The following is a 72089-nucleotide window of genomic DNA, read 5'->3' on the forward strand; positions in this document are numbered from 1 at the left end:
GGGCTTCATAGAGGTTAGTCCAAGCCATCTTTTTATTTTAAATTCTCTTCCTTGGTGACCTATTGATTTTCATAGCTGTAAATACAACCTAAATGTTAACAACTTCCAAACCAAAAGCTCTGGTTTCTTCTCTTTTGCTCAGATATATAAATTCAACTTCCTGATTTAGATGGCTTCTTGAATATACATCTAATGGGTATCTTACACTTGATCCCTCTTAAAGTGAATTTTTTATACTTTTCCTCACCAAATCTACATTTGTATACATCTGTCTCATCCTGCACATGGTTACCAGTTGCTCATGCCAAAAACCTAGTGATTATTCTTGACATTTATTTCCCTACTCATCTCCCTACTCTTTGTTATTGCTATTGTTCAGTCATTAAGTCATGTTTAACTCTTTGTGACCCCATGAACTGCAGCATGTCAGGCTTCCTTGTCCTTTATTATCTCCCTGAGTTTGCTCAAACTCATGTCCACTGAGTTAGCGATGCCATCAAACTATCTCATCCTCTGTCACCCCCTCCTCCTCCTGCCCTCAATCTTTTCCAGAATCGGGGTCTTTTCCAATGAGTCGGCTCTTCATATCATGGTGGCCAAAGTATTGGAGCTTCACCTTCAGAATCAGTCCTTCCAATGAATATTCAGGATTGATTTCCTTTAGGATTGACTGGTTTGCTCTCCCTGCCATCCAATGGACTCTCAAGAGTCTTCTCCAGTACCCATTACTCTTCACTAAGTCATGTCAGTTCTACCTTAATATAAAAATAGCATATTATACCATTCCTGAGTCTATTTTTATGCAGAGTCATTCTTTATCTTTTATCTTCTCTATTCTATAACAAAGGGGATTTATCCCTGAATATTATGTTTACAGGCCTCCATGGCAGATGGCTTCTGTCTTCCTTAAATGAAGGACACTGACAGGATCATGGAGAACAGGAGTAAAGGGGAGAAAAGAGTACTTCTTTCTCCACCCCATGATAGGTGGCATCTATGCAATGGCTTCAGCTTTCAAGCAGGTAACTCTAGCCCAGGAGCTCCAGTGGTGCCATTTTCTCTCCTAGTTCCTCCAGCTGAGAAGGATGAAAGTATCTGTTGTTTAAGTTCAAGGATGTTTCACTCTCCTCTATTGGTTTAGCTCTTCCATTGCCTGAAGAGCAACTCCAGAGATTATATTTCTTTTAGTTTTCCCTATTCTAAATAGAATGCTTTCTAGCTGCCTTTTCTAATTGGAGCCTCAGAAATACTCATATTCATCCACTTTTCTCCTCTTCAAGAACAACTATTTTCTAAGCTATCATTATCTCTTCCATAGACCACTGCCCTCTAACTGGTATTCTCCACCTCTAATCTTTTCTCCCTCTGATCCATTTACACAGTTGTCAGAATGATCTTTAAAAAACTTAGTATCTCCTTTAATGGTTTTCAATTCCATGGAGAATAATAGACTATCTCCTTAAGCTGCCTACAAGTCCATGCCTACTTTGGTTCTCACTATTTCTCCAACATCATCTCACTCGTTTCCATCACACACCCTTCTCCCTCCACCTCCTACAACCTTACCCTTTTTATGAAACTCCTACTCACATATCATGTAAAACCGGTCCTCTCCCTCTACCCTGTTATTTTCTCTTTTGGTTTTCTGGTCTTTGCCTTCCTCTGATATATCCTGATTTACACTTATGTATTTACTTACATATTTACTCTTTTCCCCTTTTCAATGAAAGTTTCAAGAAGTCACAAAACAGGATTGTAGTGTTCTTCATTATTTAACCAGTGCCAGGCACAGTGCTTGACCTGTAGAATGTGTTCTTAGAGTTTGAGTTTGTATATATGAATAGTAATTAACCACACTGGAGCTTCCCTGGTAGCTCAGTGGTAAAGAATCTGCCTTCCAGGGCCTGCCAGTGCAGGAGACTTGGGTTCTATCCCTGAGTCAGGAGGATCCCCTGGAGAAGGAAATGACAACCTACTCCAGTATTCTTGTCTGGAAAATCCCATGGGCAGAGGAGCCTGGCAGACTACATACAGTCCATTAGGTCTATAAGAGTTGGACACAACTTAGTGACTCAACACCATTACTACCGATTATTCACATTAGCATTGTCTTCACTCTTTGGTTATACTGGTCTTTCTCTGAAGCATAACTAATAACAAAATAAGCTGTGATTTATATTTAGAGTCAGTAACGGATCAAGTCCCACTCTACAAGGTATTTATTGGCTGTATGCTTGAAGGGAAACTAAAGAAACTGTGGTTTGGGGAACCAGAACTTAAACACTCACTAATCCTTTCTCTGCCTATCTTCTCCTACTCTCTTTTAAGTAAGCTTACCAGTTCATATTTCCAACTCTTCGAAATGTGCTGCAGTATGAAAGGAAAATCCAAGGTTCTCAGAATGACATATAAGGCTGCTATGAGCCTGCTTCCTTATTCTTGGATGACCACTTCCGGCTCCCACAGCCTGTTCTCAGGCAGTACCTCTGTCTCAGAAATACCACTGTTTCACACACCAGTGGGATCTTCCAGCCCTTCAATCCATGCCATTGCCTCATCACTCCCTTTGCTGAGAGTGTTCTCTTCTCCATGTCAGCGGAGACACCCCGTCAATTCAATTTCATGAGCCAGGACAAGGAGCTCGTCTACCGTTGAGCTTCCTTCACCTGCCGAGCCACTCCTCCCTCTGTGTTTCCTTAGCACTTGATGTTTCTCCGGAGGCACTTTATCGCATCATATTTCAATTCTCTTTTAAAGGTCTCACCTATGTAACAGACTTGGAGTAAGACCATGCCCAACACCCAGTGCAAGGTCAGAAAGGTGCTTCACAAGCTTTGAACGGATGATAGGGATGGTAGGGATGGCTTTTATACACTTTCATCATCTCAATTTTTTTTCCTTGCCAGTCTTCGGTTTGTTTCCTCTTTCATATCAGTCCCCAAGTTGGTCTTCTTAGTGGGTTGTTCCCCTTTCCTGAAACTCTTCCCTTTGTAGCTTTAGCTCAGTCACCACCTACCCATCAGTTCCCCACGCCACCTGGCCTATTGACTCTGCCTCCTGTTCTCGCTCTGCCTTCCTTCCTGCTTGGTGGAAAATCTGGTCCCAGTGCCTCTACTTTCCAAAGCAGGGGAAGGAAGAGGCTGTGTCAGGGCTGCGATCTTGCTTCTGAGGGTGGAAAGGCACAGAATGGCCCTGCCACCCACTGCCCTCCCCCCACCTCATCTTCCTCAGGGGTAGGAGCAGTCCCAGGGCTTGATGAGCTAATCCATTCTGCCTCAACCAGGAGGGTACAGTGGGAGGAGACATTCTGCAAATCAAAGAAATAATCAGAGGCTCATTTGCATGCACTATTGATTTTGGTTCCAGGACTTGTTAATAGCAGCAGAGAATGAGACCTCATACCTGTTTACGCTGTGAAGCAACCTTTCTACCTTTTCCATTCCTACAATACTAGGGAACAATTCTGGCATTTAACTAGTGAGAAGCTGCAAGGCCAAGTTCCTCTTTGTGGACTAATCATGATGAACTCTAACCTTTCTTAATGAAACAGCCTTTTCGCTTCTTCAAAATCATTTAAGAAGGCGGACAAAAAGCAGTGGTACTTCCGTATATGTATTGCTCTGTTTCTATGACTGGTACCAGAAATTGTTTGGTTTTCTTTCCCCAGTGTTCTTCCTCAGATGAAAGGACTAGGAGAAAGCCCTGCAACCCCACAAGTCCGCCCGTTTGTTGAAATCAGTTCAAGATCATCCAGGTCTGCAAAACTCGGCTGAAGCAGCTTGTTGCATAATTTACCAGAGAAAAGAGGGCCATCTGGAGAGCCAATCTGGAGAACTAAGCAAAGGCAGAGTCTTTTTTTTTTTTTCCCTCTTAAGTTCTCCTGATTGACTCCCTGCCTATATTAGGCCTCAGCAATCCTTGGCCTGTAGCCTGAAAGATGGTGGTCCAGGTCAAAAGTCTTGGCCTTCTGGCTTTGAACCCTAGCAATGAAAGATCTGGCCCACAACTACGAGTAGCCCCCACCCACCATCGCTGTTCAAGGTTCTCAGTCAACTCCCACCAGTCTTAGCCCATGACACTGTGGGGGCCTGTGTCATTATGGAGGACAGCTGGTTTATGCATATGCAGAGGAGGCAGCTACCCACGAGGGATGTGGGAAAGCTCTACCAAATTAAAAAAATAATAATAATAAAAGGAAAGAAAGAAAACTGCCTTAACCTCTAATCAAGGAGTAACTCATTTCTTCCACAGAGATTAAATTCTTTGTGTTAAAGCAATCTACTTCCTTTGAATCTAGAGCCTGATATGATTCTATAGAACAGTTAACATAATAAACTATTATCAGAGGATGATATCTTCTCAATAATTTAGGTGATCTTTCTAGGAGTGTACAGTGTTTGTATAGAACTGCCCCTTCATGGAGCCTGGGGACAAGGCTAGAGATCAGGGGCTCCATCAGCCAGCCCCTGACTATCTCCCTCAGCATTTCACCCTTCCCACTGCTCCTGGCAGCCCTGGTGGTAGGTGTTACTTATGTGCTAGCTCCAGTTGGTCTCTAGTGATTTCCTTGAATATTTCACCGGGCAGGTTTCTGGGTTGGAAAGGAAAAAAAAAAAAAAAACAGTCATTGATTCATGAGGTCTGCCTCAGGTGTGGGTTGAAAGGATGTGCCAGGAATTTTCCAGTGCTGTTTTCAACACTTTTCTCAGTCTGCACGTTCTAATATGGTCATACATAGTATAATTCAGCCAATAAACATAAAATATATTTGAATCTGACATGGACAAGTTGTATAATTAGGCCTAATTTCTCATCTATAGGATAGAAATAATATTTATTTATTAGAAATAAATAGAAATAATATTATTAGAGCTTTAAAGAATCTACTAAGGACTACTTCATAAATCCTGCCACATGTTCAATTAAACATGTTTGTTTTCCTTTCCTTCCTTATGTGGTTCAAAATGTATAGATTTAAACAAACCAATTTTGCAGGTCCAGCAGTGTAGAATTTCTTCCCTGTGTGCCTCAAGGGTCCTAAAGTTCAGACTTCAGGACTCGGTTTCTTGAATGGCAGTGCACCTTTGGCTTCCTTTCCTGCCAAAACGTTGAATTTGGCCGTGTTGGGTAGTGGAGGATTTGTGCAGTCTTGCATGAACCTCTACCGTGCCTCTGCTGAACAATGTTCTAATTATGGCCTTTCAGTTCCAATGCACCTGCCCATTTCGCTATCAGAAAGAAAAATCTCTCTTTTCTTCCTCGCTTCACTGTTATACTTTAGAACCATGATTGTTTGGCTGTAATAGATATTGACTGGAGAAGAACAAACCTCAAAGGGTTTGGATTAAGTTCTCTCTCTGATAAACATGATGGAGTTCAAATGCTCCAGGGAATCCTATTCAAACTATCTTGACTTTGGGAGCCCGTGAAAACTAGAATAAAAATGCCTTTTTTGTCACTTTCTTTGGTTTGCTACTATCAGAGGAGACCAAATTGCAAGACTGTGTTACTCCGAGTCTTTAGCTGCAATAGTCTTATAACGTGTTTTGAGATCCTAGGAAGACAATGTTTATGTACATGTAAAATACAAATAACAAACTGGTCTTTGGTGTATCAGGGATCCTTACCTTTTTTCCTGAAACTCCTCTGGACTATCTAAATGACAGTCTGGTGACATTTATAATCCCCTTTTCTAAGTAAATATATTTTAGCTGCATAGGTTAAAACACATAGGATTTAAAAGACACCAACAGTACTAAAATATAATTTTCTCTGTGAACAGATTAGCTTCTCTTGGGATGCAAAAAGGTCTTTAAAAATAACATTTGTTGAGTTTTTATTATTAAAAATATCCATGTTCAGTTTTTAGTAAAGACATAAAATTTGGAAATTCTAATTAAAGTATTAAAAATTAAAAATAAGCTACAACTTCAATTAAAAGAACTTTTTGAACATCGATTTATATCTGAGAGGTGGTTACATTACGAAAGATAATTGCTTGCTCGTTTTAAACACAAAACATAGTAAAAGTACAGATGAAAAGTGAGCATAATCTTTGAGAATCTTCCAATCAATACTTAATCCTGGAGTTTTCCAGTTAAATGGGATACAGAAGTTCATCTAATCCTGGAGTATGGAATCTGGCCTGAAGATCAGATTCACCTGGGAAAATTTTTTTTTTTTTTTAATTTAGATTCTCAGGCTCTATCCTAGGCCTCCCAGCAGAGAATCTCCAGAAACAGGGCCAAGGAAACTACTTTTAAATGCTGCTTAGGGACATCTGATTATCAGCCAGAATGGGAAGCACTGATAACACAACAATCTCCACCCCACCAATGCAGCCTGCTCTCTAATCAGATCTTTAAATGCTTCTTCTAAAGGATTTTTGGTTTGGAGATTCAGTTCTCATACCCCAGTACAGACTTAAACTGGTAGCATCATGGTCTGTGACAGTGACCAAAAAACAGGTTAACACTTCAGGTTCTAAAATCATGCTTTCTACTGAGTTATGTCCTCATGGACAGCTCCCTCCTACCCCCTGTGCTCAAGTGCACAGCACAGGGGTGGGCTGGCCCTGGCACAGCACTTGCTGGCCAGGGTGAGAGTGACATCTGAGGGGCGACCGGCGTGGGGGGCTGATACTTGGAGTGCCTCTCTGGATCTGGATTGTAGGCTTTTTCATCCTCTTGAAGTCTACATGCTGCGTTTTATTCATTAGCACCTACGAGGGATTAATTGCCATCAGGCATGTAGGTGGAATTCCTGGCAGGGAGCAAGAAATGGAATAGGTTTGATGACAACCAATGATCTGCCAAAGCCCTGTCAGAAGGAGAACAGAGTCTTGCTGTCACTCATCCACCCCTTTAAATTCAAATGAAGATGCTTCTGGGTGGGGAGGGGGAGGGGGTTGGCACCCGTCCAACTTTGCATTGAAGATACTGTACATTTTTACTGTATATGCGAACGTCCCTGCTCCTGGTGGTGCTGTTTCTAAAATGAGAGAGAGAAAGAAAGAAAAAGAAAATGTGAGGTCTTCAGTCTGGCCAGTTGCACTTGCTGCTTTCTGTAATGTCAGTGGCCTGAGGTGACTCAGACATTCACCAATGGACTGATAACCAGGGGTCTGCACACCTCCTGGAACTATCTGCCTAGTTTTCTGTGTACTATATACATACATAATAGTGTTCTTCATTTTCATGAGGAGGCTTTGCTCCAAAAAAAGACTGTGAAATCTTGCATTACAGTATTGAGGCTGTCGTGGGCCACTCGGAGGTCCTGGTCACAGAAATAGAACCAAGATCCCCTTGTAGGAAGAATTTCAAGCTCTCAGTAAAGCCCCACTGATCCAAACTGCAGTTTTTAGTAATTTCACAAAATCATAAACAACAGGCATGAGCTGCTGGGGTGTGGAACCACATCCCCCAATGACAGTGGGTTATAGTAACAGTGGGTGGCAGTGCTCATATATTTAAATCAGATCAAGTGATCCCTGATAAATGCCACGCATGTTCTTAACTTTCCCAAGTAACAAACTTCAGCAGCTCAAGTCAAACTCAGCCTTTTCCGCAGGTTTAGCCCCACCTCGCCTTCTCCTTCTTGCAGCTCATTCTCCTTCCTGCTATTTTGTGTGGCTGGGAGGGAGCAGACCGGTTCCAACCTCTGCAGTGCAGATCCACTGCTATTCACTCAAGTCAAGGAATGACTCAGCCACCTCACAATGTTTTACTGAAGGAAAACTGCAGAATCTCTGGTCTCAAATGTTTAGCAGAATGCTAGGAAACTATCTATCTTGGGTACGTCTATGGGTGAAGAGAGGGAGTTCAATTAGACGACCCCATAAAAGTGTTTTGGAAGCTAAGAAGTCAGTGATTGTTTAAAATTATGCCAGGTTATGACTAAATTCTATGTAACATTATGAGATTTTACAGCGAATGTGCCTGTAAGAATTTTATCATATTAAATTACTTTGTATTTAATTTTGCTTTTCCATGCTTGGAATGACTACATTTTCTTAAAGTGAAGTTTTAGTCACTTCAGTCATGTCCAACTCTATGACCCCACGGAATGTAGTCCACCAAGTTCCTCTGTCCATGGAATTCTACACGCAAGAATTCTGGAATGGGTAGCCATCCTCTTCTCCAAAGGATCTTCCTGACCCAGGGATTGCACCCAGGTCTCCTGCAGTGCAGGCAGATTCTTTACTCTCTGACTGCAAATGTTATGGCAGTGCCATTTGCAGGTGGAATTAAAACAGCATTAATTAGCTTCATTGAATTGTTCCCTGACTTTAGTCTGGGAGTCAGTAACAAAGGCTATGGTTTTTCCAGTGGTCATGAATGCATGTGAGAGTTGGACCATAAAGAAAGCTGAGTGCTGAAGAACTGATGCTTTCGAACTGTGGTGTTGGAGAAGACTCTTGAGAGTCCCTTGGACTGCAAGGAGATCCAACCTGTCATCCTAAAGGAGATCAGTCCTAGGTATTCATTGGAAGGACTGATGTTGAAGCTGAAGCTCCAATACTTTAGCCACCTGATGTGAAGAGCTGACTCATTTGAAAGACCCTGATGCTGGGAAAGATTGGGGGTGGGAGGAGAAGGTGACGACAGAGGATGAGATGGTTGGATGGCATCACCGACTCAATGGACATGGGTTTGGGTGAACTCCAGAAGTTGGTGAAGGATAGGGAGGCCTGGCGTGCTGTAGTTCATGGGGTCACAAAAAGTCAGACACGACTGAGAAACTGAACTGTACTGAACTGAACAAAGACACCGTATATTTCCCTTGGCTCTTCTGGATAACTGGTCCTTCATGGCTCAACATGATACCTTAAAGCATTCCTGCCTCAGACCAAAGGAACACACCAGTTACAGAGATGCCATGTGGGTACATGCTTCTAAGAGAATTGGTGGTTAACAAGCCAGTTTATCCTTATTCTGTTGAATAATAATATTATTTTTATTGAATATTGAATAATAATATTTTTACCACCAAAGTGGTATCCATGAGCTCTATGTTAATTATATTAATCAGTTGAAGTTTACATATTAGTATTTTCAAGAAATATCAGATACCAGTAAGCCTCCTGTTAAAGCCATAGGGTTACTATAAATGGCTAAAGGATAAAGAGGAACTCAGGGTGTGAAGCTAGGAGAGGGGAAAGTTTGAAAATAGAACTGTTTCTCTACATACCATCTTGTGCCCTGATATTTGGAAAACACAGCTTCACATTGCTGTGCTGTCCATGAGGCACTATTGTGAAGCAGGAGGGAGACTGGGGGAAAAGAGAATGCGAATGAAAGGGCAGAGAGGAGAAGTGCAGATATAGGTGTACACCATAGGCTCAGTGTGGGTTTATCTGCCAGACTAGAGAAAGGGCAACATCATGTAGGAATGATCCTTCAGAAACTCACTCTGTACTCTTTTAATCCATTTCCACTGAGTGGATGGACTAGTCTGCTTATTTTCAACCAGGTGAATGGTGTATGTGGTCCAAGCAGAGCCTCCCAGTCTCACACGGGCTGGCAGGAGTCAGAGGGCCTTGACGAAATGTGATTTCCCCAGTGCTTGTCTGTGGTTGCCCAATCCCATACTCCTCTCCTTTCAGCCCTCCAGGTACAAGCTGTATCCTAGGACTGAATAACATCCCATTAGAATTTGGACAATATCTCATTTTCTAACTGTTTCCCAACTTCCTTTTCTCTCAGAATTTACCTGTTCTCCTTCTCATTCCAACAAGGTCCCGCTTTCCGCTTGAGTCAGAGCAGGCATTGTCATGTCTTTAAATTGGGTACTACAATCTCTGATCAAATGCCAAATTGCTCTTAAGTCAGAATTTAATAATTCAGGTTAAGAATTGGCCATTTCCACAAATCACTCAAGGACTGGATGGATGGACAGAGAGGACTATGTATTTTTTGGTTAGTCTTTAAATATCTCAAGTGGAAATGGCAACCCACTCCAGTATTCTTTCCTGGGAAATCTCATGGACAGAGGAGTCTGGTGGGCTACAGTCAGTCCATTGGGTTGCAAAGAGTCAGACATGACTGAGCGACTTTCACTTTACTTAAATGTCTCAAAAGCTTTAATAGATCCTCTCCCTTCTTGTGGGGTCAGTAAAAGCTTTCTCCAAGCAAAGTTCACCCACTACTGCTATTGATGCTTCAAAGGACATCTACAGACCCGCTCTTTAAGCCAACCTTTTCTGTCTTGTGTAGGATCTGTAGCCAGGATGCTCACTCATTGAGCTTCAGCTTTAGATTTGTTCTTATGCTTTGCCTCCCAATGTAGACAAGATATTTCATTTACTTCATCTCTTTGTCCCAGTTGCCTAGTCTCGACTCTTCCTGACCATGATTTCTGAAATTCCAACTTATTGATAGTGGGTGATTATAGAGCTAGGAGTTTATTTATCACTCTGCATTACATCATGTAGACAGGGATTGATAGATCTGGAGGAGGAAACAATATTTAGCACCTACTAGGTGCTGTACATTTTGCATGAATCATTTCAGAATCTATACAACCATACCATCAGGGAGTTATTATTATCCCTATTTTGAACATGAATAAACATAGGTAATTCTCCAAACTTACACTAATAAGAACCAGCAGAGCTGGGATTCAAATCCAGATCTGATTTCAAAATATTTGCTATCTTTGAATACATTAACTTAAGACTTACAGACATCACCAGCCTACCTTCTTACCTAGAACCATGTATTAGAACCAATATATATTCTATTGTTATTAGATTAAGCAAGTTCATTACTATTTCAAGAAACACCTGATATAAGCTTTCCACAGATATTATACAAATTCTAAAGAATCAGAAAGATGTAGTCCTGTCTCTTAATATTCTCTCAGTCTGAGGAAAGTTAAATAATACATAACTATGATATAATATAATATAATCATATTTGTTCATTAAGAAAGTTAGGATGGGATTTGTTCAAGGAGTATTTAAAAAAAAGGCAGACCCAACGCTTTAGTAAGGATTCTCAAGCGAAATGAGATGGGGTAAGTGTTCCAAACAGAAAGAACTTCTGAGCAAATGTACAGAGGCAGGCAAGCAACTGGAATGTTCTGGAATCTGTGAGTAATCTGATGTACCTAATGAAATACTTCTCAGATATCTGCTTCTAAATACCCCTAAAGAATAGAGTGAAAGTTTTTAATGTGAGATTCGGGTCAGGATGGAAATAATCTTACCAAAGTAGAATTTATTTGACATTTTTTGCTTTATTTTTAAAATTAGCAAAAATTAGTATTTGGAATTCTAGTCCAAACTTTACCTGTGTTTGTTTATAAATAATGTTTTAAAATTGCTTGCCATGTGAATTAGCATTTTCATGGAGGGATATTTGAAGCTCTGGGAAGATGTGTCAAGCATATCCCGTGGGTTTTCTGTGTGTCCTGGTTACTTCATAAACTTTGTGTTGTCTTGGCTACCTCATAAACTACTACCTCAGAGTTTATGCCATTCTGTCTCATTTGAGAAGCATGGACTCAAATAAACATGTACAACTAAATTGTGTTCAGAGGTGAGGCTGAACATCGAAGCTAGGCTTAGTTTATGAAAAATTCAGATCAGTGAAGTAACAGGATCATATCCAGATTTTTATGTATTTATCAAAGTAATCTTTTCATGTAATATGTATTTTAAGTTACAGTCTAATTATGCAAAGCAGTTGGTTATATCAAGAAAAATAGATTATTTGATCAACATTTTCCTAAGGATGATGATGTCATTTTCTCCTTCAGCCATTATTTTTTTCCTCACTGATCTCTGTTGCACACACGTAGTCACACCTGTCTCAGGGATTTGTACAAACCCTCTCTGACCAGTGTTCTTAGTACAGATATAGCCCAATGATGGGCAGGTGCATAGGATGGTAAATCGCACCTTGAAAACATAGAAATGCTGGATGGTTTGCAAAATAATTTGCATGAATCAAATTAATATCTGAAGCAAGAAAAAAATCAGCATCTGACTTGGAACGTGCCGATTTCAGTACAGTAAATTTCATGAAAAAAAAAAATCCGTTCTACCAAACTCATTAGCATTTGATAAGGTTGGCTCAGATTTCTTTCTTTTTCATTTTTTTCCCCTTGGACTACCTGAGCTCCTGACATCAAGGCTGACCTTACCCCTAGGTCACTGGAGAAGGCCCTCTGCCCCCTCTTCCACCCTCAGTGATGCCTGAAATACTTTAAGTAGGAGACCAATCAATCAATTTTGCCTCCACAATATGAGTAACACCTAGACCTAAATTCATACAAAGAGATGAAAGCTGAAATCAGACGTTTCCTAAGGCAACAAGTATGGGTCGATAGAAGGAAGGACAGCACACAGGGGTGCTCAAGGCCAGAAGGAATACCAGCTGTACCAAGTTTCAGAGAAAGCAAAAAAAAAACCCAAAATAAAATAAATAAAGATGAGATTATGAATAACAAAGCCAAATGTCACCTATTCCAGTTTTACCCAAGGCTTGTACTAATGAAACTACAATCTACTCAGTGACCCCATGATGTAAAACATGCTTCTTATGCTGGCAGCTTGTGCTGTTAAAGGTGAAAGACATTAGGATTATAATAAAATATGAAATTTATTAAAATTCTAATGAGAAAGTATCATTTGGACTTCCTGCAATCAAATTTGAACCCTCTCCAACAAATCAGTTATAAATGCATAAAAAATTCTTAATTTTAATCCAAAACAATGAAAAGTCCCATAAGCAAGAAATATAACAGAGTAAGCAAAACACAAATCAAAATCATCTTTTAGAATGCAGGTGAATATGGTGAGACTATATGCCATAGGTTTCACAGTTCAAATCATTTTTTGTGTTTTCTCCAAATACATTCAAAATGGCAATAGGGAAAGGATGTATGATTATCATGTTTGAACAAGTGTCAAAAGGTTAGCTTGATGAGTGCTGTGAAGGAGCAAGTAATTTGATGTAGGAAAATATTAACAACCATAAATAAACTCAGTGATGAATTAAGTACTTTATTTTCCTATATTGAGATAAGAATAATTTAGAATTTTACAAAACAAATGAGTTTACTCTGTCTACTGAAGTTCATTTCTGCTCTTATGGCCATAACTGACTCTACGGAAGAAATACTACTTAGATGTAATAAGGATACTTGTGAGAAGTTAGAACAATGATAAGGTGGACAGGATACTTGAATCCATAATTAATTTGCATTGTTTTTCTCCTGAACTTTTTGTCATGAAATTTGCAAAATGAACACAGGTGGAGGACATATGTATTACTTGTACTAGTTTGTGATAGGTTGGCAACTGAATTTCCAGAGTTTTCCTCAGCCATACAAAAATTGAGCATCTCAGTACCTATCTCTATTATTGAGGCATATCTTTGAAATATGGTTTCAGTTGGTAAATGTCCCATGCTGTTATCATGTCATTCACATCCTTCTTTCTGGCACATCCTAAGAATTGGTTTCCTTTTTACCTCCCATGCCTCTAGAGTTCTCTGAACTTAAGGGGCACATTTTCAAGTTTTTTGTTCTATCAAGCAAAGGTAAACTTGAGGAAGAATGAAGTATACACAGAACCTCTCAACTGCAGGTAGCCCTCTGGATGTGCAGGTTCTATATCCTTGAATTCAACTGATCAAGGATAGAAAATTTTCAGAAAAAAAATTCCAGCAAGTTCCAAAAAGGAAAACTTGAATTTGCTGTGTACCAGCAACTATTTACATAACATTTATATTGTGTTTACAACTGTTTACATAGCATTTATATTAAGCATTATATGCAATCTAGAAATGATTTAAAGTCTATGGAAGGTATGCATAGGTTGGGCTTCCCAGGTGGCTCAAGTGGTAAAGTATCCACCTGTCAACACAAGAGACACCAGAGATGCGGGTTCAATCCCTGGGTCAGGGAGATGTCCTGGAGGAGGAAATGGCAACCCACTCCAGTATTCTTGCCTGAGAAAACTCATGAACACAGAAGCCTGGTGGGCTACAGTCCACGGGGTTGCAAAGAGTCGAACACGACTGAGTGATTGAGCATAAGCACATAAGCACATGTGTAGGTTATATGCAAATATTACACCATTTTTATATAAAGGATTGAGCATCCATAGATTTTGGTTTCTGCAGAGGTCCTGGAAACAATCACCCAAGATATTGAGTGATGTCTATATGTATTAGTTGCAAAATGAATAAGATGATAGAGGAGGAGAAAGATAGATCAACTTTTATCTTCTTATCTCTTTTGTGACACTGAAAACAGATAAAATTCTAGATAAACAAAGACTTTCTAAAATAACTGCATGAACTCTTAGACTAGAATTCAGCTTGTTCTATATGATATAGATCTTATTCCTAAATCTTCTGATTTAAAAATAAGGATAAAATATTAGGAAACATTGGATGATTATGTTTTATGGCGTTTCTTGGTTAGAACTACAGATACATGATGGCCACAGAGAATGAGCTGTTGAATGTGAGCAGATTTTTCAGTTATAGGAGTTTGCCAATTTAACCATTCCCTCCACCCCCCACATAATATTTTTAAATGAAAACTTCCTAAAATGTGTTAAAATAACCTATTTCTAGTAACTCAAAATATTTGTTCAGTATTCTGTAGCATATTCTTTAGTATTATTGAAGTATACATAGCTACTTACCCTTAAATTCAATAACCTCACACTTTTTTGTGAGATGCTGAATCTATTTTTTTACAGTTTTCCTGCATTGCCAAAGTCAATCAGGTGATGACCTAACTACACTTATGCCTTCTGGCCTTATCCTCCTAAAACACACAAATTATAATCTACATGGGTTGAAAAATCAGGCTCTCAAATTTGTAGGAATTGGATTTAAAGTAGAACTAAATGGGGACCTGAAAAAAGCTTGTGATATTTGTGGTTATTATTGGTCGCTTTTTTGTGAAATTTCATCTGTGATCATATTCCAAAAATTTAAACTGTTTAATAAATGACTCGTGGATAAGTGAGTTAATAAAAAATGTTTTAGCTATAATTTAGATGAAGCATTCATATTTTGCAAAAATAACATGTCATTTCACCTATGTTTCAGGTGTAAGGTATATCCTGCTTGATATAACAATAATCTGCTGAGAAGGATTACCAAATGCAGAAATCTCATAATTTAAGTCTTTGGCTTTCCTACAGAGGCCAACCTTGTCTAGGGTACAATAGTTCTAGTCTTTCGGATCCCTGAACCGATTAAAGGAAACACTGAATTTGCTGATGCTGCTCATTTATTTCCTTGGTATTGTCATTCCATCATGGTTACTGGGAGGGGTCAACAATGCATTTTAAAAAAATGCAAAGTAGTTTTTAGTTTTAGTGAAAGAGGATGACCAAATGTCTGACAGAATCTCTTGAGGTTAACAAAATGGGACGATGTCCAGTTTCAGGCCACAAAGCAATACAGAAGAATGAATGTGATATGCCATTTCTAATGGGGTAGGACTTTTGAAAACAGTCTTTTTTTATCCTGGCGTTGATTATAAACAGGAACTGCAACTTGCCAGACTTATATACGTCTCAGTACTTATACATACAAGCCCAGAGACTACAGCCTTATGTAACACTATGAACACATTTGCATTTACATTTGTACAATTAGCTTAAAAACTATTATGGGAAAAATTATTTGAATTGTCAGAGGATACTCAGTTATGTGTTTTGAAATAAAACATCACAGCTATATTGTATTCTAATTTGAAAAATATCCAGGCATATACAAGGAAACTAAAATAAAACTATAGAAAAGCAATATCTTATTTATTAGGTAACTAAGGTGTTAGATATTTTAATCCCTATGAAACAAATCTAGTTTCTAGAGACTACTGACATATTTGATCAAGGTTGATATGCCACTGGCTTCCTGAGATTTCATTTAATTAAAAACACTTAAATGGCACTTAATATGAACAATAGATTATTCTAAGCACTTTATAAATAATAAGTCATTCAATCCTCTTCACAATCTTAGAAAATATGTAATATTAGTATCCTCATATTACAGATGAATCAACTGAGGTACTGACAAGTAACTTGCCCAAAGTGGATTTTGAGGTCAGAAATCTGGCTGAGGACTCTATGCACTTAATCACTACTGTAAGTTACCTCACTAATTTACATCCCATGGCACCTGGAGCTATGCCACTGCTGCCAAACGTACCCACTATGCTAGCATTGCTGGATCACAAGACAAGTCAGGACTCAATCACATGCCACATTCAGACCAACTTCCTCACTCAACAGACTAAGCTTTGAGCCCAGTCTTCAGTTCACACTCCTCTCCTTCCATCATAACACTTCCTCTGGTCATTCTCTTAGATGGGGGAGAGGTGAGGCACATGGGAAAGAGATCATTTCCTGTCAAGGAATTTAATTTGCATACACCAAAATCATTCAAAAAATATAGAAACTCAAAATAAAAGGAGTTGCAGTCTCAACCCATTTGTTCCTGGAGATTCCTTGGTCCCTATGCAAATTTACACCCACCTCATCCCAATAACCGCTTGCATAAAAGGAGTATTGAGAAAGATGCCAATTTGTCAAGCTATGACATCTGTGCATTAAAGCAATGCAAAGTAACTTGCCTGTGGTTCTCTTAATTTAGAAAGGCCACTCAAGTGATGCTTCCAGACCTAGCATTAAGTGGCAAATTACATAATTTCAGTTTCAACTGTTCAATCAGTGACAGAAATTTTAAATCTGTTTAACCAGCTAACTCTACCCATTCCAAAATACTCAAGATCCAACAAGCCCCAAGTACCATAGGATGTATCAGAACATCTTCAATTCCCGTAGCTACTCATTCCTGGGCCACTAGAAAGCAAACAGCTCATGGGCTCACCATCAAGTTATACCTACATTTACTTATAACATGACTATCATTTATTAATCCTTAGAGGATTATTTTCAGAGAAGGCAATAGCAACCCATTCCAGTACTCTTGCCTGGAAAATCCCATGGATGGAGGAGCCTGGTAGGCTGCAGTCCATGGGGTCGCTAAGAGTCAGACACGACTGAGTGACTTCACTTTCACTTTTCACTTTCATGCATTGGAGAAGGAAATGGCAACCCACTCCAGCATTCTTGCCTGGAGAATCCCAGGGACAGGGGAGCCTGGTGGGCTGCTGTCTGTGGGGTCACACAGAGTCGGACACGACTGAAGCAATTTAGCAGCAGCAGCAGCAGAGGATTATTTTAGGAGGATAAAAATAACAAAAATAATTACCTTGATTTGGACCATTTTGATCTTAAAGTGCTTGGAAGAGACATCCACGAGGAACAGCTCTAGGGCATTTGGAAACGTTGGTGTTGAACTCACGAGATGGAGTGGTTTAGGGATATACTTTAAGTGTTTTGAGTTATTTCATATACATAAGTTAAAAGTTCATTGGCAAAAGTTAATTTGTGGCCAGACTGTGAAAGATTTTATATATTAATAGCAAGAAATTTGTAATTATTTTATAAGCAAGGACATGAGACATTCCCTTTTCCCCCAAGAAGTCTGTGAGTATATCTATACTTAAGAAGCACATCTGGTCATATTAAATGAATGTAAATAAGAGATTATAGGAAAAATTTTAAAATAAATGATGACGTATAGAACCAGAACCATGGAAATGGAAATTCCTGTACAGAAAAGTTAAGAACAAAGAGAAAATTTAATCTTTATTAAGAAATGGAAACAAACTTTTGGTTTTCATGAAAGTTATACTGTTCTATTTAATTTACTCTAAGCAGAGAGGCAGAAGAAAGAAATCTAGGCAGCAAATCAGGATGCTGGACTGAATTTGAAGAAACAGGAATTTTATGAGCATGGGGATATCTAATATTTACTGTTATGTGGTTTGTTTTGCTGTTTGACAAAGGAAGAGCATATAGAGTATAGCAATGGTAATTCCTAAATCCAAATGAATTAGCAAAATCCAAGCTTCCTCTGCTTATAGATTAGGGTTTGAGTCCATTTCATCCTCATCTCAAAGGGCAGGTTTCTTTGGAATACCTGGGGTACTTGAGTCTGGGGGCAGCAGAACTGTGTGTGCTCTTGGCTTGAGCAGGGACAAATATATATTCTCCACAGACTCCTAGAGCTCTCCAGCTAAGTTTGCCAAGCTGAGTACATAAACATCACCTAGAGGGAAGACAGGTTCCATCCCTGGGTCGAGAACATCCCCTGGAGAAGGAAACAGCTACCCACTCCAGTATTCTTGCCTGGAGAATCCCATGGACAGAGAAGCCTGATGAGCTACAGATCATGGGGTTGCAAACAGTTGGATGTGACTGAGCGACTAACACACAACAACAGAGAGAATGTACACTTGATACTAAACATTAACCTTCTGATAAATCTCCAAACACTGGCTGTTCTCAGTGCCATGACAAACCATGGCTTCCTTCTAGTAATCTTCAGGCTATAGGCACAACACTGTCAAGGTACCAGGTGATCTCAAGCCAGATGGTGTTCAACAACAGGGATGTAGGGGTGAGTAACACATGGTCCCTGTCCCCGTCCCTGTAAAACACATGGCCCAGTGAGAGGGAAGCTATTTTTCCATATAATTAAAAATCAGGACAAGAGTTTATAAATGGTGAAGATGAACAATGCAGAACGCCAGAGGACTCATTGATTCTTTAGAGGGTCCCTCATCATTTCTCGTTACACTTCCAAGGCTTCTCCTTCCACCTAGGGCACTCAAGAGATGAAGTGTCTGGCTCCCAAAATATCAGACATCAAACATCTATGGAGATTATTTTTGCAGACGCTTCATATATATTAAGGCCAGCACCGGTCTAAAAGGAAAAGAGATCGTAGAATACGGCTAGCCATACTAGATATGCTATCTTAGTGTAATTCTTCTAACAGTTATATGGAGTTGGTATTATTATTGTCATCTAAGAAATGAGGAAGCAAGAACACAGAAGTCTATACAACTTGTCAGAATACAAACCCTTATCTGCCCAATTTCAAAGTTCTCACTTTTTCCACAATGTCATGCTCAGTCTCCCAAGGTGGGGATTATGAAATATTTCCTCATTGTTTAAAACAGTATGTGCATTGTAGCATGCATATATAACATTATTATACCTAGACACATACACATATGAAGCATCATTAGTCATTAGGCAAATTTAATCAAAAACACAAAGAGATATAGCTACATAAACAGAATGATAAAGAAAAAACAAACAATGCCCCCCACTTTTCAAACATTACAATACCAAGCACTGGTGAAGATTTGGAGCAGTTGGAATGCTCGTATCTTGCAGGGGTAATGCAATCACCAGCAAGTTAGCCACAGTGGAAAAGTTTGGCAGTCTACTATAATACTAAATATATAATTACATAATCTATCAACCCCACTTCTACGTGTTTTATAGAGGCACATGAAAACTTTTGGGCACACAGAGACCTGTATGTGAATGGTTAAAGTAATTTTCTTCATAATAACCCCAAACTAGAAATAACTCAAAAGTTCATCTATTATTATAGTTACTAAATTGTAGTACATTCACATAAAAAAAGTATGTATGTAAATACATATCCATAAAATGGAATGATACTCAAAAGAAATAAGGAACAAACTATTGACACATGAATCCCTTAGAAGAAATGGAGTAACCCTCATAGTCAACAAAAGAGTCCGAAATGCAGTACTTGGGTGCAATCTCAAAACAACAACTTATCTCTGTTCGTTTCCAAGGCAAATCATTAAATATCACAGTAATCCAAGTCTATGGCCCAAACCTAATGCCAAAGAAGCTGAAGTTGAAAATTTCAATGAAGACCGACAACGCCTTCTAGAACTAACACCAAAAAAAGATGTCCTTTGCATCATAGGGGACGGGAATGCAAAAGTAGGAAGTCAAGAGATACCTGGAGTAATAGGAAAGTTTGGCCTTGGAGCACAGAATGAAGCAGGGCAAAGGCTAACCGAGTTTTGCCAGGATAACACAATGGACATAGCAAACATCCTCTTCTAACAACGCAAGAGACAACTCTACACATGGACATCACCAGACGGTCAACACCAAAATCAGGTTGATAATATTCTTTGCAGCCAAAGATGGAGAAACCCTATACACTCAGCAAAAACAAGACCAGGACCTGACTGTGGCTCAGATCATAAACTCCTTATTGCAAAATTCAGACTTAAATTGAAGAAAGTAGGGAAAACCACTAGACCAGTCAGGTATGACCCAAATCAAATCCCTTATGATTATACAGTGGAAGTCACAAATAGATTCAAGGGATTAGATCTGACAGAGTGCCTGAAGAACTATGGACAGAGGTTCATAACATTGTATAGGAAGCGGTGATCAAAACCATCCCCAAGAAAAAGAAATGCAAAAAGGCAAAATTATTGTCTGAGGAGGCCTTATAAATACCTGAGAAAAGAAAAAAAAAATGAAAGGCAAAGGAGAAAAGGAAAGATATTACCAACTGAATGCATAGCTCCAAAGAATAGCAAGGAGAGATTAAAAAAAAAAAAAAGGCTTCCTCAGTGATCAATGCAAAGAAATAGAGGAAAACAATAGAATGGGAAAGACTAGAGATCTCTTCAAGAAAATTTTAGATACCAAGGGAACATTTCATGCAAAGATGGGCACAATAAAGGACAGAAACAGTACGGACCTAACAGATGATGACGATATTAAGAAGAGGTGGCAAGAATACACAGAAGAACTGTACAAAACAGATCTTAATGACCCAGATAACCACAATGCTGATATGATCACTCTTCTAGAGCCAGACATCCTGGAATGTAAAGTCAAGCGGGCCTTAGGAAGCACCACAATGAACAAAGCTAGTGGAGGTGATGGAATTAGTTGAGCTACTTCAAATCCTAAAAGATGATGCTGTAAAAAGGCTGCACTCAATATGTCAGCAAATTTGGAAAACTCAGCAGTGGCCACAGGATTGGAAAAGGTCAATTTTTATTTCAATGCCAAAGAAGGTTCATCAGTTCAGTTCAGTTCAGTCGCTCAGTCGTGTCCGACTCTTTGCAACCCCATGAATCGCAGCACGCCAGGCCTCCCTGTCCATCACCAACTCCCAGAGTTTACCGAAACTCATGTCCATTGAGTCGGTGGTGCCATCCAGCCATCTCATCCTCCGTTGTCCCCTTCTCCTCCTGCCCCCAATCCCTCCCAGCATCAGGGTCTTTTCCAATGAGTAAACTCTTCGCATGAGGTGGCCAAAGTATTGGAGTTTCAGCTTCAACATCAGTCCTTCCAATGAACACCCAGGATAGATATCTCCTTTAGGATGGACAGGTTGGATCTCCTGGCAGTCCAAGGGACTCTCAAGAGTCTTCTCCAACACCACAGTTCAAAAGCATCAATTCTTCGGCACTCAGCTTTCTTTTTAGTTCAACTCTCACATCCATACATGACCACTGGAAAAACCGTAGCCTTGACGAGATGGACTTTTGCTGGCAAAGTAATGTCTCTGCTTTTTAAAATGCTATCTAGGTTGGTCATAAGGTTCATACTACTGCACAATTGCACTCATCTCACACACTAGCAAAGTGATGCTCAAAATTCTTCAAGCTAGACTTCAATAGTACATGAACTGAGAACTTCCAAATGTTTAAGCTGGATTTAGAAAAGGGAGAAGAACCAGAGATCAAATTGCCAAAACCTGTTGGATCATCTAAAAAGCAAGAGAATAACAGAAAAGCATCTATTTCTGCTTCACTGACTATGCTAAAGCCTTTGAATGTGGATCACAATAATCTGTGGAAAATTCTTAAAGAGATGGGAATACTGGACCACCATACCTGCCTCCTGAGAAATCTGTATGCAGGTCAAGAAGCAACAGATAGAAATGGACATGGAACAACGGACTGGTTCCAAATTGAGAAAGGAGTACATCAAGGCTGTATACTGTCACCCTGCTTATTTAACTTCTATGCAGAGCAGACCATGTGAAATGCTGGGCTAGAGGAAGTACAAGCTGGAATCAAGAATGCCAGGAGAAATATTAATAACCTCAGATATGCAGATGATACCACCCTTATGGCACAAAGTGAAGAGGAACTAAAGAGTCTCTTGAAAGTGAAAGAGGAGAGTGAAAAAGCTGGCTTAAAATTCAATATTCAAACAATGAAGATCATCTGGCCCCATCACTTCATGGCAAATAGATGTGGACACAATGGAAGCAGTGACAGACTTTATTTTTGTGGGCTTCAAAATCACTGCAGATGGTGACTGCCGCCATGAAATTAAAAGACGCTTGTTCCTTGGAAGAAAAGCTATGACAAACCTAGACAGCATATTAAAAAGCAGAGACATTACCTTGCTGAGAAAGGTCCATATAGTTAAAGCTATGATTTTTCCGGTAGTCATGTATCGATGTGAGAGTTGGACCACAAAGAAAGCTGAGCACTGTAGAATCAATACCTTTGAATTGCAGTGCTAAAGACTCTTGAGAGTCCCTTGGGCTGCAAGGAGATCAAACCAGTCAATCATAAAGGAAATCAGTCCTGAAGATTCATTGGAAAGACTGATGCTGAAGCTTAAGCTCCAATACTTTGGTCATCTGATGCAATACTTTTCATTGGAAAAGACTCTGATGCTGGGAAAGATTGTAGGCAGGATGAGAAGGGGACAACAGAGGATGAGATGGTTAGATGGCATCACTGACTCGATGGACATGAAATTGAGCAAGCTCTGGGAGTTGGTGATGGACAGGGAAGCCTGGTGTGCTGCAGTCCGTGGGGTCACAAAGAGTCAGACACAACTGAGTGGCTGAACTGAACTGATTGACACATGAAAGGAACATGGAGGAATCTCAAAAGGATTATGATAAGTGAAAGAAGCCAGACACGGAGGCTATATACATGTTGGATTCATTTACAGGACTTTCTAGAAAAGGTAAAACTGTCGGGGCAAAATTAGATCAGTGGTTGTTAGGGGCTAGGGTAAGTGAAGAGAATTTATTATAAAGGAGAATAAGAAAACTGTTTGGAGTTATAGAAATATTCTATAGTTTGATTTCAGAGGTGCTTCATGGCTCCATGTTTGGAAAAACTTGTAGATACACTAGTCACTAAAATGGACTATTTTGCTTTATGTAATGTTAACCTTATTCTAAAATGCCTAGAACTATATCCCACTAAAGGGTGAACGTCTCTAACCTAAATTAACTTCAATAATCCTTAGGTTAACACCTTATCCCCTCCACCCCCCTACACCCACATGCACAAAGATCTTCCAGAAAAATGTATTTTAAAACAAAAATCTCTTTAAACCATTCTTATTTTGTTCTTTTTAACAAATCCCACCCACAAGGTGCCATCTTTTATGGAATATTTTCTAATAAGCAAGGATACCAGAAAACAATAAGAATAATTTGTTCCATCCACCATCATCCTGCTGCAGATGCAGACAAAGTATGAGTGTGAAAGGATTCGAGCCTCTTAGGAAGATTAATGGAAACCCAGATGGAGGGACTACTAAGGAACTAACAGCTTCATCTGAAATCTAGTGGAAAACAATTGTCTTAGAGTCATGTGAAATGCTATAAAAGTTATAACCAAGTCCTACTGCCCTCCAGCACTGCTTGACAGCCCTGTGGGGTCTGAGAGCAGAGGCCTGAGAACAGAGATTTATCCCATAAATTAAGCTCCTAATATCCCAGCGGAATATTTTGTTAGCCCCTTGGCCATATGTAACTGCACTGCTAACTGTCACTTCAAGAGAACATTCTAAAAATGAGGTGGAAAAGGGTGCAGGACAGGGAGTATTTAATTGAAAAGAAAAACCCACCAAAACTTTGTACAAATAAAAATAAAAATTTAAGAGCTTATTTTGCAATTCCTTTAAACTTGCCTCATGTCCCAGTGTCTAAACATGCTTGGGGCCATCTTTTAAATTATTTTTCTCAACCAGTGGGGTGTCCTTTTTAAATTACTGAAGATGTCCAAAGATAGTCATGTTTTTAATATGAAAAATGCAGGACTTTTTCTGAGAATTTCTACTTGCCCTACCTATTACTCATTTTCTAAGTTTGCTAAGACCTTTGAGGGAAAGGGGTATAAACAACATAAATAATGACACATTGCTAAGTTTCCTTAACAATGGAGAATAGGACAGAACCAGAAATTTTGTCCCAAAAGTGTCTGAATAAAACCATATATGGTATTAAATATTATTGAGTAGTTCATGCATTTTCAATTCACTGTAATGCTCTCCTCTGTGCTCACCAGTTCTTCAAGCAAGGTTAAGTCAACCAGCAAGAGGAAACACTTATTTAGAGCCCATATGAAGAGGAAGAATCATGAACAGTGAATAAACATGTGGAAGCAGGTACATTATCATCCTCTATGTATTTTGGAAGTCCATAGCCTTCTCTCTCTAATCCAAGGGGCAAGATTTCAAAATATAGTCTTTGAGTGGAATGCCTCACCGGCTCCCCATACGCAAAGGCGGGATCGAGCCTCAGTCTTTACTGGAATATTTATCTAATTTATCATCATCTGACTAAAGCCAAACGCTAACCACAATAAATAATTGTTTCATTAAAAAATTAGTTGTAACAGCTCCAGAAGATGAATCATTCAGCTATATGCACACACATGTATGCCCCTTCTGGCTACCCATTTGCAAAACAAACAAACAAAACAAAGGCTAATGAAAACACAGAGAAAACAGAATGAGTCTAACAAATTCCCACTATAACTGGTCCCTAATTCTCCATCCTTAGTAAATACTACTATAGAGTAAATTCTTACAGATTGCTGTGCAAATGTCCCCTGAATACATCCTGCAGAAAGACTAGTATTTCTGTTGGGGTGTAAGTGAAGAGCTGCACAGGAAACTGGGAGAGGTACTTTTCTTTGTGTAATTTGTTTCTTGGACTCGCAATACTGCTTACTTTTGCTTAATTGCTTCCTTAATCTTGAAGGATACCCTTTTCTTTCCAATCGTTTCCATTTCTTCTCCAACTCTTATATCCACATCTCCTTAGGTAGACTGGGGTGTTATGACCGAGAAGCACCAAGTACTTTACAGGATAGATCACTAATGTTTTCAAAAAGAGCTCATGCAGAGGATAGACTTACAGAGGCGGTGGAGCCAAGGCCTAGGTAACTGCACAGTCTGGATGGTTCTTTTGTCACTGCTGCTCAGCTGACAATATCCTATGACTGATCAATTATTTCTTTCCCAAGCAGTGAAGCTAGTGTCATCCAAGGGCTTCCAGAAGAGACAGAAGATATTTCCTCCCGGGACCATGGACCCAAGCGGGATATGGAGCAGCACGTGTTCCCGGGTTCCGAGCAATTTGCTTTCAGCAGGGCTAATGAGAGCTTCGAGATCTCTGCAGTCATCTCCAGAAAGGACTCAGAGATACGCGCAGGAAACTGAGACCCAAGTGCCCACGCATCACAACTTCATTCAGCAGTAGTCCACCACAGTGCCGCTGCCGTCACGGTCCCCACCCAGGGGAGGGCTGCTCCTAAGGCCAATGGACTCAGTGCTGCAGTGAAGATGCAAAGCTTCCGCTCCCTGTACCCATACCTGGGCCGTTCCAGCTGACCTGGAGCAAAGGAGGCTCTTCTGGGCACTGATTCCCCCTGAAAGCCGACCAGGTGGAGCTCATTCCGGCAGGCCTCCTTGCACCCTCACCTCTTTCCTGGTAGGATCCAGAGATCTGCCCCGCCTCTCCCTTGGGGGCTGCTGGGTAGGGCCTCTGCTTCCCATGGACCACAGTGCACTTCCCCGCGGCCTCGCCAAGTGTTGTGAGCTCAACAAGTGTTGCGGTAGGGCGCTCAGCTCTTCCAAAGGAAGGCCCCACTAGCATCTTGGAAGCTGCAAAATAAAGGTTTGTGTCTCTCTCCACCTTGCCTAGCTCTGCCAGCTTGGCCTCCTTTTTTTTTTTTAATTTTATTGTAGTATAGTTGCAATGTTGTATTAATTTCTGCTGTACAGCAAAGTGATTCAGTTATATACATTTTTTCATGTTGTTTTCCATTATGGTTTAAAATAGAATATTGACTGTTGTTCCCTGTGCCATACAGTAGGACCTTGTTGTTTATCCAATTTGTGTAATATTTATAGTTTGTGTCTGCTAATGGCAAACTCCCAGTCCAGCCCTCCTCCCATGGTTTCTGTAGCTTTTTAAAAATTTAGACCCTGGGTTACCTTGATTTAGACAGAATCTTAATTTAGAGTACCAGTGAGCATAACTGATTGTTTCAAAATGATGCAGTTTGTGACCTGAATTAAAGCAAGAATAAGACCTTAATTTCCCCCACTACTACACACAGGAGAAACAAGCCCCATTGTCCAGGACTGAATGCAGTACCATTACATTCATTCCAATCTCACCCCATTACTCTAACATAAGAAAGCAGGCCAGACTGTAAGTGACCAAGGGCTCAATAGTGTATTTTATTCACATCTTTAAATATTTATAAATTGCTTGTGCTTTACTTGTGAAAATAAATGCAAAATGAGACTGAAAAATTCTGCTCCACAATGTCAAGCCTCTGTGGAATCCCCATACCATCAATAAAAATCTTAATGTATTGTCATCTGTTGCATCAGTAATGGTTAATCCACAATGATTACACAAGAATAGTTTTACTTGGGTTAAAACAATAAAAATTTAAAGATTTTTTCTTTAATTATTCCCCTAACAGAAATAAATGTGTTTCTCTAGAGATGGTAATAATATAAATGCATTTTATAAGACAGTGTGTCTTACCTTTGAAAGAGATTACAAATCCTAGGTGTTAAAATTTCTTATTCAGTGTGGGCTCTTTTTATATAATTTTTGATATGTAGTTTCCTTTCTTCTACTTGAATGCCAGATGCCAATTGGAGGGGAGCAGTGATGGGTTGATGGGTCAAACTTGGAAGAGACTGAGGGAAGACTAATCACTTTGTCCCGGAGAGGGAAAATGTAGCCAGGAAGAAAGAAATACCCAAAACAAGGCAAGACAAGAATTAAAATGATTATTGAGAGTAGAGGTAATGAGGGTAGGTAACTAGGAATCAGAATGTCTATTTTTAGGGCAGCACCTGTCCTGTTTTGAAGGCATGTATAAGAACTTTAAGGAGTGATGTTGAGCTGAAAGCTACATTGAGAATGCACATTATTTCAAGGGACCTTGCTTTGTTGGATAGATTTGATATCTATATCGCTGATGTGTAAATCACTAATCTTCATTATAATGTTCATCCTTTCTTGCCTCTATTCTAAAAATCTATTGTGTTATATATATTCTAAAAATCTATTCTGTTAACATGTTAATATACCAAATATTCTATTTGGAATAAATATATTCAATTACCATGTGAATATTGCAAATATCAATATCAGCTAGCATCTCTCCTTTTAGTATTTTCAGTAAAAACCAGGTCTGTCAAACATTTCAATTATAAAATAATTTGGAATGTGGAAAAGAGATCTGATGTACAAAGAGTATTGGCATGAAAAGTACATTGACATGTTAGACAATATTCTAAAAGAATACTGCAGCCTTGAATTTGAACTTAGGTAATTTAACAGTAGTAGATATAATGGTCACCTGAGTTAAATTCACCCATTCTAGTCCACTTTAGTTCGCTGATTCCTAGAATATTGAGGTTCACTCTTGCCATCTCCTGTTTGACCACTTCCAATTTGCCTTGATTCATGGACCTGACATTCCAGGTTCCTATGCAATATTGCTCTTTACAGCATCGGACCTTGCTTCTATCACCAGTCACATCCACAACTGGGTATTGTTTTTGCTTTGGCTCCATCCCTTCATTCTTTCTGGAGTTATTTCTCCACTGATCTCCAGTAGCATATTGGGCACCTACCGACCTGGGGAGTTCCTCTTTCAGTATCCTATCATTTTGCCTTTTCATACTGTTCATGGGGTTCTCAAGGCAAGAATACTGAAGTGGTTTGCCATTCCCTTCTCCAGTGGACCACATTCTGTTAGATCTCTCCACCATGACCCGCCCATCTTGGGTGGACCCACGGGCAAGGCTTAGTTTCATTGAGTTAGACAAGGCTGTGGTCCTAGTGTGGTTAGATTGACTAGTTTTCTTTGATTATGGTTTTAGTTTATCTGCCCTCTGATGCCCTCTTGCAACACCTACCGTCTTACATGTGTTTCTCTTACCTTGGACAAGGGGTATCTCCTCACCGCCGCCCCTCCTGACCTTGAACATGGAATAGCTCCTCTAGGCCCTCCTGTGCCCGCGCAGCCACCACTCCTTGGATGTGGGGTTGCTCCTCCTGGTCGCCGCCCCTGACCTTGGACGTGGGGTAGCTCCTCTCGGCTGCCACCCCTGACCTTGAGAAACCTATATGCAGGTCAGGAAGCAACAGTTAGAACCGGACATGGAACAACAGACTGGTTCCAAATAGGAAAAGGAGTACGTCAAGACTGTATATTGTCACCCTGCTTATTTAACTTATATGCAGAGTACATCATGAGAAACGCTGGGCTGGGAGAAGCGCAAGCTGGAATCAAGATTGCTAGGAGAAATAGCAATAACCTCAGATATGCAGATGACACCACCCTTATGGCAGAAAGTGAAGATGAATTAAAAAGCTTCTTGATGAAAGTGAAAGAGGAGAGTGAAAAAGTTGGCTTAAAGCTCAACATTCAGAAAATGAAGATCATGGCATCTGGTCCCACCACTTCATGGGAAATAGATGGGGAAACAGTGGAAACAGTGGCAGACTTTATTTTGGGGGGGCTCCAAAATCACTGCAGATGGTGACTGCAGCCATGAAATTAAAAGACGCTTACTCCTTGGAAGAAAAGTTATGATCAACCTAGATAGCATATTGAAAAGCAGAGACATTACTTTGCCAACAAAGGTCCGTCTAATCAAGGCTATGGTTTTTCCTGTGGTCATGTATGTATGTGAGAGTTGGACTGTGAAGAAGGCTGAGTGCTGAAGAATTGATGCTTTTGAGCTGTGGTGTTGGAGAAGACTCTTGAGAGTCCCTTGGACTGCAAGGAGATCCAACCAGTCCATTCTGAAGGAGATCAGCCCTGGGATTTCTTTAGAAGGAATGATGCGAAAGCTGAAACTCCAGTATTTTGGCCACCTCATGGGAAGAGTTGACTCATTGGAAAAGACTCTGATGCTGGGAGGGATTGGGGGCAGGAGGAGAAGGAGACAACAGAGGATAAGATGGCTGGATGGCATCACTGACTCGATGGACGTGAGTCTGAGTGAACTCTGGGGGTTGGTGATGGACAGGGAGGCCTGGCATGCTGCGATTCATGGGGTTGCAGAGAGTTGGACACGACTGAGCGACTGAACCAAACCGAATTTAACAGTAGACCTTACCATCTTACTTTTCACATTAAACCAAAATATAGTTACATGCTAACTTAAGAAGGCCAAAGGAAAAAGTGGTGGGCTGATCTCACTCTAGACTTTGTCTCATTTTTCTTTGAGCATTCATCTTTTCCTCTTGGCACCTAGAATTCTGATAAGACTTCTGGGCTGAACAGACATACTGTAATCTTATGCATACTGAAGTATTAAAGGTCTTATGTTAGGTTTTCCCCAGATACTTATATTTTCAGAAGAGAATTTCAAGGAGAGCATGATGTCTAACACACACAAGAGTCTTTAGTAATGAAAATCTAAGAGATGAGAAAGAGTTTTGTGGAATATAAAGGGTGTGGCTCATTCTCCTAGGAATAAAAATCAACTTTCCTACCTGAGAGTGGTCAGTAGAGTAGAAAAATTTTTTGTTTGTTGGGGAGGCAACATTTAAGAGATCCTGCTTTAAAAGATAAGCTTTGAAACAGGTCATGAAAGAAGCAATAGATTTGAATTCTTAAAAGAGGACGGCTGGGAATCATCAAAACCATAGAGGGAGCAAGAACAAAGTGAACAGAGAGGAGGGTGTCTCTAACACAGACTTAGCTCTAATGAACCCAAACAATCCTGGAATCAGTGAGTACATTCTGAAATATATTTTCTGAAGATACAATGGCTAATTACTTATTTCTCTCCACTATCAAATTGCCAACATCCTATGGATCATCGAAAAAGCAAGAGAGTTCCAGAACATCATCTATTTCTGCTTTATTGACTATGCCTTTGAATGTGTGGATCACAATAAACTGAAAGAGATGGGAAAGCAGACCACCTGACCTGCCTCTTGAGAAATCTGTATGCAGGTCAGGAAGCAACAGTTAGAACTGGACATGGAACAACAGACTGGTTCCAAATAGGAAAAGGAGTACGTCAAGGCTGTATATTCTTACCCTACTTATTTAACTTATATGTAGAGTACATCACAAGAAACGCTGGGCTGGAGGAAGCACAAGCTGGAATCAAGATTGCTGGGAGAAATATCAATAACCTCAGATATGCAGATGACACCACCCTTATGGCAGAAAGTGAAGAAGAGCTTCTTGATGAAAGTGAAAGAGGAGAGTGAAAAAGTTGGCTTAAAGCTCAACATTCAAAAAACTAAGATCCTTAGAAGGAAAGTTATGACCAACCTGGACAGCATATTAAAAAGCAGAGACATTACTTTGTCAGCAAAGGTCCATCTAATCAAGGAGATCAGTCCTGGCTGTTCATTGGAAGGACTGATGTTGAAGCTGAAACTCCAATACTTTGGCCACCTGATGCAAAGAACTTACTCATTGGAAAAGACCCTGATGCTGGGAAGGATTGAGGGCAGGAGGAGAAGGGGATGACAGAGGATGAGATGGTTGGATGGCATCACCGACTTGATGGACATGGATTTGGGTGGACTCCAGGAATTGGTGATGGACAGGGAGGCCTGGCATGCTCCACTTCATGAGGTCGCAAAGAGTCAGACACGACTGAGCGACTGAAATGAACTGAACTGAACTGAACTCCACTATCTTACCTTTTATCTTTTGACCAATTGATTAAAAAAAAAAATTTGGCTGCATTGGGTCTTAGTTGCAACTTGTGGGATATTCGTTGAGTCATGGGGAGTCTGTCAGTGCAGCGTGGAGACTCTTTCACTGAGCCATGTGGACATTGTAGTTTCAGCACGTGGGCTCGGTTGCTTCACAGCATGTGGGATCTTAGTTACCTGACCAGACATTGAATCCACGTCCCTTGTATTGCAAGACAGATTCTTTACCATTGGATCACCAGGGAAATGCCTCCACTATCTTACCTTTTAAATGCAAATTGAAGTTAACACAGGGGTCACATAAAGTTTTCCAATATTTTACCCTGGAAATTTAATTTTCTTTCAATTTTGAATCATATTTCATGTAGAAAATGTATACCAGATTCTATCCAAGGGGACTTTATCTTTAAAATCCTCAAATTTCTATCAGTTTAATTTATGATAAATTACTTTACATTAACATGACCAGTGACATTTTAATGTTATATTTTCTAGAATTTTATAGCCTCACAAAATAATTATAATGTATACTTAAAATTGAAAAACGGCTCAGCTGGTAAAGAATCTGCCTGCAATGCATGAGACCTGGGTTCAGTCCCTGGATTGATTGGCAAGATCCCCTGGAGAAGAGAAAGGCTACCCACTCCAGTATTCTGGCCTGGAGAATTCCATGGACTGTATAGTCCATGGGATCACAAAGAGTCTGACACAACTGAATGACTTTCAATTTCATACTTTTCTTTCAACTTGAAAAATAGAATAGTCCATGGGAACTGCGCATATATACATAAGTTGCAGTGATTTTCCAAATTCTTTATTCAATCTCCTTCTTAGTAAAAGGTAAGACCCTCTTGTGACTCATTCTTTCTCCCTATTTTATTAATTCTTTAATTTCCTAGAAGCTTCTTTGTTTTGGTGGTCCGGTAGAGAAGCACTCACCCAGAAAATGAACTCGAAAGACTCTCCCATGAGTTCTTGGTTCACTGTTTTTTTTTTTTTTTTCCCATGTAGTTTGCCTTCCAAGAAAGGCTGGAATGAACAAGACAAGCAGTAGATAAATGAAACTGGATTTTTCTCTGTTGTTTGTCTAGAACATAATAGGCAAGAAGATTAGTAAGTAAAATGATAGGTTTTTTTTTTTAATTTCTCTAGAATTGTTCTTGAAACATACATATACATATCATTCTACATGTTTGTGGTAGATTTGGGAAAGAAGTAAGAATGCTTTTCCATTTAATCAAAAAAGTAATACCAGTATATCAATGTTTTCTGCCAACAAAGTAAAAACTTGATTAGAGCTATAGGAAGTGTTCTTTCTAATATTCATGTGGATAAAAACATGAAATATCTGTTTTCCTAGGTCAAAACTAGTTGGGTATTAGAAATTTCATATAGTCCAATCCATGGGTGAATTAACTGGTTAATTCTTTCACTATTCAAGGAATAGCTATACGTGGTCATGGCTTTCATTCCTGGATGAACATGTAACAATTTATTAAAAAGAATATTCTATAAAAAAATGTGAGATAATAGATACTGATTTCACTCATAAGGATTTCCCTTGTGGCTCAGATGGTAAAAGAATCTGCCTGAGAGATAGGAGACGTGGGTTCAGTTCCTGGGTCAGGAAGATCCCCTGTAGAAGGGAATGGCTATCCAGTCTGGTAGTCTTGCCTGGAGTATTCCATGGACAGAGGAGCTTGGCAGGCTATAGTCCATGGGGTCACAAAGAGTCAGCCACAACTGAACAAGTAACACTAAAAGTTTTCACTCATAAAAGTAGATAAGAAAGACAAATGAAACATGTAAAAGTAAATAATGTAAAGAATTATCTACCATAATCAAATAAAACATACCCGGTAATATTGATGTTTAGACATGAGACCCTCTGCATATAATGCAGTCTGCATAAAGTTACTATAGATACGTTGACAAGTTATATATACATTCCTAAAAAAGAACATTGATTTCTGGTAATTACATAAGGATGTTAACACATTTTTTAATAAAAGAAACACTATCTTTTCTAAACTAATAGCCAAAATTATTTGTAGTGGACAAATATTAAAGGTTTTCAACATGGAGGGAAATATACCTGTCAGAAATACTTGGGAATAGGTTTTAGGCTCTGGCAAAATAGCAAACAGATATAATCCTCTGATTCCCTTCTTGCCGATGCTGCAAATAATACTAATACTGTAAAACCAAGAGCCATGTTGCTACATCCTGATAAACCCCTGAAGAGAGAAAGTGGGACTGAGTAAAGGATGATACAGACACCCAGAAGGGGGAAAGTCTAAGAAGCCAAGGGCAGGGTAAGACCTTTTCATTGCATGTATGTATGTGTATGTGTGTGTGTTTTCAAACCACCTTCTTACACATATCACTGGGCAAACACTGTCCTCTGTGATTCTACTCTGAGACAGGAAACAGGCCATACTTCTTAAGAGCAGTCCAGGGATTGTTGCCTACACTGTTAGGATTGTTCCCTACACTGAATTCTAACAATTAGCCCAGGCAATTCATGAGTATTCCTTCCTTTGTTTCTCCCCATCCACCCTAAAGTCTTAAGTGATTACCAGCAAGGGATGTAGCTTTGGGAAGGAAGGAGTTTCTAGATGGAGTTTTCTGTGGGGCAGAGCCATCTCCTGAGGTTCCTGAGGTTTGCTAAGGTCAGTAAAGAACAATGGACCCATACTTTGATGACAGAGGCTTTTTTCAATGAGCACTAACACACACACACACACACACACACCCCTCTAAACTTATTTGAAGGGGCACAAGTTAGGGTCTGGACTTCCATCCCTCCCTTTGGGTGTATATTGCCAGGTAAGGATGAGATCCTAGAGAATAATAATAAAACCTCTTAGTAATATAACTCCTTTGAGAGACAAAAAGCTAAACAACCTATCCCCATGAAGAATTGTCTAGAGAGAATAACTCTTTAAAGTCCGAACAGTAGGTTTTTTAAAGAGGTAAGAATGGATATTGATGAACAGAAATAGAAGTAAATAATTATCAAGAGGCAATTGGGAAAATTAAGTATGAAATTTAGATTAAAAACTATAAAAAAGTATTGAACAGTAGATTGGATAGAGTCACAGAATGAAGAAGTTTCTGTAAAATCAAATGAGTTAAATTATGTAGGAAGGAGCCAAAAAGAAAGGAAAAAGTGGTGGAAATTTTTAAGTAAAATTTAAGAGATATGAAGGATAAAGACAGAATTGTAAGCATTCATTTAATAGAAGTCTTAAAATGAGATAAAAATAAGTAGAAGGAAGGAAATAATTGTCAAACTAATTATAGAGATTTTACCATAAATTAGGAAAAATTAAATGCCTCAGGTCAAAATGACTTAAGAGAGTGAAAGAGTATTTCTAAAGGGGGGTGGGAAACAGTGTCCAGATCTATTAAAATGAAATTTAAGAATATCAAAAACAAAAATCAAAAGTACAAAAAAGTAAGCATAGGATAGAAAAATAGAATAATAGATTTTAACTGATAAATATAAATATATGGGTAGGTTTATATTCAGCAAAGAGAGGTTTCATATTATTTTTGAACATATATATAATACACAAACTGTGATGTGTAATATCAACATCATACAGTTTTCTAATCTTAAGGCAATGAAATTATATGTCAATAATGAAATAATGGCTTAAAAGCTACAAACTATACCATTTAATAACATTTTTGTTGAAGGTATAATACCATTAAAAACAACAAAATGATTTTTCTGAAAGAAGAAGAAAACTCAGAATTTCCTAGATACAGCTGAAGAAGCACATAGGGGAAATTGAAAATATTAAATACACTTCTCTAAAAGGAAGAAATATGGAAAGTAAATGAGCAAAGCTTTCAACTCAGGAGAAGGAAGTGTTTCAAAATAAATCCAAAGGTATCAGAAATAATATTAAAGATAATAGCAGAAATTAATGATACAGAGCATTAAAACAATAGGAAATAGTAGCTAAAGAAAAATCTGGAGTTTTTTTTAAGAGAGATAAGATGGGAAAATCTGGCATTGAGGGAAAAAGGTAGATGGTAAAAATATAAAATAAATTGAAAAATAAAAAAATATATAATAGTTGTAAAAATTCTATGAACAGTTCTATGAAAATATATTTTATAAACTTGTTAAGCTTTTTCCTATCATAATATTGCCAACATGGCACAAGAAACAAGAGAAAAACCATTAAATAAGCCAAAATACAGTTTAACATCCTTTGTTCCTAATGCAGAAACTCAGATGCTATTTTATATATGTTCTTTCAAATTTCCAAGAAATAGATAATGTTTATTTTATGCAAGTGGTTCTTAAAAAACACATAGGGAGAATTTATCAACTTATTTTATGTGATTTGTATTATTTTCATACCAACATAATACAGGGAAACAGCTATAAAGTCCATTTCCCTTCTTAAAGTACATGTGAAATTCTAATGTTAATTTATTAAATCTGTATTGTGTTCTACACATTCTATATAATAATATCCCATATATATATATATAAATTGTAACATATTGTTATAACTATATATGTATACAGTTATAATCATATATAATACTGCAATATATTACCTTCAGGTTTATCCAAAGAAGGCAAGTATGTTTGGCCATCAAAAATTAATCAACATGATTTGCCACACATTAATCAACATGATTTGTCTATGAAAGAACACATACTTGTCATAAAAATTAAGGAAAAAACATTTAATAAAATTTAAATAAATAACTGATATTTATGATAAAAATTGGAGACAAAATGTATCCTGTAAGTTGTACAGTGGAAGTGATAAATAGATTTAAGGGACTAGATCTGATAGAGTGCCTGATGAACTATGGATGGAGGTTCGTGACTTTGTACAGGAGACAGGGATCAAGACCATTGCCAAGAAAAGGAATGTAAAAAAGCAAAATGGCTGTCTGAGGAGGTGGAAAGAAGATAAGTGAAAAGCAAAGGAGAAAAGAAAAAATATACCCAGTTGAATGCAGAGTTCCAGAGAACAGGAAGGAGAGATAAGAAACCTTCCTCAGTTATCACTGCTAAAAAATAGAGGGAAACAATAGAGTGGGAAAGACTAGAGATCTCTTCAAGAAAATTAGAGATACCAAGGGAACATTTCATGCAAAGATGGGCTCAATAAAGGACAGAGATGGTATGGACCTAACAGAAGCAGAAGATATTAGGAAGAGGTGGCAAGAACACACAGAAGAACTGTACAAAAAAGATCTTCACAACCCAGATAATCATGATGGTGTGATCACTCACCTAGAGCCAGACATCCTGGAATGTGAAGTCAAGTGGGCCTTAGGAAGCATCACTATGAACAAAGCTAGTGGAGGTGATGGAATTCCAGTTGAGCTATTTCAAATCCTCAAAGATGATGCTGTGAAAGTGCTGCACTCAATATTCCAGAAAATTTGGAAAACTCAGCAGTGGCCACAGGACTGAAAAAGGTCAGTTTTCATTACAATCCCAAAGAAAGGTAATGCCAAAGAATGCTGAAACTACCACACAGTTGCACTCATCTCACATGCTAGTAAAGTAATGCTCAAAATTCTCCAAGCCAGGCTTCAACAGTACATGAACCTTGAACTTCCAGAGGGTCAAGCTGGTTTTAGAAAAGGCAGAGGAACCAGAGATCAAATTGCCAACATCTGCTGGATCATCACAAAAGCAAGAGAGTTCCAGAAAAACATCTATTTCTGCTTTATTGATTATGCCAAAACCTTTGACTGTGTGGATCACAATAAACTGTTGAAAATTCTGAAAGAGATGGGAATACCAGACCACCTGACCTGCCTCTTGAGAAACCTGTATGCAGGTCAGGCAGCACCAGTTAGAACTGGACATGGAACAACAGACTGGGTTCAAATCAGGAAAGGAGTACGTCAAGGCTGTATATTGTCACCCTGCTTATTGAACTTATATGCAGAGTACATCATGAGAAACGCTGGACTGGAGGAAACACAAGCTGGAATCAAGATTGCTGGGAGAAATAGCAATAACCTCAGATATGCAGATGACACCACCCTTATGGCAGAAAATGAAGAAGAACTAAAGAGCCTCTTGATGAAAGTGAAAGAGGAGAGTGAAAAAGTTGGCTTAAAGCTCAACATTCAGAAAGCTAAGATCATGGCATCCGGTCCCATCAGTTCATGGCAAATAGACGGGAAACAATGGAAACAGTGGCTGACTTTATTTTTCTGGGCTCCAAAATCACTGCAGATGGTGACTGCAGCCATGAAATCAAAAGGCACTTACTCCGTGAAAGAAGAGTTATGACCAAACCTAGATAGCATATTAAAATGCAGAGACATTACTTTGGCAACAAAGTTCCATCTAGTCAAGGCTAACAAGGCTATGGAATTTCCAGTAGTCATGTATGGTTGTGAAAGTTGGACTATGAAGAAAGCTGAGCGCCAAAGAATTGATGCTTTTGAACTGTGGTCTTGGAGAAGACCCTTGAGAGTCCCTTGGACTGCAAGGAGATCCAACCAGTCCATCCTAAAGGAGATCAGTGCTGAGTGTTCATTGGAAGGACTAATGTTGAAGCTGAAACTCCAAGACTTTGGCCACCGATGCAAAGAGCTGACTCATTGGAAAAGACCCTGATGCTGAGAAAGATTGAAGGCTGGAGGAGAAGTGAATGATAGAGGATGAGATCGTTGGATGGCATCACCAACTCAATGGACATGAGGATGGGTAAACTCCGGGAGTTGTTGATGGAAAGGGAGGCCTGGCGTGTTGCAGTCCATTGGGTCATAAAGAGTCAGACACAACTGTGCGACTGAACTGAACTGAAGTTGATAAAAGCTTTTGTCAGAAGCTTGGGTCAGACATTTAACTTCAGAAAGTTTTAAGAAACTTATTTTATAATATGAGACCATATGCTGCTAAGTCACTTCAGTCCTGTCCGACTCTGTGTGACCCCATAGACGGCAGCCCACCAGGCTCCCCCATCCCTGGGATTCTCCAGGCAAGAACACTGGAGTGGGTTGCCATTTCCTTTTCCAATGTATGAAAGTGAAAAGTGAAAGTGAAGTCACTCTGTCGTGTCGACTCTTAGCGACCCCATGGACTGCAGCCTACCAGGCTCCTCCATCCATGGGATTTTCCAGGCAAGAGTACTGGAGTAGGGTGCCATTGCCTTCTCCGGAGACCATATGAAGATGCCTATGTAATCACTTTCACTCAGGACGTTTTCAAAAGTCCTGGACAAGGCAATAAGAGGAGAAAAAGGAACAAGAGGTAATTATTGGAAGGCATGATGCAAACTGTAACCATGACTAGATTATATGATCATTTACCAAACAAAATTCCTGAAAACCAACAACCTTTAGAAATAATAGGTCAGCAAAATAACCATATAAATGAGATTAATTTAGAAATATTGTGTTCCTCTACTCCAGCAATAGTATCATAATAAATGGAAAATATATCATATCATAACTCATGTGTAAAGCAAGTAAGGAATAAGCTTAAAAATACATTGAGCAACAGAAAATAATAAATAAATGAAAAGGAATAACATGTTCATTGGTGAAATGAATGAATACTGATTCATCTGTAAATTCATGCGAGTTCTGATAAAAATTAGGACAGGATGTTTTTAAAAACTCTGCCAACTCACTGTAAAATTAATGTAATGATACAGAATCATAAATCACTAGATCAGTTTTTAAAAGTAGTATAGAGAAAGATGACTTGCACCATAAGGATTTAAGACACATTGTAAAGTTACATTAATAAAATGTTGGCCAAGAAACACACAGCTCAATGATGAAATAGATCTATGTACATGTGGAAACCTCGTATATGAAGTAGATAGCACAAAACTCAGTAGAGAAGGCAAGGCTTATTCAGTCTTGTTAAAACTACCTCATTTTATAGAGAGAAAGAAAATAAGATCATTTCATTAAGTGGAAAAAAAGGAAAAGGACCAGAGAAATAAATGTTTAAAGATGATGTATAAAAATCTAAAAAATATAGTAAGCTAATGGCTTTATATCTAGATGTGAAGAAAGACTTTTAAAACACATCAGTGAACCCAAATGCATAAACAATATGGGACGAAAAGGATGTATTTGTCATAATACTTAGAATTAATGTTTAATAAAGTCATAGGCAAAGCAAACAGAAATGGCATAGTAAAATGGTATTTGAAACATCAAAAACTAACAATTTCACATGTACAAAGAGATTTATTCTTTAAAATATGATATATACATATAATAGAATATTATTTAGCCTTAAAAAAGAAAATCCTGCATTTTCCAACATCATAGATGAACTCGGAGGTCATTCTGGTAAGTGAAATAAGCCAGATATAGAAGGACAGATACTGCATGACACCAATTACATGAGACAACTAAAATAGTTGAACTCATAGAAGTAGAGAATAGCTTGGTGGTTGCCAGGGATTGGTTTGTATGTGGGCGGAATGGGTAGGTATCAATGAAACAGTACAGTGTTTTAGCCATAGAAGATGAATAAATCCTGTATAGCATAGAGCCTACAGTTAATAACACTACTGTGTTCCACATTTAAATTTTTGCTAAGAGGTAGATCTTATGTTAAATGTCCTTGTCAGAAAAATGGTAATAAATTAAAAGGGCAGAGGATACGTTTGGGTGAGATAAATATGTTTATGGTATTGGTTTCATATATATTTATCTCCAAATACATCAAGTTGTACACATTAAATGTTACAGCTTGTTTGTATGTCAGCTATAACTTCAGTAAAATGATTTAAAAAGATAAAATCAGAAAGACAAAGAGAAAAATACATGATTTAATAGAATAGTGGTCCACATACGTGTATAGGCAATTCATTAGAGAGGAGTCTTGAGTAACAAGTCCATGAAGAAGAGCTCAAACTTACTTGCTAATAGGTATAGGAAGCTCATGCAGCCAGTAATTTGGCAGTTCAACCCACTCCAGTGTTCTTGCCTGGAGAATCCCAGGGACAGCGGAGCCTGGTAGGCTGCCGTCTATGGGGTCGCACAGAGTCGGACACGACTGAAGTGACTTAGCAGCAGCAGCAGCAGCAGGGGAAAGTGAGTAGGAAAATTTTCACAACTCGGCATATTACCCAGAGAAATGCTTCTTTCTATTTGTTTATGGTGTCAGGGCACTAGAGGCAGCCTAGACGTCACTCCATAGGGAAATGGACAAATGAAATGTGTTTGATACGAATACATGTGCACTCCAGACTTGCTAAGTTAGAATTGCTGTGATTGGGAGACAGGAATCTGTGTTGACTCATGGAATTTTTATGTCCTTAATACTAGAGAAAGCAACTAGTTTATGCTCAGTGGCTGACATTTAGTATAGTAAGAAGATTAAATAGATATTTTAAATCTATTTGGGGACATAGTATTCTTTGTATGTGCGCACGCACACATGTGTGTGTGTGTAGGGGGTGGTTGTTCTCTAGAAAAACAGAAATGCAGTGTCATTCTTGTGCGGTTGTGGCAGGGAGGATATTTTGTGAGGGACTTATGGGATGGAAAACTGTTCCTTATGTCATTGTTGTTGATAATATGGGGTTGTTAGCTTAGTTTGCTTATGTATATGTTCATGTGTGTGTGGTGGGAGCTATCTCCTGGAGAAGTGTCTTAGCAGATGAGTTTGTATATGGGAAGTAAAACTGTGGAACTTTGAGCCTAAAGTTCTGTCATTTTGAGCCCTAAGAGACAAAGACTGATTCCGAACAGTGAGTAGAAGGGCCCCCTTCCACTCTTCCGTCACGCTGAGCTCCATGGGGGCTGAGCAATGGGAATAGCAGGACATAAACCCCTAGACACTCATCCTTTGGGAACATAAGCAGTAAAAGGTTCAGAGAAGCTTTATGTATGTGAGTGGAGGCCTAAAAATCTGGTGCCTAATATGTCAGAGAGGTCAGTTTTGATGTTACTAACCAGAGAGCCCCAACCAGACAAGAGGCATTACTGGTGGGGTCATTAAATATGACTAAGCAGACAGCTCAGCAAAGCAAATGGGTAATTCAGGAAATGGAGAAAAAGGTTGTGTGATCTATAATCAGCTCACCCTCAGAGAAAATAAGAATGTTTGAGGTCCCAGAGGTGTTGGGTCAAGATCCACAGGATATGACTGGGTTCATTAGAAGCTGAGGCTGTTGGAATGGAAGGTCAAACAAGTGGAGAAAGGTGAACAGCAGTGAGTCAGAATATCCACTGTAATATTTAAGTCACTAGTGATGACAAAAGAAAAGGGGCCAAACGTGATGAATCAAGCGAAGAAATGGTTGAGGAAGGTGATGCTGAGTCGTGCAGGATGATAAATGATGGTGAAGAGACTGATAAAAATAAATCATGTGGACTTCCAGTGTAGAATTGATCAGTAATCAGGAAATTGCACTGGGAAGTAAGGCCCAGACTTTTAGTACATTAAGCGGAGGAGAGGAACACAAGTAACCAGAAGAGCATTGATGAGGTAACTAGGTCATCAAGGGAAAGGCCAGGTTTCACAATGCAGATGATGGTTTGAAGTGAGACAGTGAAAAAAAATTACAGATAAAAGTAAACTTGCTCATAAATGAATAAAACTTCTAAGAGACTTAAAAATAAAAGGTACTAGAAGTTGGGTCAAAGTTGTTTTTTTGTTTTATTGTGTTGTGTTTTGTTTCTCCCTCTATACTTACAGCATAGAGCTCTAAAGTGACTTACTATCTCTAACAAAAACTCGTGTAGGCTGGGGGATATAATCTTGTTCCGGTTAGACTTTCTGCGGTTTAACACAGATGGGGAAAGTATTTTAAGAAGCTTAGCTATTTTGCTAAATGTTTATGACTTGTAAATTCCCAGCCTTTTAGAATTATCCAAATGTGTTGACATTGATGGTGAATTTGAAGGGAAATTAGCCAAATATGTTTGTCTAATTAGCCAGCAGGGTCTAATAATAGTTGTCTGGGTTGGCGTAAAAGTCATGGCTACTTATTTATTGCATGGGGTTATGTTCATACTCTTTCCCTTTGAAGTTTAGATTAAAAATTCTTTGCCCACCACTTTCTAGAGAGTAACTGGAAGAGTTGTCCCTGCAAGAATCCCCAACCTCTTCTTTGTACAAAGGAAAAAAAAACGTAGCCTACTAGTTCCATTTCACCTGAAGTCTGACTCTTCCAAACTTCTATTTCTGTGCTTCTCATAAGATACAGAGAGGAAATCACCCACTCTACTTTTGGCTACGTGGTCTTGAGAGATGAGAAGTTTGACTTTCTTGTGATGGTTTTCAGTCTCTTGGGCTGCATAGTTTTATAATTCAGCAATTATATATCATCCCTGTTTAAGTAACTGTAGCAGTTGTATGTAAAGTTGTAATAATTCTGTCAGATCAAAATGGTAATATTTAGCCGGTTACCACAGGACTGCCTGTGGGGAGTAACATAGGAGAATGAATACTGTCATTTAAATGAATATTACTTCAGATACTCTCCAGGTATTTTGTATTCAATGTCATTCATCTTCACAGACTGTACTGTATTACTTTTTATTATAAATTTGTTTGACACATAAGAAAAAATATTCATGAGCCCATAGGCTATATTAGAAGGCATTTTCTTTAGACCTGAATATTTCAGGCTCTGAAGTCTATGCCTTTTCCCCAGTTGATCAGTGTTGACTTACCTATTACTTAAGTAAAATAGACCTAAAGTGAAAAAATTCTCATAGTCTTGGTCATCTGTGTATTAGGCATACTGGTTTGTAGCAAAATGTATTTTCTATTGTAAAGATAAAATTGAAAAAGATGATGATGATGAATGGTTGTCATTTGTTCATAGTTCTCCAGCCAGTGGATGGGTAAAATAGTAAAATAATTACATATGGGTGTTGCTACTTATATAGTGGGCCTTAGAGTAAAATATTATATACTGGATATCTCAGCCTATGAGTAATATAAAAAGCAGATATACTATAAATGTAATCTTTTTTTTATATCAAACTTATTAGTGATCCACTCCCCCAATCACCTGAAATCAAGTCACTTATTGGAACTCACTCACCACCAAGATTGGTTAAGGCACTATCATATAAGTGTTTCTGTATTGATTCTGCCATTAATGAACACCTAGCTTTCCAGACTTCATTTTTTATCTATAACATAAAGGAATTTTTTAAGTCTTTTTTAACTGTAAAGTTCTTTTATTTGTTCCCTTTTAAATATCATCTTGTAGTTTAAGCAGGATGGGGTAAAACATTAGTATTTTTATTTAAAATATAATGCCATTTCTTCCTCTTATTTTTATATAGTGTTTAAGTATCTTTATGTTTGAAATTCATGGAAAAGAGTATTACTTCTGTATTTTTCTTGTAATGATTTTTTTGTTTCAGCATTTTCAGCTGTTTAGTAAATTTTACTTAAGAAAAAATGCTGAATAATAAATATAATGAGATAGTTTCTTTGTTTTAACTTTAGTGTGTTTTTAAATCTGTAGGTCACTTTTTTGTGTGCATTTTTGGTTTTGTATTTAGTATTGTTGACAATGCTACATCAATTTGGCCCCAGGATAGTAATTAACAACCCAGTCAGAGGTTGCTAGTAATTTCCCACTTATTTGGGAAGAAGATTTTATTAAGTTGGAATCATGAGTATTAGGTAGAGAAGACTTTTGAAATTACATTCAGCATAGTAGAATATATATAAAAAAGAAGTAACCAAAATTAAATTAAAATTCAAGTCTAGAAGTTAACAAAACAGGAGTTTTGAAAATAAGACAGTCTTTTTATAAAAAAAGGCTATTGTTGACCTCCCAGTATGTGTGAGAATGTGTTTCAGGTCTTTAGTTAGAAAAAAAATCAGAACAAAATTTAAACTCCACAATGATAGCTGAAAAAGAGTAGAATGTCTTTATTTTTAAAATTTGAATGCTTTAAAGTTATAAATTTGTATTTAATGGTCTTCTCTGATCTTGACTGTATAATAAAGGAAATATGAAAAGAAATATAAAATGTAGGGGAGGCAATAATAGTAACAATATTGTATATAGCATATATAATAAAATGTATATATTAATAGTAAGCAAATAATGTGAAATATATGTTGTTCCCAAATTTAGAGCCCTGCTGAGATTGATGCCCAATCACAGTAATGTATTCTGACCTAGAAACATGAGTCACGTGGTAAATGGTAAGGTGGTGAATTGTGGTCATTGGGTGATAGCAGCTGATGTTTGGGAGAATCCTCATAGTGATCGCCTAGCAGGTCTCCAAGAAGCTTTTGCTTTTGTTATTTATTCATCCACTTTAATATGCATAGAAAGAAGTTAAGTGTTAACTAAAGTTAGTATATTTGTGGAAATAAATATTGTTCTAACTTAGAACATAACTGCAATTTAGGTATTAATAGAATCTTGGTTCTTTTTTTAAAAAAATAGAATGACTAGAATATTTCCAAATTAAAAGTTTTGTTGAAATAAAATTCAGTAGAAATTTACTTGAAAATTTTCAACATTTTTTTAAGTAGGTCGATGGGCAATAAGCTAAAATATCACTATCTTTGCCTTCATTTATATATGCTTTTTTCACATGTATGACTCATGTTGTAGAGATTTTGCCTCAGAAATTATCACTATTATGTCTGTGTTTTGTATGCTGAATTGTGCAGATCCTGATATTATGTTATAAAAAGATATAAAAGAGTCATAGAGTGTTATACTAATGTCCTCCTCTAGGGCTGTATAGCAGAAAGTCTTTGACTCATGACATATTAGAAATGCAAGAGCCTTTAGCCATCATTTCGATGAGAATTGGCAAACCACCACCTGGGACCACATCCAGCCCAATGCCTATTTATTTATGCCAAAGAGCTAATAATAGTTTTTCTATTTTTAAATGGTTGAAAAAATAAAAAACAATACCTCACTAAATGGGAAAGTTATATAAAATTCAAACTTCACTATCCATAAATAAAGTTTTATTAGAATAGAGTCATTCATTTCTGTTTACATATTACCTATGATGGCTTTCTTGCTCCACTGGTAAATATAGTTGTGACAAAGAGCGTATGGCCCACAACACCTAAAATGTTTACTATCTGGCCCTTTATAGAAAACATTTGTAGACCCCTGATCTAGACAGCAAATAGGTTCCCTCTCTGGGACTGATCCTCAAGGATTGCTAAGACCCTGTTTGAGAACGATTCTTTTTGTGAGCTTCATAGAAAAGACCACAGTGATTGACAGTCAATGTTGACAGTCAGTGTCTATTTGAGATAAGGGAGAGGGACAGTGGTAAAGGTTTAGCATTTTCTAGTCAAATTTCTAATGTGCATGTTTCATTGTTATTGAGTGTTAAAGCTCAGTGGAACACAAAGTTATTACCTTTCCAAGTCTTATTTCCATTATTCCTGGTATCAAACCAACCATCTGAGGCAACTTTAGTGCACATTAAGAATCATGGAAAGAACTTTTCAAAAATGCACCTCCCTTCATGCCAATACATACAAAATTATGATTTTATAAGTTTAGTGTGAGGCCTTGGACTTCTGATTGAAACTTAAGATGTTGAAACTTAAATGATGTTTATCTAGGACTGAACTAATATACTAACTGCTCAGTGTATGTGACTATTTAAATTCAAATTAAATAAAATTTAAAATTCAGTCTCTCTGTTGCATGAGCCACATTTCAGGTGCTCAATAACTATGAGCCTAGTAGCTTCTGAATTGAACAGATCAGATTTCCTTTGTTGCAGAAAGTTCTGTTGGACAGGGCTGATCTAGGTGATTTCAGGATCCCAATTTAATCTCAGAAACTCACTAATCAGGTTTAGAAAACAGCATCAGCAGATTCATTTTGATGTTTGGCAAAACTAATACAATTATGTAAAGTTTAAAAATAAAAAAAATAAAAAAAAAAGAAAACAGCATCAGTTTGTTTTAATTCTGTCAGAAATGAGCAAAAAAAAAAAAGAGAGAGAGAAGGAAGAAACTCAGGCTCGAGAGGAAAATCTTCCTCTACTATCTAACTCATCTACTTAACCATTAAGATGACTGAAAAGATACATAAATTGAGTACATTTTCATGTCAGATACTTGGAAGAATTTTCATAAAACATAGAGAGGGGAGACAGGATTAAGATAGAACTGATCGATCTGTGAGTCAGTGGATACAATAGAGAATCCTGCCTGAAGAATAAGACTTTGAGATGATGGGAGAACCCCCCAGGCTTCAGGAAATTTACAGTTGATGCCTGAGTGCAGGTGAGCCACTGTGAAGCCAGTGGGCAGCACTGACAGCTCTGATAAAGTGCAGGGATACTAGCTCCCTAATGCAGGAGCACAGTGTTCTCTCCCTGAAGGGTGTGCCACTGACATCATGCTTTGTAACACACACTGCTTGGTCCAGCACCTCATGGATGTAGACATGCCACTTAGAGGAAAGGTGAATCATGGTGAATACACCCTCTGAAATAGTGTTGACTGGCATGGTTGACCTTGCTTGGCTTCACTTATTGAAGTAGCCTTTATACCGTAATCAAGAAAAAGTCTGAAGTGACAAAAAAATATCTACCGCAAACCTATACTTTTCTTTTCCCACTAATTTGGTGTATGAGAGTAGCACAGTGTATTTTACAGTTACTATCTTACTGTCCTAGTGCTGAAAAATCAAACAAAAGAGAAATTAACAACTGTAAAGATGAGCAAACAGAAAGGTCACCAGATATGCAATATATAGTCAGTAATCCAAGAGCAGAAAGCTTATGGAAGACTAAATGCTTCTGCAGATCTATGGACAGATTTATTGCAAGAAATCTGAGGAAATGTTTAAAACCTTTTTGTGATTCAGGGAGCAGTTGTGTCTCCAAACAAGGCACCTATCAGAAAAGATAGCTTTCAGGTGAAAGATCATGAACAGGGCTTGATTATAGCATGAAGGCAAAAATGTATGTTGAATATTCCAGGAAACAAAATCAGAGAATGGCTATACCAGATTGAGAAAATTTAGAGTAAAGAATTAGGGGGATAAATGTGCTAATCAAAAATACAAAGTGCATCCCTAAGAAGTCAAAGATACATACAGGAAAACACAGAGCAGTTATGGGAAAAACAATTCCCAAAGAAATAATGGTAGATTATTTTCTTGGTGGTGGAGACTTAAAACCCAGGAAAAACCATTTATCCAAAACTGTGATGTTGAAAATCCTGAATTAAAGAAAAATTAAAGCATGAAGATGACATGGGGGGGGGGATAAGTTTGTTTATAGGAGAAAAAATTCAAGTTGACATCAGACTCTCCACAATTTGAAAAATACAGAAGAGAAACAAACACAAGATTCTTGAGAGAAATATATTGAAACCCAAGAATGTTATAGCCAAACAGGCTATCATTCATATCTGAGACCAATAGAGTGATATTAATAGATATAAAAGGACTCCAGATGTTTTTACCTACATTTATTTTCTGAAAAAATAAGATTGGAAAAAAAAAAAAAAACTTGAAAAAATAATCCAGCTGACTGAGGAATGAATCAAACTAAAAAACTAAATACTGAGAATTATGTGTTATGAAAAAATGTGGTGAATAATTAAAACCAAAGGGGAATAGATTATGTCCTAAAAAGAAGGGTAGTGAGTAAGAAACCAAAGAACCAATATTTAAATCTCTGTTGTTAATATAGTGAGACGTTAGCAATAGAAAAAAGGTTTAAGTAATTCTTCCAAGAGAAACTAAAAATATTTAAAAAAAGATAGTATTCTGTGTATGAAATCCCAAATTACACCAACAAAATCTTAAAGTGGGTGTGAGTAATTGCTTGCAAAATGTTTCATTTTATGTGTGTGGGTAGGGGATTCTGATGCTTTTGAACTGTGGTGTTGGAGAAGACTTTTGAGAGTCTCTTGGACTGCAAGGAGATCCAACCAGTCCATTCTGAAGGAGATCAGGGATTTCTTTAGAAGGAATGATGCTAAGGCTGAAACTCTAGTACTTTGGCCACCTCATGCGAAGAGTTGACTCATTGGAAAAGACTCTGATGCTGGGAGGGATTGGGGGCAGGAGGAGAACGGGACGACAGAGGATGAGGTGGCTAGATGGCATCATTGACTCAATGGACGTGAGTCTCAGTGAACTTTGGGAGTTGGTGATGGACAGGGAGGCCTGGCGTGCTGCAATTCACGGGGTCGCAAAGAGTCGGACACGACTGAGCGACTGAACTGAACTGAACTGAACTGAGGGGATTCTCAAACACGTGTATTTTATTTTTGAAGTGATAGAGATAGAATTAAATAAATACATATAAAGATATTTTAAATGTAAATTAACCATTCAGTTCAGTTCATCTCAGTCATGTCTGACTCTTTGTGACCCCATGGACTGCAGCACGCCAGGCCTTTCTGTCCATCACCAACTCCTGGAGTTTACCCAAACTTATGTCCATTGAGTTGGTGATGCCATCCAACCATCTCATCCTCTGTCATTCCCTTTTCCTCCCACCTTCAATCTTTCCCAGCATCAGGGTCTTTTCAAATGAGCCAGCTTTGCATCAGGTGGCCAAAGTACTGGAGTTTCAGCTTCAACATCAGTCCTTACAATGAACACTCAGGACTGATCTTTAGGATGGACTGGTTGGATCTCCTTGCAGTCCAAGGGACTCTCAAGAGTCTTTTCCAACACCACAGTTCAAAAGCATCAATTCTTTGGCGCTCAGCCTTCTTCACAGTCCAACTCTCACATCCATACATGACAACAGGAAAAACCATAGCCTTGACTAGACGAACCTTTGTTGGCAAAGTAATGTCTCTGCTTTTGAATATGCTATCTAGGTTGGTCATAACTTTCCTTCCAAGGAGTAAGTGTCTTTTAATTTCATGGCTGCAGCCACCATCTGTAGTGATTTTGGAGCCCAGAAAAATGAAGTCTGACACTGTTTCCACTGTTTCCCCATCTATTTCCCATGAAGTGGTGGGACCAGATGCCATGATCTTAGTTTTCTGAATGTTGAGCTTTAAGCCAACTCTTTCACTCTCCACTTTCACTTTCATCAAGAGGCTTTTTAGTTCCTCTTCACTTTCTGCCATAAGGGTGGTGTCATCTGCGTGTCTGAGGTTATTGATATTTCTCCCAGCAATCTTGATTCCAGCTTGTGTTTCCTCCAGTCCAGCGTTCCTCATGATGTACTCTGCATAGAAGTTAAATAAACAGGGTGACAATATACAGCCTTGATGAACTCCTTTTCCTATTTGGAACCAGTCTGTTGTTCCATGTCAAGTTACAATTCTCTTTGGGTTACCCCACTACCCTCAAAGACCTCCCTCTGTTTGCTTTTCCAACTCCGCACTCATCATTCAAAATGGTAATTTAATCAGAAAAAAACTCTCCTGGTTAGATCACTCTGGTTGACTTGACCTTGTCCTTAGAATAAAATCTCAAGTCCATCACCTGATCAGATGCTTGGGCTCTACTCAAGACTCTGACTTCACTTTCCACTGTGATCCTCAGTGCACTGCAGGTCCTGTGCCTAGAAAGCCCTCCTCCTTTACATTTGCTTATGTTTGGCTCCTTCTCACAACTGAAATCTCAGCTTAATGTCACCTCCTCCAGGAAGTCTTCTCTGACCACTCTCATAAGAGCAGCTTCCTTCCAATCATTTCCCTCCCACCCCCATTTGTCTTCAGGGCACTTATCATATTCAACACAATTTGTTTCTCTGTGGATGCTAAAAGGGAACTTCTAATATATCTTATTTACCTAATCCATCTCCATCTCTCCAGCAGGCAGAGTACTCCCCACCTCATATTAGAATCTAACATGTTGCTCTCATAGTGCAATTAACCCCACCAAGGAAATCAATCCTGAATATTCATTGAAGGACTGATGCTCAAGCTGAAGCTCCAATACTTTGGTCACATGATGTGAAGAGCCAACTTACCAGAAAAGGCCCTGGTGCTGGGAAAGATTAAAGGCAGGAGGAGAAGGGGATGACAGAGGATGAGCTGGTTGGATGGCATGACCGACTCAATGGACATGAGTTGGAGCAATCTCTGGGAGACAGTGAAGAACAGGGAAGCCTGGCGTGCTGCAGTCCATGGGGTTACAAAGAGTCAGACATGACTGAGTGACTGAACACCAAAGTTACAATCAGGTGACAGGAACTTGTCTCTACTCTGAAAAATTTGAACAGGATCAGACAAGGCCAACCACTTCCTTTCCTTGGGGGCCAGGCAGCTTCTTTTGATAGTCTTTTTATGGTACACCTCAATTTTAGAAAAGCAAAATATATGGAGGAAAAAACACATTTACTTTAGGGGCATGGAAAAACAGGCATCAACAATGCTTTGTAAAATGTATAGAATCCAAAACATTAAAAAAATGACACAATAAAACAATAGATTACAATGGTTATTACACAATATTCCATCATTATCAACTATGCACTTGACCCTACTGGATGGGTAGATGTGGGGTGGTATCTTTACCTGAAATATGACACATCCTTAGTCCCTGACCACCTGAGGGAAAATTCATAGACACACACATTTTCTGCAAGGTCACAGCTCTTCCATCATGTGCATGAAGAATGACCTTCCCTCTTTTCCTATCATCTTGCCAATACTTTACCTTTGCTTGAGCAACTATAACACCCTTCTCCTCTTCTGAAACTTGTCTTAAGTGAGATACATTCTCAATCCTTTTTAAATGACATTCAAGAATGAAAGTAAAGTTATTGGGGGGAAATGGTATCTTCCTCTTTAACAGTATAGTTATAGGTTTTTGGAAATGGCCCCAAAGATATTTCACAACATATATTACTGTCAACAATCATACATAGGAAATAGTCCTAATTATCTTCATCTTTCATCTTACAGAAATGGTTTTTCTCACTATTTCACCACACACATCCCTAACCCGTGAAAATTGCTCACAATGAATAGAAGGTGACTCAGAATTCCCAGAAGACCACAGATCCAGCAATGTAGTTTCTGCAAACTAACTGTCCCTCACTATCTTAGTTCATTTGGACTGCTACAACAAAACACCAAAGACTATGTAATTATTTATAAACAGTAGGGACTAGAAAATGACTTAAAAGGCCCTGGGGACTGTAAGAGTACAGCCAGGGCTTTGGGTCCTCACCATTCTTTAGTGTATGTGCACAGGTGTGCTTTTAGTTGTTTTATCAGATTTTATTAAGAAAGTGCCCTGCAACTCAAAAGTTTTGAATACCACTGTAATAGATTCCTGCATCTCAAAGGTTACAGTATCAGCACACCTGGGAAATTGTTAAAACTGCAGCCTTGCCCCACTTTGGAACTTCCATGTCAGAATCTGTCTTTTATAAGATCATTAGCTCTCAAATTTAAGGATCATTGTCCTATTTGATTCCCAGAGTCACTTTTAGCTAGAGCACTGTGCTCTAATACACATTTATGCAATATATATTTTATCTTTCTTTGCTTTGTCCTGGGCAGTTTGGTCAGAGAAAAAGAAATCCATCATGGATATATAGCATCAAATTTTGAATGAATTTAGATGGGGCATGTGAATTGAATAAGGTTCCAACTTTATCTTATTTTTAGTGATAATAACTAGAGCAAATGAAAGTTACCTGGCCTGATTTGATTATACATCTTGTTCTTCCTATGAGAAAAATATCCTATAATTAGTGGGAAAAAAAAAGAATCTTCCAAAAATGGTTCAAAGGAGATTGGGAGAGTGAAAGAAAAGCCCATTAAATATTGATAATGGTAAAATCAAGGGTGATGAGTCCTTACAGTGGTAAAATGTTTTAGAGTTTACTGAGTATTTGAATATTCAGCAACTCATTGAAGTCGTTAACAATTCAGGGTAGAAAACAAATTAAATATTTTCAACCACAGTTTACAAATAAGGTCTGAACCAGTAGTCTATGATAACCAAGGCTGGTACGTATCATTTCTCTCCCTTTTCCTCTAACTTTATGTTAAAACAATATTAGTTCAAGCATAAATGTACTTGGAAAAGGATGTTTTTACAATATTCACAATGCCTGAGGTTGATATTTTTTCAGTTGTAGAAATGTCTCTTTTTTTGGTTTCCATTTTTCTTACACTTCCCTGTAATTGTTTTTTTACCTTTTTATTTTCTCCGTCCACTTTTCCCCATCAGCTTCTTCCTTCCTGTCTAACTTCAGCAGCATCCGAGGCAGACTCTGCTACTTTGCAGTAGTGGATTCTGTTTTTTCCTCCCCACCTCTGCCCTCACAGAGGCTCCATCTTTCCTATGGCCACCTGCCTCTTCCTCATCCTTGCTGGAACTCGGGCTCAGCTCTGTTCTACCTCTTCCTCTCCACCTGGCCCAACCACTGCTCTGCCAGGCCTCCCTTGACTGCCGAATGTCGTTATGGCAACCGACAGTCAGTGGGCCGAGGAGACACCATGCTGAGACAAAACCAGCAAGAAGAGATACTACGTAGCATTTATGGGGGCTGATAAGACCAAAGTTTTGGATCGCGCCCCCCCCCCCTGCCCCCTTGCTGTGAGGAAGAGAGAGGAAAATGTGAAAATCATATCAGTGGTGGTAGATCTCCCAGGAATGATTTCTGACCTGATAGAATGGTTGGAAGACTCTGTTGTAGGCTTTGGTTGAATTGTTCATGTAACTGCTTTGTATGCCTAAACCAACATTTTTTGATTCAGCATCTCCATTTCCAGTGCTAACCCCACAACCATCAGAGAGGGAGATGAACATGATTCTATGTTGTAGGTGTAAAAGTGCAGGAGAAAATATTGTTTGCTCTGTTTAGTACAACATATTACTACATCCCAGCTTTATCTGTATTGTTAGCTCTGATGATCATGGAGAGGGGTATATGATAATTTTACACTGTAAAATGCACACACTAGGATTTAATGGGAATGTTCTTCTTTGCAGCAAAACAGACAAAAACCCAATGAGGCCATTAAAGGTGATTGCCTCATATTTTCAAAATATCTTCAATGACTCAAAATGATGGAGGTATTGATGCGGGTTTGATCTCTGGATTGGGAAGATCCCCTTGAGAAGAAAATGGCAGCTCACTCCAATATTCTTGCTGGGAAGATCACATGGGCAGAGGAGCCCGGTGGGCTGCAGTCCAGGGGGTCATACAGAGTTGGACACAACTGAAGTGACTAAGCACAGCACATTGGGAAGAATATGTCTTTAGCTATCACTTAGGATCACTTAGAAAAGTAGAATTAAAAATAGGGATTGTTAGAATACTGGCTTCAGTGTCATTGTACCTGCAACAGATTTCTATGTAATATTCAATAATTTAGAATACTAAAATGCTGAAGCTAGCAGAGGAAGATTAGTTTATCTTTCAGTCTACAAATGAGAACAAGGCCCAGAAAACAAGAGGGCTTACCTGTGGGTCACACACCTTCTGATCTTTGTCATCTTTCCATTAAACCTGAATTCAGCCCAGAAAGCTAAAACAAACTTACAGAAGAGTCCTTTGGTCTTTAAATAGTTGGAAACATAGTGTGCATGCACAAAAGATCAGGTTCTCATTCTCATGGGCCCATTACACCATATGTTGTTGTTGTTGTTGTTTGGTCACTAAGTCATGTCTGATTCTCTGCAACGCCATGAACTGCAGCATGCCAGGTTTCCCTGTCCTTCACCATCTCCCTGAATTTGCTCAAACTCATGTCCATTGAGTCACTGGTACCATCCAACCATTTCACCCTCTATAGTCTCCATTCTCCCCTTGCCCTCAATCTTTCCCAGCATCAGAGTCTTTTCCAAAGAGTCGGCTCTTTGCATCAGGTGGCTAAAGTACTGGAGCTTCAGTCCCAGCATTAGTCCTTCCAGTGAATATTCAGGGTTTATTTCCTTTATGGCTCTGCAGCAAATAATCCACACTCAGTCATAGTTCCCACAGACACTGCCTCGCTGCCTTTGGATCTTACTTTAGACTTTGGCAGGGAAGACTTCACTGTGATTATCAAAACAATATAAAAGTTAAAAGATTTAACAATATAAAAAATAAAAAATGAAAACAAAGGGGAAGGGGAGGTAAAGCAAGAGGGTAGTAGTAAGTACGCTAAATTATTCATTTAATTAAAGAAAATGAACAAACATTGTGTCAAAGAACACATCAAGTTATACATTTGTTTATTGTTTAAAAGTCATAATGCTAGTCATCATAAGTCTAAAAAAAAAAAAAAATCCCAGAAACTCTTTAAAATTTATTATCTTTTAGAGAAGGAACAAGAGGGCCTCATTTTTTTTAGACCATTTCATGTGGTATGACTTCTAAATGTATGTGTATACTTGTTTAAGTGTAAAACTGACATTCTCATTAATAGGGATTTTGTTAAATAAACCCTGAAATGGAATACTTGCCCTCCATTGAGAGAAATGAAGTTACCCTGTTTATTCTGATAGAGAAGAATGTCCATGATTAGAGAATAAAAGAAGAAGAAATTAAGTTACAGAATCATATATAAAGCATTGTCTACAAAAATACATACTCCTGTCTGTGTGCATTTCTATACATTTCTATATTATAAAAAAAAGATATGGAATGACACACACCCAACTTTTAGATTTCAGAAGAGAAGAAATGAGAGAAACTTGAAAAAAAAAATTTCTATTATCATTTGAATGTTTAAATGCTAACATTATCTTTCAGTATTTTAAAATATTAAAACAGAAATTATAGAACTTAAAAGTCATAAAAATGTATTGTTTATTTTGATGATATGTTTCACAAATATAATTTTATCTAAATTTTATACAAACTCATTTAAGTATAATATTAAAGAGAAAAAAGCTTTATAAATTATTTGAGTATGTTTCTGACTTTTTTCTGGTGGGGTATAAAATAAAAAAGTGTATTAAGAAAATATATAGAGCAGTTGGATCCAATTTGAAAATAAACAGTATAATGAAGATTCCTCCTTGGTAACTAATCAATTTTGAAATATAATAATTTAAAAATTTTGCTTTCAAATAGGTAAAATTTGTCTAACCTAAACATTAAATTTTTCCAGTAGTCATGTACAGATGTGAGAGTTGGACTGTGAAGAAGGCTGAGTGCCAAAGAATTGATGCTTTTGAACTGTGGTGTTGGAGAAGACTCCTGAGAGTCCCTTGGACTGCAAGGGGATCCAACCAGTCCATTCTAAAAGAGATCAGCCCTGGGTGTTCTTTGGAAGGAATGATGCTAAAGCTGAAACTCCAGTACTTTGGCCACTTCATGTGAAGAGTTGACTCATTAGAAAAGACTCTGATGCTGGGAGGGATTGGGGGCAGGAGGAAAAGGGAATGACAGAGGATGAGATGGCTGGATGGCATCACCAACTCAATGGACATGAGTTTGAGTGAACTCTGGGAGTTGGTGATGGACAGGGAAGCCTGGCATGCTGCCATTCATGGGGTCACAAAGAGTTGGACACGACTGAATGACTGAACTGAACTGGACTGAAACATTAAATGAGATAATTACCTGATTTTATTTTTCCCTTCTCCATTAATCCATTTTACTATATTGAGAAGTTTAGTGAATGAATATAAAGTCATAATGAAATCTGTGATACTTAGGAATATATCTACCTAAAGAAACTAAAGACCTATATATAGAAAACAATAAAACACTGATAAGAGAAATCAAAGAGGACACTAATAGATGGAGAAATATACCATGTTCATGGATAGGAAGAATCAATATAATGAAAATGAGTATACTACCCAAAGCAATCTATAGATTCAATGCAATCTCTATCAAGCTACCAATGGTATTTTTCACAGAGCTAGAACAAATAATTTCACAATTTGTATGGAAATACAAAAAACCTCGAATAGCCAAAGCAATCTTGAGAAAGAAGAATGGAACTGGAGGAATCAACCTGCCTGACTTCAGGCTCTATTACAAAGCCACAGTCATCAAGACAGTATGGTACTGGCACAAAGACAGAAATGTAGATCAATGGAACAAAACAGAAAGCCCAGAGATAAACCCACGCACCTATGGACACCTTATCTTTGACAAAGGAGGCAAGGATATACAATGGAGAAAAGACAATCTCTTTAACAAGTGATGCTGGGAAAACTGGTCAACCATTTGTAAAAGAATGAAACGAGAACACTTTCTAACACCATACACAAAAATAAACTCAACCATACACAAAAATAAACTCAAAATGGATTAAAGATCTAAACATAAGACCAGAAACTATAAAATTCTTAGAGGAGAACATAGGCAAAATACTCTCCGACATACATCACAGCAGGATCCTCTATGACCCACCTTTTATTGGAAATAAAGGCAAAAATAAACAAATGGGATCTAATTAGAATTAAAAGCTTCTGTACAACAAAAGAAACTATAAGCAAGGTAAAAAGACAGCCTTCAGAATGGGAGAAAATAATAGCAAATGAAGCAACTGACAAACAACTAATCTCAAAAATATACAAGCAACTCCTGCAGCTCAATTCCAGAAAAATAAATGACCCAATCAAAAAATGGGCCAAAGAACTAAATAGACATTTCTCCAAAGAAGACATACAGATGGCTAACAAACACATGAAAAGATGCTCAACATCATTCATTATCAGAGAAATGCAAATCAAAACCACAATGAGGTACCATTTCACGCCAGTCAGAATGGCTGTGTGTAAATCCAAAAGTCTACAAGCAATAAATGCTGGAGAGGGTGTGGAGAAAAGGGAACCCTCTTACACTGTTGGTGGGAATGCAAACTAGTACAGCCACTATGGAGAACAGTGTAGAGATTCCTTAAAAAACTGGAAATAGAACTGCCATATGACCCAGCAATCCCACTGCTGGGCATACACACCAAGGAAACCAGAATTGAAAGAGACACATGTACTCCAATGTTCATCGCAGCCAGGACATGGAAGCAACCTAGATGTCCATCAGCAGATGAATGGATAAGAAAGCAGTGGTACATATACACAATGGAGTATTACTCAGCCATTAAAAAGAATACATTTGAATCAGTTCTAATGAGGTGGATGAAACTGGAGTCTATTATACAGAATGAAGTAAGCCAGAAAGAAAAACACCAATACAGTATACTAACGCATATATATGGAATTTAGAAAGATGGTAACGACAGCCCTGTATGTGAGACAGCAAAAGAGACACAGATGTATATAACAGTCTTTTGGACTCTGTTGGGCGGGGGGGAATGATTTGGGAGAATGGCATTAAAACATGTATAATATCATATAAGAAATGAATCGCCAGTCCAGGTTCGATGCAGGATACAGGAAGTTTGGGGATGGTGAACTGGGATGACTCAGAGGGATGGTATGGGGAGGGAGGTAGGAGGGGGCTTGAGAATGGGGAACATGTGTGCACCCGTGGCGGATGCATGTTGATGTATGTCAAAACCAATACAATATTGTAAAGTAAAAAAAATAAATAAATAAAAATAAAATGCAAAAAAAAAAAAAAAAAAGAAAGCTATGATGGTGACTATTGTCTTCCGTATTTATTGGTAGTTGGGCCAAATCCCAACTGGCTGTGCCCCCTCTCTTTTCCCAAACCAGCTTTGAATGTCAAGTTCTTTGTTTAATTAGCTCACTGAGAGCACAAAGAAAAATAAACAGTGGACTGAAATTTGAGCTTTAAAGTATTGAAGGGTTCATGGTTTTGTTTTGGGTTTTTATTTTTGACTCTTGTTAAAAGTATAACAGAAAAAGAAACCTTGAGCTCCCTTAAGATCTTTAGCTGAAAACTGGCAATTTTGAAACAAATGAACAGATTATTTTAGCAATAAAATTCAGACACTCTGTTGTACACCTTAATATTTCATAATATTGCTTCCATAAAGTTCTCAAATTTGAAAAAAAAAAACCATACAAAGTTTTATAATTTATAATAATATATACAAGATGGATGACAATATATTCAAGTGTGTAGGATGTGCACATTAATAAGTATTTGCAATGTTAGTTTCATTATTTGGATCATATGTATTTAAATATATTTTTATTTTTTGGTTGACCAAATGTCCTGGAAATTTTTTTAAAAGTATGCTATGTGTGATGCAGAGAATAGTAGAATGTGATTTATTGTAGTTTCTTATGTCTTAAATGTATTAATTCCTTCTTTAAACAGAATATACAAAATTAAAAGAACAATTTAGATTCAAATGAATCATGAAACAAATTCCCATATATGACAAAAAATAAATTTTAGCTTACTGGCAGTATTTTCTTAAAACATCTCCTTTCCAAAATAAATTACTGAGAGTGGAATAAAGATTTTAGTTTCTTTACATTGAAGGTTGAGGTTTATGACAAGATAAAGAAGTAGATTCAACATTTATTTTCTCCTTTCCTGCTTTGTATAGATATAGTGAAGTTATGGTCCAAGCCTGGTATCCCCTAATATGTGTATTTGAATTTTATCTTCATTTTCTGAATATCATGTCTTAGACTTCCTGAAATCAGTTGTTTCTTCTGTATATAAAGGCTGTGTATATTACACATACACCATCAAGTCCCCACAGATTTTTGCAAATAGCTGGAATAATGTCCAACTTTGATGGCTTGGTGACTACTAGAAGGTATTTATACTTTCTTTGGTATTAGCAGAAAAATTTCCAAATTCAGGTCTTTCTCTCACCTTGCTTCCTCACCCACCAGACATACCACAATACCTCTCCAAGTAATATGTACTGTACATACACATCTTAACAATGAATTTCCTGGACCGTGAAAGCAGGGACATACCCATCTCCACTGCAGAATTAGAAGATCTGATTCTTTACTTGCCTCTGTGGATCAAAATGTCCTCCCAAAGGCTTGGGGCTGGTGCACTGGGATGACCCAGAGGGATGGTACGGGGAGGGAGGAGGGAGGAGGGTTCAGGATGGGGAACACGTGTATACCTGTGGCGGATTCATGTTGATATATGGCAAAATCAATACAATATTGTAAAGTTAAAAAATAAAATAAAATAAAAAAACAAAGGCTGTAAACAAACAAAAAGCAATAGATGAAGGCAGTGGGGGCCCTGAATTTTAGATGTATATCCACAAAACATATTACATCTCAGAGTCCTGTCAGGACCCTTGTTTTATGACGAACCATTGGCTAGACCTTTTTTATTTTTATTTAAAAATTTTTTTCTTGTATGTCCTCTCATTTCAGTTGACTTCACTTTAAGGTAAAAATATGTTTGGGAAACTGTTGGCTATTTGTTAATTAGGAGTGTGAAATATCTTATCTTGAAATATGTGAAGCTAAAATCTTTAATTTCTGAAAACAACTTTGTAACTTTTGTGCAAAGTATTTGTAGCATACTGGTTTATTAGGAATATTAGAAACATAGCAGTTTTCTTGCTTCTCCTCTCTCTTAAACATTATTTTCTAGTATAAAGTTAATAAATTATCAGTGTGCCCATCTGAAAATATAGATGAACTTTGAAATGAAATCAAATAGCAATCACTCTTTATCATTCCTAGAGAAGAGATTTTCTCATATTTTCAAGTTTCTCATCTATACATTATTTTTAGTTGAAATCACTATGTGGACAATTTTATAAAGTGCTGTAATCTACTTGACATTCCAAGTTACTAAAGTCTAGAAGTTATTAAATCATTAAAAAATACAAATTGCTCAAGAAAATACATTTTATATGCATTTTCTTGCATATATCATACATATTATGCAACTATCATGCATAATGTTATCATATTGTGGCAACAACTGTTAGCATTTTAGTACATTCTTTTTCAGTCTTTTTTTGGTGTTTATTTTCCTTTTTGCTCAGTTGTGTCCAACTTTTTCCAACCCCATGGAGCCCACCAGGCTCCTCTGTCCATAGGATTCTCCAGACAAGAATACTGGAGTGGGTTGCCATGCCCTTCTCCAGGGGATCTTCCCAACCCAGGGATGGAACCTGGATCTCTTGCACTGCAGGCAGATTCTTTACCATCTAAGCCAACAGGGATGTCTTCCTTTTCCACAGTTGATATTATATACTTCCCTGAAACATTTTACTTTTGCTTTGTGTTACAGAATTTTCCTATATCACTATAATTTTACATTAAAAATATCTTAATTAGCATTTTTGATGGCTGCATTGTAGTATACCATAATTTAGTAAACTATTTGAAACTTGACTTTTAAGGGTGTTGTTTGTTTGCAAGGAAGCTTTGAGAGGATTTATTTCATTTGACTATTTAACATGGAAGTTCTTTTTTTTTTTTTTTGGAAGTTCTTGAAGCAGCAAGTGAATGTAGGGTATACCAGGTAACAGGGAACATACGAAGGGCTCTGGGGGCAGGGTCAGGTAGCCACGTGTGAAGGAAGGACAGATGGAGTGAGTGCCAGGGAGGGATTGCATCCATCTAATACAGTGAACTGCTGTGGGACACCAATTTGTCTTCCAAGAGTTCTCGTGGCAACAGACCACAAGAGCTGAGTAAGAGTGCCCAGAATTGTTCCAGATTGTATTGTAAAGCTGGAGGGATTGACTTAGTCTGCAGCACCTTAACAAGTTATCAGCTGTGGCCAGAGAAATCTTTAAATTAAAGCTACTCCAGTGTTTTCCACAAAGACCAAAGGCATCAACATGAGGTTACTCAAAGGTCAGCATTGACTCTGGTCTGTTGTAAACCCAGAGGATGAATTTGGCAGACTGAAGGGTTTATCTTGGATAGTGAAACTAGACATATATTAGTATATTTCTTTTTACTGTTACTTTCCCTTCAAATTAGTTTAATATTACCAGGTGTCCTTCACTGCTTTTATTGGCTATCAAACTATTGTCATTTAGAAAAAGTTAATCCTTGTAAATTCACCAGTCACTATGGTGTTTTGATAGCTTTGCTTTCTGGGTTCATCCTTCCTTCCTTTCTCCCCTCCTACCTCCCTCCTCCCCTCTTTCCTTCCCCATTTTCTTCCCTTCCTTCTCTCTCTTTCATTTTTTATTTTAGATTCATGTTATAAAATCTATTTAAAGCTAATGGGACTAGAATATGAAAACTAATACAGAAATGTAGACTTCTTTGATGACACATATTTAACAACCTCTTCTCTGATTTCTTCATTAGAAAAAAAAAATAGAGAATTGTCATATTGGACTTTCTAAAAAGAAAAAAGAAAAAACAAGAAAGAAAGAAAGAAGAGAAAAACAGAATGGATACCCACTATTGACAAAAGAGAAATTTGGATGAAATTCAGGAATACAGAATCTAGGTGAGAACTAACTTAGGTGAGGATCAACCAGCCTGACTTTTATCTCATGCAAAGGATCAAACTATGTGGGACCTGAAAGGACAGGAGCCCATGGGCACCCTTAAGAGAGAAGGGAGATGGAGAACACAGTAGGCCAGGGAAGCCCAGAATGAGAACTCGTAGCTTTACTGTTGCCCTCTTCAGAACTACAGGCCATGCTCTCAGCCTGCCTACACTTTACCTGGATGGTACCCTGACAAAAATATAACACTGAGACACTTGGCTCCATTTAAGAGCAGTTGTTCACCATCAGGGAAAGGGAGACATGCTCCAGCTATCTTTGGGCTAGTTAAGAAATATGATAATAAAACAAGATTAGTGCAACTTACCTTTAGCCAGAACTTTAGGAGGTGGCAGCTCTGACTTTGGTGAGGATGACTTGTTGAGTGAAGTGGGAACTTACTACAGGGTCACTAAGACAGTCACACCAGTTAGAGAAGTTGGTGGTGCCCAGTGAACTCTGGTTCCCACCATAAATAAGTCACTGCCGTGGATCTTCTGGTTATGGTTCCCTCACTACTAATCACAGATGGAAAATGGACTCTACAATTAAGCTGTTAAACCACTCTGCTTTTGTTTGGAACTATGTTGTGTCCTTGGGACAGTTTCAGCTTCAAGTAGGGGTAAGTAACAGAATTAAACAAGCAGGGATTGTCATGTGAAGGATAAATAAACTGCAAAGAAAAAAATTACTCCCCTCCCTCCAACTTTATTGAGGTATAATAGACAAATAAGTTGGTAAGATATTTAAAGCATGTGGCATAACAATTTGATCCATATTTTCATTGTGAAAGGATTCACCCCATTGAGCTAATGCATCCATCACCTCAGATACTTACTTATTTTTTCTTTTTGGTGAGAACATTTAAATTTTATACTTAGCACATTTCAATTATGCAATATAGTGTTATCAACTACAGTTATCATATTATACATTAGATCCTCAGAGAAAGACAAATACCTCATGGTATCACTTAAATGTGTAGTCATAAAATTTTTTTTTCATAACTCATGGAAACAGGAGAAAAGAAGTTACCAGGGACTAGGGTGGGGATAATAGAGATGGGACTAAATCTGATAGACAGAGTGCGTGATGAACTATGGACAGAGGTTTGTGACATTGTATAGGAGACAGGAATCAAGACCATCCTCAATAAAAAGAAATGTAGAAAAACAAAATGGCTGTCTGAGGAGGCCTTACAAAGAGCTGTGAAAAGAAGAGAAGTGAAAAGCAAAGGAGAAAAGGAAAGATGTACCCATTCGAATGCAGAGGTCCAAAGAATAGCAAAAAGAGATTAAAAAAAGCCTTCCTCAGTGATCAGTGCAAAGAAATAGAGGAAAACAATAGAATGAGAAAGACTAGAGATCTCTTCAAGAAAATTAGAGATATCAAGGGAACATTTCTTGCAAAGATGGGCTATACAATAAAGGATAGAAATTGTATGGACCTAACAGAAGCAGAAGATATTAAGAAGAGGTGGCAAGAATACACAGAAGAACTGTACAAAGAATATCTTCACAACCCAGATAATCACGATGGTGTGATCACTCACCTAGAGTCAGACATCCTGGAATGTGAAGTCAAGTGGGCCTTAGGAAGCATCACTATGAACAAATGTAGTGGAGGTGATGGAATTCCAGTTTAGCCATTTCAAATCCTAAAAGATGAAGCTGTGAAAGTGCTGCACTCAATATGCCAGAAAATTTGTAAAACTCAGCAGTGGCCACAGGACTGGAAAAGGGCAGTTTTCATTCCAATCCCAAAGAAAGGCAATGCCAAAGAATGCTCAAACTACCGCACAATTGCACTTGTCTCACATGCTAGTAAAATAATGCTCAAAATTCTCCAAGCCAGGCTTCATCCTTCAGTGAACGTGAACTTCCAGATGGTCAAGCTGGTTTTAGAAAAGGCAGAGGAATCAGAGATCAAATTGCCAACATCTGCTGGATCATCGAAAAAGCAAGAGAGTTCCAGAAATACATCTACTTCTGCTTTATTGACTATGCCAAAGCCTTTGACTGTGTGGATCACAATAAACTGTGGAAAGTTCTGAAAGAGATGGGAATACCAGACCACCTGATCTGCCTCTTGAGATATCTGTATGCAGGTCAGGAAGCAACAGTTAGAACTGGACATGGAACAACAGACTGGTTCCAAATAGGAAAAGGAGTATGTCAAGGCTGTATATTGTCACCCTGCTTATTTAACTTCTATGCAGAGTACATCATGAGGAACGCTGGGCTGAAGGAAGCACAAGCTGGAATCAAGATTGCCGGGAGAAATATCAATAACTTCAGATATGCAGATGACACCACCCTTATGGCAGAAAGTGAAGAGGAACTAAAAAGCCTCTTGATGAAAGTGAAAGAGGAGAGTGAAAACGTTGGCTTAAAGCTCAACATTCAGAAAACTAAGATCATGGCATCCAGTCCCATCACATCATGGCAAATAGATGGGGAAACAGTAGAAACAGTGGCTGACTTTATTTTTCTGGGCTCCAAAATCACTGCAGATGGTGACTGAAGCCATGAAATTAAAAGATGCTTACTCCTTGGAAGGAAAGTTATGACCAACCTAGATAGCATATTCAAAAGCAGAGACATTACTTTGCCAACAAAGGTCCGTCTAGTCAAGGCTATGGTTTTTCCAGTTGTCATGTATGGATGTGAGAGTTGGACTATAAAGAAAGCTGAGTGCAGAAGAATTGATGCTTTTGAGCTGTGGTGTTGGAGAAGAGTCTTGAGAGTTTCTTAGACTACAAGGAGATCCAACTAGTCCATCCTAAAGGAGATCAGTCCTGGGTGTTCATTGGAAGGACTGATGTTGAAACTGAAACTCCAATATTTTGGCCACCTGATGTGTAAAACTGACTCAATGGAAAAAACCCTGATGCTGGGAAAGATTGAGGGCAGGAGTAGAAGGGGACGACAGAGAATGAGATGGTTGGATGGCATCACTGACTCAATGGACATGGGTTTGGGTGGACTCCAGGAGTTGGTTATGGACAGGGAGGCCTGGCGTGCTGCGGTTCATGGGGTTGCAAAGAGTTGGACATGACTGAGTGACTGAACTGAACTGAATAGAGATGGGAACAAACCCTTAATTTTTAAAAATAATATTAATGAAAACACTGATTAGTTCCAAACATGGGCACCAATCTAAGGAATTTAGAGGAAATATTCCATCACCACTCCCACCCAGGAAATAAATCTACTAGAAAATTAACAGTTAGAAAATTAACAGTGAAATGTTTTTTTAAATATGTTTAATTGTTTTCTTAACTGATGCTAAACTACATCAATTACATAAAGTAAAACTTGACTTTCAGCTCAGTTCAGTTCAGTTCAGTCGCTCAGTCGTGTCCGACTCTTTGCCACCTCATGAATCGCAGCACGCCAGGCCTCCCCCTGTCCATCACCAACTCCCTGAGTTCACCCAGACTCACGTCCATCGAGTCAGTGATGCCATCCAGCCATCTCATCCTCTGTCGTCCCCTTCTCCTCCTGCCCCCAATCCCTCCCAGCATCAGGGTCTTTTCCAATGAGTCAACTCTTCACATGAGGTGGCCAAAGTACTGGAGTTTCAGCTTTAGCGTCATTCCTTCCAAAGAAATCCCAGGGCTGATCTCCTTCAGAATGGACTGGTTGGATCTCCTTGCAGTCCAAGGGACTCTCAAGAGTCTTCTCCAACACCACAGTTCAAAAGCATCAATTCTTCGACAGATTTTTTAAATTCCCCAAATTAAAATACAGTAGAGTCAGTGAAGAGCAGATTCACTACTTTAGGAAAATAAATTAGTGAAATTAGTAGTCAGGCATTCAAAATTTTTTGTACTTTAGGGGAGAAGTATGAGATAACTATGATGGAGAAAAGATAAAAAACAAGGAAGAAATGCCTAGGAGTAAACCTGTAGAAATCATATTATTCACAATTGATTTGAAAAAAAATGCAAAAAATTACTAAATCATTGATAAAAATGTCCCTGAGTTGAAGATTTGATTTTTGGTTATGACAGAGGAAAATATTAATGGAGGTAATTGGACATAAACATATTTGAGTGAAATATTTTAATTTCTGATAATGTAAAAATTCTTTAAGCATCCAGTAGGAAACAAAAGTTGCTAAATAAAAGGAAGAAAAATCCAGTTGGCATCAGACATCTCAGTAACAATAAATAGTAGATAGCAGGTGTCATGTTTTGCAGTTTTCCATGAAAATATTCTTAACCTAGAATTCTATAGCCATTGAAACTATCATTCATTTATGAAAGCAACAGAAGCTCATTCTTAGTCAAGAAAGTTTTACAGAGTAATCCATTTCTTCTAAGTGATTACAAGTCAGATGCTCCAAAATAGCTTTGTTATATACTAGCAATAAGCAGTTTAAAGCTATAATAGAAAAAGGTATTTTTATTAAGCAACAGAAGTATAATATAAAATGTCTGGCAGTAAATTTAATGAGAGGTGTGCACAATATGGTAATACAATCCACGTAGCAAGTATTTGTTTAATACGTACTGAGTTTCCAGTATTGAGAACATACTGAGGGACACATAAGAAAATTTGAATATGAACACCAGTCTCCTAAATTAAACAGGAAAAATCAACAATGAAAATATGTAAGTTATCCTCTAAATGTGTCTATCATCTATCTTTGTCTCTATCTACTAATTGAACTATTCTTCTGATTATTTTAGAATTGAGGAAGTGATTTAGAGAGATAATTATTGTAGATATACAAATGAGCATATGATAGGAAAGTTTTTTTTTTTTTTAATAAGATAGCTTTGTAGAGAGAGGCACAGAATTTTAAAAAAAAATACAAAAACCGAACTTTTTACAGAACTTTTATAGTTCAAGTAGTGCTGGTATGAGCCCAAGACAAAAAAATAGAATACAATCAAGTGCAAAGAGCACCAAATGTGTGTATATGTTAGTATTATATTAGTATTTGATTAAAATGCCCTTTCAAATTAGTGGGGAGAATGGATGTTGTTACGGTTGAGCTACCTGGTTTAAAAAGATGTTAAATGTTAGAAAAATACTGGTGAATGTTTAATTCCTGAGTGAAGAGCTATTTTTTTAAATAAGCCTCCAAAGTTAAAAACTATAAAGGAAAAGAGTGACATGACAGTGACATAAAACGCTCTGCTAGTCTCAGCCTCCTATTTACATAGTAGAGAGAGATTTCTGGGAAGCAACTGTCCAATCACCTGCATTTTCCAACATGTTTACTGAGGTGAGGCCACATGGGTATTTTTCACCAATGGAATATGTGTGTGTTTGGGGGTTATTTCTGGACCAAGGTGAGTGTGGAGCTCCACATTCTCTACATCTGCTTGCCAGTTCAATGCATAGGGCTTCCCTGATAGCTCAGTTGGTAAAGAATCCACCTGCTATGCAGGTTTGATTCCTGGGTTGGGACGATCTGCTGGAGAAGGGATAGGCTACCCACTCCAGCATTCTAGCCTAGAGAATTCCATGGACTGTATAGTTTATGGGGTCGCAAAAAGTCAGACACAGCTAGCATTTTGTGTCACCACACAATGAAAGGACTTGGGCTTAAAATAATTGCATGAAAAAAGCTGCCCATTGACCAGGATATTGTGGTATGTCGATATGGTAAAGTATAATGCAGCAATAAAATGAAATAAATATTTTCTGTGTTGTTATTTGCATTAGTAGATCACTCCCAATGTGTATCAATGGTGAATAAAAAATAAATTATACATTCATGAGCTAAGTAATCATGAACATTTTATGTAGAAACTCCTAGGCTCGAAGTAGAGATTAAGACAGAACCAAAAACACTGCCCACATCTCTTTACTTCAAATCATTTCTTTCCAAAATATGATCTTCTCTCTTATAGGTATAGGTCAGTTGATTAGATCATAGAAAGGAAGGGTTTCCCTGGTGACTCAGTGGTAAAGAATCCACTTGTCATTGCAGGAGACATGAGTTCGATTGCTGGGTCGGAAAGAGCCCCTGGAGAAGGAAACGGCAACACACTCTAGTATTCTTGCCTGGGAAATCCCATGGACAAGGAACGTGGCTGGCTACAATTTATGGAATCTCAAAACAGTCAGACACAGATGAGCGATTAAACAACTCTTATTTAAGTACTTCTGTCACCTGGAGATGCTGCTTCCCCTTAGCCTCTGAGTCTTTTAATATGTTATTCCCTCTGCCTGGAACACAGTTTTTGATGGCCAACGAAATGCCAACAGTTGGCATTTGAATCATTGTGGTGATTAATTTTATGTGTCATCTTGATTGGGCTAAGGGGTGCCCAGATAACCTGTGAAACATTTCTGGATATGTCTGCAAGGATGTTTCTGAAAGAGATAAGCACTGAATTTGTAGACTGAGTAAAGAAAAACACATTCCCCAGTGTGGGAGGACATCAGCCAGTTGGTCGAAGACATGAATAGAAAAAAAGACTGAGGAAGGGTGAAGTTGCTGTATGCTTGGACAGCCATCTTCTTCTTTCTTCAGACATAGGTATTCCTGGTTCTCAGACTTTTAGATTTGGACTGCCTTATCCTTTCTTCCCCTAGCTTCCCTTGTTCTCTAGCTTGCAGATGGCAGGCCATGGAGCTTTTCAGTCTCCATAATTGTATGACCATTACTTACAATAAATCTCCTCATACATAATTTATTAGTTCTGTTTCTCTAGAGAACCCTGACTAATACAGATGTCAATACAGATATGTCTTAGGTTCCTTTACTTGTATACAATACCAAAAAAAACCAACCCTCATATACACACATCCAGATCCAACTCATAAGCTTCTTTTATTGCCAGCTCCCTCACCCAGAAAGATTAAAATTCCCTGGTGCCTGCAGGCTTGGCCTAAAGAAGAGACACCAGGCTTCCTTTTCGCGCAGCCCTCTGGGTGTAGCTGCTGTTCCCGTTGGTCCCTGCTCTATGTGTGCCCAACTGGTTTACCTCTTTGATTCAACCTCATCTGTTATTTACACACATTCAAACGAGCACTTAACAATAGTGGTCATAGCAATCCCTTAGGTTTTTCAGTCCTAGAAATTTCTACTTATTTAGCCAATTGTCTTCTAATCATCTAAAAGGAGACTCAGCTCATAATTAATAAAAATTGAAAAAGCCAGGTCCTAAAGGAATTTCTCAAGATTTCTACTGATTCAGCATTCTTCACTCGCCCACTGCAGACCAGTCACATTTCACTTATCCCAGGGCCCTTAATTTTGATGTTTCTTCTTCCTGGAAGATTTCCCTGTGTCCCTCACCCTTGGTCTTGCTGGATTCCCCCACCAAGGATTCCTAAATACCTTTTACTTCCCTGTGACCTTCTCTGTGCTAGACTATCTCTTGTCTGTGCTCTGAGCTTCCTCAAGGCAGAGTGTGTATTTGTCAAGGCTCTCGCTATATCCATAGGACCTGGCATATGGTAGCTACATGATAAATAGAGCTGAACAAATAAATAAAACAAACTGTGGCGAGAATAGAGCTTGCATTAAAAGTTTATCTCCACTTTCCCCCTTTATCCCCAGGAGACCCCATCCTCCAGAATTTAAAGAAGAAAGTTGAACCCTTCTCACTTTAAGCCTATCTTAAAAGCTGCTTTTAGAAACTCCAGTGCACACTCACACACCATTATATGTTATTTTAGGCTGGTGTAATAATAAAACTGTCAATCCTATGAATAAGAACTGTTTCTTTACTTGGATTCTTGCTCATGTTCGTGTATATTTATGTATTACTAGAAAAGCAGCATTCTTAAGATTTCTTAGATTGTTTTGATAAGATGTGACTCTACTTTTCCCAGCCTTTCTTATTATAAGAATCTTTAACAAGCGCTTTAAACAGTTTTGCACATGCTACCTTACATTTTCATGTGATGTAAAGTGTAGCAAAATCCTTTTTTTTCCCAAAGAATTTTTCTTAATAATATTTAAATAATGTAAGTGTTTCTGCTTTTGTATTGCTCTCTGTGCAAATAGAATAGTTGCCAATGTTTATCATGGAAAGCACACCAATTCTTTGGTTTCTGGTGAGGGATAATTACAATGATTATTATTTATAGGGCAAAAATTTTATACTATATATCTTTAATTTAAAATGCTTCTTTATTTAGGGCTGCAAGAGTTTTTGCTGTTAGCAAAAAAAAAAAAAAGGTTCTGATGTTAGCTAATCTAGCAATTTGTTTAATGCCTAAATTCATGTGACCTTTACAAGAAAACAGTTAAGTCATTCACTGAAGATGTGTGGCTCCAGAGGGCAAAAGTCATGTGTGTAAGATCACAGAGAGCAGCCAACTCTTGGATGCCCATCCCTATGACCATCACTGCCTTGTTGATCTTAGGTAGAAAAGTGGGCCAAAGGTAGCAACTTCTTTTGACCATCACAGGCTGCCTCTGAACAGTGTGATTCAGGGAGGAAATAGAAACAGAATTCTCTATCTCCACTGAAAAATGAAAAATGATAGAGAAAATAAATGGCGACATAGAAAAAAGAATATGTGGAATTTCAGACAACTGGCTTAGACTTGGTCCTCCCTTCCGCACCTTCTTCCTCTGTCCACTGTTGACTGTGGACTTCTGTTTTGTAAGTCGATCCAAGGGAACAATGGAGAATGATGGTAAGTTCCTCACTACCTCATTCACTTACAGCATTTGGATCCCTCATGAACACAGACCCTCCCCCCTCCAGTGAACCCACTATATCTGGGAGTTTGATGAGGCTTATTGTGTGGACAAGGTGAGTGTGTTATGTTTATGACTAAGGGGAGACATTGACATCCCTAGGAGTCCATGTTTTCTGTTCAAATCAGAAAGAATGCAATTGTGTTCTAAGACACAACCAACCAAGAAATCCTGGCATATTCTTTCTTAATCCTGGTATTCTCCTATGCTAGCCAACCACTTACACTGAAAATGATGACACTGAAGGAGAGGGAAAAATATGGCAGACTATTGATTTTTTTCTTTCTGTTCTTCCTTACTCATCAATAAACCAAAGATATAAAGTGTTGGTAAACTGTGCACATGTCAAGAAATAAAAATAGTTGTGTTTAGTCTCACTCAGTGTTTCTACAGTCCTGGTAAGAATGAAATACATATGCACATACAGGGTACAGAATATGAATTGTCTAATTTTGGTGATTTAAATTAGGTGTTAAAAGCTCTTATATTTACATCTAAAATTCTCATTGCACACTGGTTCATGATAATAATTAAAATATTTAATTTTTTTCTTTACATTTAAACAACATAAGGGACCTCTTTGGTGGTCCAGTGGTTAAGAATCCACACTTCCACTGCAGTGAGCCCTGGTTTGGGAAATTAAGATCCCACATGCCACTCAGTGTAACAAAACAAAATGAAACAAATAAATAAAACTTTATTTTAAAAAAAGCCACAAAAGGCAAAAATGTTAAATAGCAAATGAAAATAACACAAGTTGAGAGAGCTTGAACAAAAGGAAAAGACTTTATATTTTAGTAGTTTAATGGAACTCACCCTTGTTTTTTGAACAATTCAAAAAATTCTTATTTTTCACTGAGTCCCACAAATCATAACCCTGCTTGAGAGAGAAGACAAAGAAAAGTCAGAGCTTCACTGTAGCCCAGAGGTGGGCTGCAACCCAATGTTGCACTTGTGTTCACTTCAGACTTCTTTAAGCATCACTGTCCTGCATCTTTCACCTATAACCTTGGTTTCTCAGCAGCCCTTGAACTTTTCTCTTGGCTTAAATAAGCTGTGTGTCCTTTGTTATAGGAGCATTCCCCTGTTCTGGATTCCAGTTGTAATTTTGTAACTTCCAAAGTGACCTAGATACATCGGGACATTTTTATTCATTCATTTATTCATTAGGTAAATATTGAGAACTTATAATATGGCAAACACTGTCCTATGTGAACTGCTATGGACTGAAGTATGCCCTCTTAAGTTCATGTGTTGAATTCTGGTTTGTTTTTTTTTTTCCACCTGTTGAAGTCCTAATCCTCTATGTGATGGTATTTGAAGGTGAGGTCTTTGGGAGGTAATTAGGTTTAGATGAGGTTATGAGGGTGGGATCCTCTTGATAGGATTAGTGCCCTTACAAGAAGAAACTAAAGAGCTTTCTCTCTTTCCCGTTCTTCCTCTCTCTTCCTTCATCATATGAGGACACAGTAAGACAGCTCTTATCAGAACCCAACCATGATAATACTTTGATCTCAGATTTTCCAGTCTCCAGAACTGTGGAAAGTAAATATCTGTTGTTTCAGCCACCCAGTCTATGATATTTTGTTGTAATAGCTGATGAAGACATAAAAAGTCTGGTTCCTACTTTTGTGGGATAAATAGACATTAATGAAACAAACACAAAATTAAGTACAAACTAAAACTGTAGAAAGTGCTGTAAAGAAAAATAGCAGGACACCAAAGAAAAATGAATGGGTGACCTGATTTAGATTGAGGTATCTTAACAAGAGATGATTTAGGGAACAGCACTCTAGGCAGAGGAAACAACACGTGCAAAAGTGGGAAGAGTTTCATATGGAGAAAACTGACAAGAGGGTCTGTGTGCCTGTAAGTATAAACACCAGGGGAAAACTCGAGTGGGCTCCTCTTGGGCATTTCCCTCTTAAGTCCTGTTTTATTTTATACTTTTTATATTATTTTTACTGTGTGTGATAAAGTAAGTCTCAGTAAATGAAATTCAGAGTAACAGTACTTTCTGGACTTGAAGCCAATGAACAAAATCAATGAAATAGAAATGTGCATAACATCTTTGGTACTTTGTATGTGATTTGGGACAAGTCACTTTTCTCTTTGTGCATCAGATATTTCATCTTAATTTATTTATAGCAACAGCCACCTTTAAAATGAAAGACAGGGCAGATAAAGTCCCCGACATGGACCTCATAAAAAATAGCACTCAGTCAGTGAAAGTTAATAGTATGAGGAGGCCAGGACAGAGTATTTGAGATGACAGGGAGGCCTGGCGTGCTGCGATTCACGGG

This window comes from Bos mutus, chromosome 4 (assembly GCF_027580195.1).
Source record: "Bos mutus isolate GX-2022 chromosome 4, NWIPB_WYAK_1.1, whole genome shotgun sequence".
Lineage (NCBI taxonomy): Eukaryota > Metazoa > Chordata > Mammalia > Artiodactyla > Bovidae > Bos > Bos mutus.